We start from the raw sequence: 60,948 nt of genomic DNA on the forward strand, positions 1-60,948 counted from the left end.
AGTATGTTATGATTAACATGTGAGTAGTATAGTTTAAAATATATGAGCACTTTGGTACAAAAGTATAATAGTGCATATATAATTGATCAGTGTATAATTTACATATAAATTATATGTATATATTTTTTGCCGTGATGTATTTGCATCGTTTATAAGCATATTTATGTATCTGCTTCAAACTGGCTACTGCAAACGAAGTTCTTTCGGAAAAACAAAGTGGTTGTACTCTATTCTTTTTATCATATGATATTACGTTATGTCATACTGTTTTATTATCATTTTATTTTGCTATTCATTTTCATTGTATTAAGTGTTGCTCCCCTCTATTCTTATCATGATTTTTATTTTATTATTTTCTTTTACTACAGTCTGTGAAGCGGTTAGAGATCTGTCTCTGCAGATGAGACGCGCTACACAAACTTTATTATTATTATTATCATGATTATTATCACGTATTGAATTGTATGTATCGAATGAATGAATGAATTCTGTTTCATTGTATCCAGGCAGAGGGAGTCTCCCCGTCCAGTGCCTGAGGATTAACGGCGTCTCTCGACCCTTGGCTGTAGTATGGTAAAGGCATTACGTCACCGCACAGGAGGCGCTGGCGTTACGTCATTGGCGAAGGCGGGGCTATGTAAATCAGGGAGAGAAGGCAAAGGGGTGGATGCCGGTCTCACTTTGCACTACTGGAAGGTGTGTCAGTCTGTGACAAAGACCGTCAATGAACTGAAAGGAGGACGACACACACACACACACACACTCTCTCTCTCTCTCTCCCCCTCTCTCTCTCCCCCCCCCCCTCTCTCTCTCTCTGTCAGTGAGGTGAATACATGGAAGATGGCATCGAAGTGTCCTAGATGCGACAAGACGGTCTACTTCGGTAAGCGCACCTTGCTTCTCGTCATCACCGCCGTAATGGTGGACTGCATGTGGTCATTCGATCCAAACCTCTTTCTCCGGTTCTGTCTGGTTCCGAGGCTCGAGACTACTCTCCGCAATTTCATTGGTAACGGCGTTCATTCCTGACAGGTTTGTTTTTCATGCAGTCTGGACCAAACGAGGCCCAGTTAAGCCCACTTTACTCAGTCCAGTGTCAGCGTCGTAGTCCGGCTGCACATTCGTCATTTTTATCCTTGCATTTAAAGGACGCACCTTTTTTGGTGAAATGATGACGTAACTGGTGGACCACCTGCAGTCGCAGCAGAGCAGGTGCAGCCTGGGGGGTCGCAGGCAGGCAGGCAGGCAGGCAGGGTGGGGACGGGACGGGACTCTGCTATGTTTCCTATCTTTCAGCGCTCTTAAGCTTTTGACCGGCCAGGGGATCAGGTGCACGTGCACGCCGATGCTGACGGGAGTTTACTTTGCTTGCTCACATCCGAACCCCCCCCCCGCCCCGCCTCCCCATCATTACGGGGATACGATATCCTGTGTGGTCTTATTAGAGGGCGGCTTCCCCTCCATCTTACAGCCCCGCCCACCACGTGGAGGGGTGAACAACTCATCGATCACACGTGTCCGATAACGCGGATCGATGTGGTCCCTAACGCAGACGCGAGCAGAGTTTCAGCACCAATTAGCACGGACAGCTCCCAGGCAGGAGGCAACCCGCTGGAGCCATCCCTCCATCGCCTCCACCCGTCCGTTAAAACGTCTCCTCCTCCTTTATCAGACCTGCCAATCACCAGGTGTTCGTTTTGCAGCTGTGCTCTTACTGCGGAAGTGTCGCCTCGCCCTCGTTCAAGTCGAGGGTCTGTCAGCGTGCTGGGGGTCGTACGTTATTATCAGCGCCTCCCCTGTTTCCGTGTGTTGGATGACGTAGTTATGACGGTAAGTCCTCTGGGACTGAACGGCGATATCGCTCTCCCGAGCCGTCCCGGTCGCCGCTCCACCCCCTCCGCCAATCCGGGGAGGGGAGAGGCTGCAGACTACCACATGCCTCCTCCCATGCACGTCGAGTCGCCAGCTGCTTCTTTTCACCCAGGGGCGTAGTGTAGTGGGGGGGGGCTACCAGGGCCCGGGGGGGGGCTCGAGAAGCCTGGAATTAAAAGTTTGTTTTTTTTATTTCTATCTGATTAGTGTCATAACTTCAGTTAAAGTTGGCTCAATACGTCGGTTGATGGACTTCAAGAAAATAGTGGAGGCTCTCTGAGGCCCCCCTCACCCCTCTCTGAGGCCCCCCTCTCACCCCTTACAAAGGTGCAAAATGGTTTAGCCCGCCACTCACGAGCGTCTCTCAATGCAGCTCATCTAGTCCTGTCGCGAGAGACTGCGGATCCAGGCACGAGCACAGATCAGATCAGCGATGTTTCTCCAATCACTGCAAGATATCTAAGTTAGGTTAAGTTATTGTAAAGATATTTAAGTTAGGTTAAGGTTAGGTTAAGTTATTGTAAAGATATTTAAGTTAGGTTAAGTTATTGTAAAGATATTTAGGTTAAGTTAAGTTATTGTAAAGATATTTAGGGTAGGTTAAGTTATTGTAAAGATATTTAAGTAAAGTTAAGGTTAGGTTAGGTTAAGTTAAGTTATTGTAAAGATATTTAAGTTGGATTAAGTTTAGGTTAAGTTATTGTAAAGATATTTAAGTTAGGTTAAGGTTAGGTTAAGTTATTGTAAAGATATTTAAGTTAGGTTAAGGTTAGGTTAAGTTATTGTAAAGATATTTAAGTTAGGTTAAGTTATTGAAAAGATATTTAAGTTAGGTTAAGTTATTGTAAAGATATTTAAGTTAGGTTAAGTTATTGTAAAGATATTTAAATTAGGTTAAGTTATTGTAAAGATATTCAAGTTAGGTTAAGGTTAGGTTAAGTTATTGAAAAGATATTTAAGTTAGGTTAAGTTTAGGTTAAGTTGTTGTAAAGATATTTAAGTTAGGTTAAGGTTAGGTTAAGTTATTGAAAAGATATTTAAGTTAGGTTAAATTATTGTAAAGATATTTAGGTTAGGTTACGTTATTGTAAAGATATTTAAATTAGGTTAAGTTATTGTAAAGATATTTAAATTAGTTTAAATTATTGTAAAGATACTTAAGTTAGGTTAAGTTATTGAAAAGATATTTAGGTTAGGTTAAGTTATTGAAAAGATATTTAAGTTAGGTTAAGTTATTGAAAAGATATTTAAGTTAGGTTAAGTTATTGAAAATATATTTAAGTTAGGTTAAGTTATTGTAAAGATATTTAAATTAGGTTAAGTTATTGTAAAGATATTTAAGTTAGGTTAAGTTATTGAAAAGATATTTAAGTTAGGTTAAGTTATTGTAAATAATATACAGTATGCTAGAACTTTAAAAAAAGTAACACGTGAAACAAGAGCAAAGGGGCCCACAGGCGCTGCTAATGTACGGGGCCCAGAATTTTGTGCTACACCCCTGTTTGCACCTGACAGCGAGGAGTTTCGCCAGGGTGACGTAGCGCGTGGGAGGATCACGCTATTCCCCCCCAGTTCCCCCTCCCCCCTGAACAGGCGCCCCGACCGACCAGAGGAGGCGCTGGTGCAGCGACCAGGACACGCTCCCACATCCGGCTTCCCACCCGCAGACACGGCCAGCTGTGTCTGTAGAAACGCCCGGAAGTGTTTTCTGGGATGCGCCAGGGAATAGTCCCAGAGCTGCGCAGGGTTGTGCAGTGAAAAGTGTAAATATTCTGTAAGCAAATATCCAACGAGGATTCACCGCCTTAATGACTGACGTCGTTTTGTCGGTGTGGGCCGTCTGGGCTCAGGTTATTTGCAGGAGGGTTCTGTGGTTTACATTTACACTTCTCCTGGATCGCCACCTTGTCGTGGTGGAGAGGCTCGAGCTATGCCGTCCAGAGCTTGGCTCCTGGTAGGGTCCCCCAAGGGTGACGGGTCAGGGGGGAGGATCCAGATGGAGCGCGCAGGCGTCCTCCCATTATGCGGCTCCAGGATTGACCTCTACATCCACCTGAGGACCCAGAGGGAGGACGGTCATACTAGACCCATCTGACCCACCTGACATACTCTGACCCATCGTACATTAACTGATATAATCTGACCCATCATATATTAACTCGTATAATCTGACCCATCATATATTAACTCATATAATGTGACCCATCATATATTAACTCATATAATCTGATCAATTGTACATTAACTCATATAATCTGACCCATCATATATTAGCTGATATAATCTGACCCATCATATATTAATTGATATAATCTGACCCATCACATATTAATTGATATAATCTGACCCATCATATATTAATTGATATAATCTGACCCATCATACATTAACACATATAATCTGATCCATCATATATCAACTGATATAATGTGACCCATCATACATTAACTGATATAATCTGACCCATCATATATTAATTGATATAATGTGACCCATCATATATTAATTGATATAATCTGACCCATCATACATTAACTCATATAATCTGATCCATCATATATTAACTGATATAATCTGACCCATCGTACATTAACTGATATAATCTGATCCATCATATATTAACTGATATAATCTGACCCATCATACATTAACTCATATAATCTGATCCATCATACATTAACTGATATAATCTGACCCATCATATATTAATTGATATAATCTGATCCATCATATATTAATTGATATAATCTGATCCATCATACATTAACTCATATAATCTGATCCATTATACATTAACTCATATAATCTGACCCATCATATATTAACTGATATAATCTGACCCATCATACATTAACTCATATAATCTGATCCATCATACATTAACTGATATAATCTGACCCATCATATATTAACTCGTATAATCTGACCCATCGTACGTTAACTGATATAATCTGACCCATCATATATTAACTTGTATAATCTGACCCATCATATATTAACTCATATAATCGGACCCATCATATATTAACTCATATAATCTGACCCATCGTACATTAACTGATATAATCTGACCCATCATACATTAACTGATATAATCTGACCCATCATACATTAACACATATAATCTGATCCATCATACATTAACTGATATAATCTGACCCATCATATATTAACTCGTATAATCTGACCCATTGTACATTAACTCATATAATCTGATCCATCATATATTAACTCATATAATCTGATCCATCATTGATATAATCTGACCCATCGTACATTAACTCATATAATCTGATCCATCGTACATGAATTTATATAATCTGACCCATCATATATTAATTGATATAATCTGACCCATCATACATTAACTCATATAATCTGACCCATCATATATTAATTGATATAATCTGACCCATCGTTCATTAACTCGCTCTTCTGTCAACAAACACCGACAGGGCACACCGTGGAAGACCTCCCTCATCGTGTTCTGTTGCTCATATGGCAAAATATTTATAAAGCTGTTATTCAGACTTATTATGTATTGTCATGGACTGGCTGGTAGGCAACAGTGTAACTGTCTAATGACCCTTGATACGCATTACATCCCAGTTTTATACCTTCAGCACTGGAAACCTATAAAGAGCAGACATCATAAATCTGTCTCACTGAGTCTTAATTTTTTTATGTTTCCCGCTTTTTCTCCCCAATTGTACCTGGCCAGTCAACTCGCTCTCTGATCCGTCCTGGTCGCTGCTCCACCCCCTCTGCTGATCCGGGGAGGGCTGCAGACTACCATATGCCTCCTCCCATACATGTGGAGTCACCAGCCGCTTCTTTTCACCTGACAGTGAGGAGTTTCCCCAGGAGGGTGTAGCGCGTGGGGGGATCACGCTATCCCCCCCCCCGAAAAGGCACCCCTACCGACCAGAGGAGGCGCTAGTGCAACGACCAGGATACCCACATCTGGCTTCCCACCCGCAGACACGGCAAATTGTGTCTGTAGGGACACCCGACCAAGCCGGAGGCAACATGGGGATTCGAACCGGTGATCCCCGTGTTGTTGTGCAATGGAATAGACCGCTACGCTACCCGGACGCCCAACAGACTGTTTAATACTAAACTTCATGTCAATAGTTTATCAGGCGTCTTGACTTTTTATACTAGTTGACTGGTTAACATAGTCGCACATGGTGCGGGAGACCCGGGTTCGCGTCCCGGCTGCGGCAGTTCCCGGCTGCCCCCTGAATTTAGTTGACTGGTTAACATAGTCGCACATGGTGCGAGAGACCCGGGTTCGCGTCCCGGCTGCGGCAGTTCCCGGCTGCCCCCTGAGTTCGCTACACTGGGGCCTCCTGATGGAATGTGATTGGTCATTAGCTGCCATGGCTGCCGGTGGAGAACAAGCTGAGCGGTTGCAGTAAATGTTTAGCAGCGTAGTCCCGGCTGCTGGTCACTGTGCAGCCCGGCCCCCGTCCGTCTGCAGACGGGGCATCTGTAGACGTCACTGGGCTATCACAGAGTTGTGAGGCTGCATCAGGCGTCCCACTGCTGCCCTTCCTGTGTTTATCTCTAAAACGCTGTACAAGTCGCTGTTCTGCTGTCAGTCAGACGGGACGGTTTGGTCTGTTTTGGGGAACGTTTTCCTGATCCGTCTTCAACGAGAAACACCTGATGCTCTAAAATCTCCACTGAACCAAGTGGCTGTCTGGTTATTAGTTACAATGCAAACAGTTCCCCCCCCCTTTACGATTTATGCTGCCTTGTTGAAAAATACTAGCACAAATCGATAGCAGTCTAACCTTAGCCCTAGCCCTAACCTTGCTTAACCTTGTACAGTCGCTAAGTAGCATGTCTTGCTAGGTGGCACTCGAGCGTACGAGTCCCTATGGAGCGCACTGAGCAAAAGACTCTGAATAAACGGTGTTTCGCCTAAACTGTGTCCGCGTCTCCGTCCACACCCACGAGACTCTTGTCACAATGGTGGCCCATACGGGGACAGATGGGGCAACAGGAATCCTCGTCGGAGTGAGCCCTCCAACGAATCACTGACATCCAGGAGAGTCAGGCTCTTGTGAAGACGCAAGCCCTGCAGGAGCTGGCTGTTCAGCAGGCAGACGACCGGGCTGTCCTCAGCAGAGAACTGCTGACATCTGCCAGTGACCCTGAGGCTTTTCTGGACATCTTGGGAGAGCGCGGCATCGGCGTGTGGGTGGCTGGAGGAGGAAAGGGCTGAGCTTGCGCTGCCCTTGCTCACCGGGGAGGCACAAGTTGCTGCGCACAGCTTACCGGCATCCTCCCAGGAGGACTTCTTCGTGATAAGGTGAGCCATCCTGGACTAGGTGGGGCTCACACCAGAAGGATGTCGGCGCTGGTTCAGGATGATCGCCCTGGAGAATGCTGGCCGTCCCTTCATTCTCGCACAGCAGCTCCTAGACGCAGGGAGATGGTGGCTGCGACCAGGCCTGGAGGACATCAAGGACATCATCCAGCAAGGGGCACCGGGGCAGTTCATTGCATGTCTGCCCCCTGCGACCGTCGACTGGGTCCAGTGCCACCATCCTAAGGGCCTGGTCTGTCCTTCCAGACCCACAGGGGGCGCGTCGAAGGTCAGGCCAGGAGTGCTGGTGGCCGTGCGGGAAGCCAGGCCACTGGCAGAGGGACCGTCCGTTAATTGAGGTGGGCCAGGTGGTCCGGGTTCTTGGTTCATCAGCCCCCTGGCCTGGTCCCGAAGGGTGATACAGTGTGCCAGTATGTACGCAAGGGGGTATAACTCAGGCCACGCTGATCTCTCAAAGCTTGGTTCAGCCGAAAGTATTGGTAGAGGCATCATGGATGGAAATTCGGTGTGTGCATGGGGCTATTAACAAGTATCAAAACAAGGTATCGGGGGGGGGGGACATACAGTCCAGGCCACTGATAGTTCCTGCCTTTCACGGTCCCTTTTATTAGGCTCGGATTGGCCGAGGTTTGATCAGATGGTTAGGGAGACAGCGGGGCCGCGAGAGTGACAGCCAGAGCGGTGTGAGTGGTGCGTGGTACTAAATGGTGACGTGAGCTCATCCAGGTCTGAGGAGGGGAACTTGACAGAGGCTCCGGCGGTCCACCTAACGGAGGACGTCCCCATAGAGCAGACTCGGGATGACACACTGCACTTTGCCTTTGATCGTGTAATGACCATCGATGGTCAACAGGTGCACCCGCACGCCGCTCTCACTCCTCCATATTTTGCACTTATTAGAGACCACCGGTTATATCGAGTGAATCGTCAGTGGGGGTTGTGGTGTAGCCTCGAGAGGTTGTGTGGCTTGCGGGAGAGCTGGCGCCACAGGGAAGCTGATTAGGGATCAGCCTCAGGTCCCAAATAGCAAAAATTGCTGTGGCCCGGACCCGTCCCACACCCGACACTTTCATCCGGCCCACATACCGCGTGGAATGATGGCACTTGGGCGGTCCGCTCCTGTTTGCCAGATCTGGGCCAGAACCGAGCCATGGCGATACTGCATGTGCCACATACTTGCCAAAAGGTGGCCATATTTGTTTTGTGATATTTGGGCCATTTTCACCATTTACCACACGGGCTGCTTCAGGGTCACATCCAGATCACATGTTGCTGAGAGCACCGCATCTTTGCCAAAAAAGGCCCAATTTGATTTGGCACATTTGGGCCATATTTGCTGTTATACATGTGGGCCACTTCAGGCTCACATCCATTTTGTCAGGGCCAGAAGAAGACCATTAGTGGCCCACATCCGGATGCTGTCTGGGGTGTGTCAAACTCCTCTATATACCGCAGTGAAGCTGGACCCTGGACTGACTGACACGAGCAGTAGCAGAACACAGAGAGGAACCTTTCCATGCTCTGGACTCTGGAGGAAGAGAGCGCCACACCGACTCCAGCACCTGAGCGTACCGGCCCGTACGGAGCGTGCTGAGCAACCCACTCTGATTCAACTGTGTTCGCATCTCCATTGATCGACACCCGCCCACTGACAACACTCTTGTCTCTCACACACACCCTCAAGGCAGAGTGCCCACCATCTGCTGAGGTGACATGGACTCACAGTGACAGGGTCCATCTAAATAAATAGAACAGGGTATCTGGGTGTAGCAGGGCTGTGTGTGTGTGTGTGTGTGTTGTGATATTCTGAGAAAGGTCCAACAGAGGTCTCTGATAAACAGGTAATAGAGAGAGAGAGAGAGAGACTCTCTCTCACTCTGTCCATCGTGTCTGGAGGTGGACAATATTCTTTCCATTTGCCTCCAGTGGCTCAAGTGTTGACTATCTTCAGGGAGGGTCCTTCCATGTTCTACCATATTCGTCCTGCTGTAAATCTCTGTAGACGATTCTCTGGTTACCGCCGCCAGATGGCAGCCTGAAGGGGATATTGTATTTGGTGTTGATATCGTATTTGTGTGTCTGTGTGTCCGCGGCTAACCTCACATCCTACTGGGCCTATCGGTCCAATATGTTTCCTGCACAGTTATGATCAAGAACCTCTCATGGCTGCAGTGATTGAAAACCTTTGAAGGACGTTTGCTCCTGTTACCGCCGCTCCCTCTCTTCGTTCTCCCTCGATCGACCAGACCTGCGCTCTGTCACTGCCCGATCTGAGTCAGCTGTACGGGGTTGACTCAGATCGGGCAGCGGCCGTGTCAAAACATTATGAATTCGGGGTATGAGTCTTGAAAGTAAACGAGAAGTCGGTCATATTTCGCAAGGCAGCAAATCATTCACTGCTGATCTCAGCACAGGACAACGGGAGGGACACTGGATGAACCAGAAATAATAACCCCTCTCTCTTTATTTACATAATATTGTAGCGAATTCGGGGGGGGGGGGGGCAACGCAACCACAGGAACTGCCGCGGCCGGGACGCGAACCCGTATCGCAGGAGGCATCGCTAACCGCTAGACTAGAGGGTCAGGCCCGCGAGCCAGCGTGTCTTCTTATCTACGCACGTTACAAATGCAGCAAATTCGGGGGGCAGTCCGAGAGACCGTCGCCACAACCGGGACGCGAACCCGTATCTCCTGCACCGCAAGCGACAACGTTAACCAGCCGACTAAAGGGTCCAACCCGTTGGTCAAGGACCAACGTGCCTACTTATCCATGCACGTTACACAATATCAAAAAGGTGCTCGCGCGCGCATCTACGGTTAACTCAGCAACACGATCAAAAGTTATTAAAAGAATTTTGATCAGCCAAAAAAATGCAAAAGTTCTAGAGGACCAACTTCCTCTCGGTCGCAATCAAAACAGGAAGTGGGTTTGCCACCAAGTCCGAGCACCACAGTAGAGGAGGGTACACCTGGTGGGGATCTGCACGCTGCTGAGTGACCTCTTCTAGTTTTGACTGAATCCACCCCAGAGACGTGATTTATGAAGAGACCGGTCATAACGTTAAAACTATCCTACTGTGGTGGACACGTATTGGGGACAGAATTCAACCCAGGAACTAAGGGTTAAGTCATGGTTGCCCTGGCAGGTTAACGCAGGGTTACGTTATGGTTGTCCAGCCAGTTTTCTGGTTATTCTTGCCACCTCCGCTCAGTCGAGCTGTGGTTTGGTTGCTCTCTGATTTACCGTGGATTAAAGAAAGTTGCCTACACGGCTAAAGTGTGAACCTACGGTCTTCTCCGTTACTTCGGCTCTACACTGGTGACCCCGACGTCGGTTTTCGGATAAGTTTTCTGAAACCACACACATTATGGCTACGAACGCCGTTGCAATGAAACTGCCGGAGTTTTGGGAGTCTTCCGCGGCTACATGGTTCGCGCAGGCTGAGGCACAGTTCGCGCTCAGAGACATAACAGCAGACGAGACCAGGTACTACTACGTAGTGGCAGCGCTGGGGGGCGCTACGGCTTCCAGGATAAGCGGTTTCATAACCAACCCACCGGCCGATGGTAAATACGCCGCACTTAAACATCTCCTCCTTGAAACTTTTGAACTGTCAACAACGGAGAGAGCATGTCGCCTCTTCGCAATTCAGGGCTTGGGAGATGGCAAACCATCGGAGCTAATGAGCAGGATGTTAAACCTACTGGGTCAAGAAAAGCCATGTTTCCTGTTTAGGGAGCTGTTTCTGCGCAACATGCCGCCCCACGTCCAGACTGCGCTCGCTAACTCCACCATCACTGATCCCCGTGAGCTGGCAAAGGAGGCTGACCGATTCTTCGTCGCTACACAACGTTCCTCCCATGCCGGGGTGCTGGCTCCTACCTTCACTGGCCCCCCGCCGACATCGCGGGCGTGGCCCGACGGTGGCGCCACAGCGTCAGACCGCTACAAGCCCTCTGGACTCTGTATGTACCACGCTCGATTTGGTGCGAAAGCTAAACGGTGCCGTTCCCCCTGCAACTACAGGCCGACGGGAAACGAGAGGGCCAACACTCAGTAGTGGCCATGAGTGTTGGCGATACGAGCAGGCTACTCTTCATCCTCGACACCATCTCCGGTCGGCGATTTCTTTGTGACACGGGCGCACAGAGAAGCGTGCTCCCTGCTACTGACGTCGACATCATGGGCGGGGAGCGGGGCCCCCAGTTGGCGACGGCTGACGGCAGCCCTATCCACACCTACGGCGTGCGGTCTGTAGAACTGTGTTTTGGTGGACAACGTTTCACGTGGGAGTTCGTCATGGCCAATGTAACGCTTCCCCTCCTCGGAGCTGATTTTTTGTGCGCTTACGGTTTGCTAGTGGACATTCAGAACAGCCGTCTGGTCGATGCCTTAACCTTCTCCTCCTTCGCATGTACGCGGAGGGAAGCGGCCTATGCAGGTCTAGCCAACTCTGTCTCAGAGGCAGACAAGTTCACCCGCCTCCTCGCTGAGTTCCCTGACCTCACCCAGCCTACCTTCTCTGCACCCACCGCTAAGCATGGGGTGGAGCATCACATTGCTACAAAGGGGCCCCCGGTCTACGCCAGAGCCAGGCGTCTCGACCCCGCCAAACTCGCCATTGCCAAGTCTGAGTTCGAGCACCTGGAACGCATGGGGATCATCCGCCGCTCTGACAGCCCGTGGGCGTCCCCACTCCACATCGTCGCTAAGCCTGATGGAGGTTGGCGCCCATGCGGGGACTACCGCCGACTAAATGACGCCACCACGCCTGACCGCTATCCTGTCCCGCATATCCAGGACTTTTCTGCAAACCTGTCTGGCAAATGCGTCTTCTCAAAAGTCGACCTGGTCCGTGGTTATCATCAAGTTCCCGTGCACCCCTCAGACATCCCCAAGACAGCGGTGACAACCCCATTCGGCCTATTTGAATTCCTACGAATGCCATTTGGACTCAAAAACGCGGCCCAGTCCTTTCAGCGGCTGATGGATTCAGTGCTCCGTGGCCTTCCTTTCATCTTCGTCTATTTGGACGACATACTCATCGCCAGCGCCTCTGAGGAAGAACACCTGTCCCATCTTCATGCCCTCTTCACACGCCTCAGCCAGCATGGGCTGATCGTCAACCCGGCGAAGTGCCGGTTCGGGCTGACAGCCATTGATTTCCTCGGGCACCGCATCACTGGGGACGGGGCAGTCCCCCTGCCCTCAAAGGTGGAAGCGGTGGTGGCCTTTCCGCGCCCCCAAACAGCTCGTGCGCTCAGGGAGTTCATCGGGATGGTGACATTCTACCACCGCTTCATTCCTCGAGCCGCCTTTATCATCCGGCCACTGTACGAGGCGCTGAAAGGCATGTCCCCCAACCAGGCGGTCGACTGGACAGCAGAGCGGGACCGTGCGTTCACCGAGACTAAAGCTGCGCTCTCCCAGGCTACCCTGCTAGCGCATCCTTCACCTACAGCGCCTATTTCCATAACCACGGATGCATCGGACTATGCTGTTGGTGCGGTTCACGAACAGTGGGTGGGGGGGGCTTGGCAGCCTTTGGCCTTTTTCAGTCGCCAGCTTACACCCCGAGAGCGCAAGTATAGTACTTTTGACAGGGAACTCCTCGGTCTCTGGCTCGCCGTCCGGCATTTCCGTTTCCTGCTAGAGGGCCGCGAGTTTACTGCGTACGTGGACCACAAGCCCCTCACGTTTGCCATGTCCAAGACGGCCGAGCCATGGTCCGCTCGCCAGCAGCGACAACTCTCCTACATTTCGGAATTCACTACCGACATCCAGCACGTCGCTGGTAAGTCTAACCAGGTAGCTGACTGCCTGTCTAGGGCAGTGATTGGAGCGGTCCACCTAGGCCTTGACTATGCACAGATGGCTGCTGACCAGGCCACGGACCCGAGCATCCTCCGTCTCCGGGCCTCCGACACGGGGCTCCGCCTGCAGGACGTTCCTTTCAGCGACACAGGTGTCACCCTCCTGTGTGACGTCTCCACAGGACAGCCCAGGCCCATCGTCCCGCACAGCTGGAGACGCCCCGTATTTGAAGCTGTGCACGGCCTCTCTCATCCAGGCGGTAAGCCATCCGTGCGCCTGACCTCTGCTAAGTTTGTGTGGGAGGGACTTAAGAGAGACGTGAAAGCGTGGGCCGACTCGTGTGTTGCCTGTCAGCGGGCTAAGATACACCGCCACATTAAGGCGCCCCTGGAATGCTTCGCAGTGCCGGAGAGACGATTTGACCATGTCCACGTCGACCTGGTTGGTCCCCTACCCCCCTCCCATGGGTTCACCTACCTCTTCACTGTGGTGGACAGGACTACGCGCTGGCCTGAAGCTGTTCCCCTGGCATCCACGACGTCTGCTGATGTGGCCCGGGCTTTTATTGGGTCGTGGGTCTCACGTTTCGGTACGCCTTCCGACCTTTCATCTGACCGTGGGCCACAGTTTACCTCAGAGCTATGGAATGCTGTGGGTGAGGCTCTGGGCGTCAAGCTTCATCGCACTACCGCCTACCACCCTCAGGCGAACGGCCTATGTGAGCGCTTCCACCGGTCCATGAAGGCTGCGCTTCGGGCTACTCTCAAGGACTGCAACTGGGTTGACAAGCTCCCATGGGTCATGCTGGGCCTGCGGACCGCCCCGAAGGAAGACCTACAAGCCTCCTCTGCGGAGCTGGTGTACGGCACGCCGCTGCGAGTCCCAGGCGATTTCATGCCCAATGCAACGCGTCCCTGGTCAGCTGTGGACCAACGAGCCTCCTTGCTGGACGGGGTCAGAGCTTTCACACCCGTCCCTACCGCCCAACACGGCGCTCCGGTGTCCCAGGTGCCCCCAGGTCTGCAGTCAGTGGACTACGTGTTCATCCATCACGACGCACACCGCCCCCCTCTGCAACCCCCTTATGACGGCCCCTTCCGCGTCCTGGAACGGGGAACTAAGCACCTGGTGGTGGATTTTGGGGGCACGGCCGAGCATGTTTCAGTGGACCGAGTTAAACCCGCACACCTGGACTTGACGCAGCCGTTGGAGTTAGCCCAACCTCCTCGTCGCGGTCGTCCCCCGGCTCCGCCTCCTCCCCCCGTGGAGGCCCGAGCTGCCTCTTCTGCTCCTCAGGCCGACCTCCACAGGCCCGCGTCAATGCCTCCCACAGACACTCCGGCCCCTGTTATCCGGAGCCGCCGTGGACGGCCTGTCGTCCACCCGCGCCTGCCTGACTTCGATTACTAGGGCGAATTCTGGGGGGGCTCATGTGGTGGACACGTATTGGGGACAGAATTCAACCCAGGAACTAAGGGTTAAGTCATGGTTGCCCTGGCAGGTTAACGCAGGGTTAAGTTATGGTTGTCCAGCCAGTTTTCTGGTTATTCTTGCCACCTCCGCTCAGTCGAGCTGTGGGTTTTGTTTGTCTCGCTGATTTACCGTGGATTAAAGAAAGTTGCCTACACGGCTAAAGTGTGAACCTACGGTCTTCTCCGTTACTTCGGCTCTACACTACTACATTAAGGCTTTTTTAATGGATTTTTTTTCTATTAAGGGCTGCAGGTTGCTGAAATAATCATTAACATATCATCAAATATGCATTTCAGTCAGTGCTGGATGATATGGAAAACATCATTATCACAACAATCGCCGGTGTATATCACAATATGTCTGCTTGCATATGCATAATATCACGTTTAAGAATCCGGCTGAGGGTCATCACACTGACCTGTTTGTTCACGTGAAGAATAATATCAAACCAAAACTAGTTTTCAAACAATACTCCTGAAAATATGTCAGCACTCATTTTGTGTGAAATTTTAAGTGATAGATAATTGTGTATTTGTGCATCATGTATTTGTATGTTGTGTATTTGTGTGTCATGTGTTTGTGCATTGTGTATTTCTGTGTCATGTATTTGTGCATTGTGTATTTGTGTGTCATGTATTTGTGCATTGTGTATTTGTGCGTCATGCATTTGTGCATTGTGTATTTGTGTGTAATGTATTTGTGCATTGTGTATTTGTGTGTCATGTATTTGTGCATTGTGTATTTGTGTGTCATGTATTTGTGCATTGTGTATTTGTGCGTCATGCATTTGTGCATTGTGTATTTGTGTGTCTTGTATTTGTGCATTGTGTATTTGTGTGTCATGTATTTGTGCATTGTGTATTTGTGTGTCATGTGTTTGTGCATTGTGTATGTGTGTGTCATGTATTTGTGCATTGTGTATTTGTGTGTCATGTATTTGTGCATTGTGTATTTGTGTGTCATGCATTTGTGCATTGTGTATTTGTGCGTCATGCATTTGTGCATTGTGTATTTGTGTGTCATGCATTTGTGCATTGTGTATTTGTGTGTCATGTATTTGTGCATTGTGTATTTGTGTGTCTTGTATTTGTGCATTGTGTATTTGTGTGTCATGTATTTGTGCATTGTGTATTTGTGTGTCTTGTATTTGTGCATTGTGTATTTGTGTGTCTTGTATTTGTGCATTGTGTATTTGTGTGTCATGTATTTGTGCATTGTGTATTTGTGTGTCATGTATTTGTGCATTGTGTATTTGTGTGTCATGCATTTGTGCATTGTGTATTTGTGCGTCATATATGTGTATGTTGTGTATTTGTGTGTCATGTATTTGTGTGTCTTGTATTTGTGCATTGTGTATTTGTGTGTCATGTATTTGCGTGTTGTGTATTTGTGTGTCATGTATTTGTGCATTGTGTATTTGTGTGTCATGTATTTGTGCATTGTGTATTTGTGCGTCATATATGTGTATGTTGTGTATTTGTGTGTCATGTATTTGTGCATTGTGTATTTGTGTGTCATGTACTTGTGCATTGTGTATTTGTGTGTCATGTGTTTGTGCATTGTGTATTTGTGTGTCATGTATTTGCGCGTTGTGTTTTTGTTCGTTGGCCCAAAGGGCAGGCGGAACAGACAGAAGTGGGTCAGCGGCTTGGGGAGTTGACGCTCTCCAACAACAAGGATTTCACAGATCTCGTCCATCCATCTCACAAATTCACGGCAATAAAGACGCAGACTGTCATAACCCAGTCACTGGTCTACACAGGAGAAAGAGCGCGAAAGGGCCGAGCGGGTCTCCCACGTGAAAGATGGCGCTCTGAAGTACGTCCGATAACTCCGCTGCCTTTTAGGGAGCCACGGAAAGAATGCTCTCCGGCTGATATGAGATCACAAGTGGCTCTTCTTCGTGAGTGGATTCCATCACTGAGACTAAAACAGTCTTCCCAGTGGAACCAGTATGCCATGCTGACTGGTGCTGCACAGTGGCCCAGTGCTTAGCACTGTTACCTCACAGCCAGAAGGTCCTGGATTTGAACCGAAGGTCATCTCAGGTCGTCCTTTGTGTGGAATTTGCATGTTCTCCCCGTGTCTGCGTGGGTTTCCTCCCGCAGTCCAAAGACATGCATGTTAGGGTCTGTGCCCCTGAGCAAGGCAATGGAAAGAAGAACTGGAGTCGGTCCCCGGATGCTGCAGCTGCTCCTGTACAATGTGATGGGTTAAATACAGAGAACAGATTCATTGTCACTGTACTGTGACAAAATGAAGTGGCTTTCTTTCTGTGAGCCACCACTGGCACTTCTACACGCTTGGTTTTAACATACATCTCATATGCAGATGAGGTCGATAATGGGAATGATTTGACTGTATTACTGCATTACATTTACACACCAACGTTTAAAACCCCTCTTCGCATCACATCACGTCACGTCACATCACGTCACGTCACGTCACACAAACCAAGCCAAACCAGATCATCATGCGTACCCCTTCCTCTTCTCATAGGAGCGTTTCAGCTTCCTGACACCGGCGACGTTTTTAACCTAAAACGGTCAAGTCTTGTTGCGTTTTGGCCCTTCGTCCATATGACGACGGCGTTTTGGGGGCCTGAAAACGTAAACTTTGCAAACCGGGTTCCAGAGTGAAGTCTTTTGAAAACGCAACTCCAGCGTCGCCGTGTAAGCCAGCAAAACCGGTTCCTGCGAAAACGGTGACGTCACTGCTCCACTTCGCACATGCGTATTACGTTTTCAGTCGAATGGCCATGCGCGAGTAAGAAGACAACCTTAACAATGGCGGATTACCGAGCTGTGTTTGTGCTGTTACCCCAGCTAGGTTTCTCAGTTTGTGCTGTTACCTCTGCTAAGTTTATCAGTTTGTGCTGTTACCTCAGCTAAGTTTATCAGTTTGTGCTGTTACCTCTGCTAAGTTTATCAGTTTGTGCTGTTACCTCTGCTATGTTTATCAGTTTGTGCTGTTACCCCAGCTAGGTTTATCAGTTTGTGCTGTTACCCCAGCTAGGTTTATCAGTTTGTGCTGTTACCTCAGCTAAGTTTATCAGTTTGTGCTGTTACCTCAGCTAAGTTTATCAGTTTGTGCTGTTACCTCAGCTAAGTTTATCAGTTTGTGCTGTTACCCCAGCTAAGTTTATCAGTTTGTGCCGTTACCTCAGCTAAGTTTATCAGTTTGTGCTGTTACCCCAGCTAGGTTTCTCAGTTTGTGCTGTTACCTCTACTAAGTTTATCAGTTTGTGCCGTTACCTCAGCTAAGTTTATCAGTTTGTGTCGTTACCTCAGCTAAGTTTATCAGTTTGTGCTGTTACCTCTACTAAGTTTATCAGTTTGTGCTGTTACCTCAGCTAAGTTTATCAGTTTGTGTCGTTACCTCTGCTAAGTCTATCAGTTTGTGTCGTTACCTCTGCTAAGTCTATCAGTTTGTGTCGTTACCTCTGCTAAGTCTATCAGTTTGTGTCGTTACCTCTGCTGAGTTTATCAGTTTGTGCTGTTACCTCGGCTAAGTTTATCAGTTTGTGCTGTTACCTCAGCTAAGTTTATCAGTTTGTGCTGTTACCTCAGCTAAGTTTATCAGTTTGTGCTGTTACCTCAGCTAAGTTTATCAGTTTGTGCTGTTACCCCAGCTAGGTTTATCAGTTTGTGCTGTTACCCCAGCTAGGTTTATCAGTTTGTGCTGTTACCTCAGCTAAGTTTATCAGTTTGTGCTGTTACCTCAGCTAAGTTTATCAGTTTGTGCTGTTACCTCAGCTAAGTTTATCAGTTTGTGCTGTTACCCCAGCTAGGTTTATCAGTTTGTGCTGTTACCTCAGCTAAGTTTATCAGTTTGTGCTGTTACTTCAGCTAAGTTTATCAGTTTGTGCTGTTACCTCAGCTAAGTTTATCAGTTTGTGCTGTTACCTCTGCTAAGTTTATCAGTTTGTGCTGTTATCTCTACTAAGTTTATCAGTTTGTGCCGTTACCTCAGCTAAGTTTATCAGTTTGTGCTGTTACCCCAGCTAGGTTTCTCAGTTTGTGCTGTTACCTCAGCTAAGTTTATCAGTTTGTGCTGTTACCTCTGCTACGTTTATCAGTTTGTGTCGTTACCTCAGCTAAGTTTATCAGTTTGTGCTGTTACCTCTACTAAGTTTATCAGTTTGTGCTGTTACCTCAGCTAAGTTTATCAGTTTGTGTCGTTACCTCTGCTAAGTCTATCAGTTTGTGTCGTTACCTCTGCTGAGTTTATCAGTTTGTGCTGTTACCTCGGCTAAGTTTATCAGTTTGTGCTGTTACCTCAGCTAAGTTTATCAGTTTGTGCTGTTACCTCAGCTAAGTTTATCAGTTTGTGCTGTTACCTCAGCTAAGTTTATCAGTTTGTGCTGTTACCCCAGCTAGGTTTATCAGTTTGTGCTGTTACCCCAGCTAAGTTTATCAGTTTGTGCTGTTACCTCAGCTAAGTTTATCAGTTTGTGCTGTTACCTCAGCTAAGTTTATCAGTTTGTGCTGTTACCTCAGCTAAGTTTATCAGTTTGTGCTGTTACCCCAGCTAGGTTTATCAGTTTGTGCTGTTACCTCAGCTAAGTTTATCAGTTTGTGCTGTTACCTCAGCTAAGTTTATCAGTTTGTGCTGTTACCTCAGCTAAGTTTATCAGTTTGTGCTGTTACCCCAGCTAAGTTTATCAGTTTGTGCTGTTACCTCTGCCAAGTTTATCAGTTTGTGCTGTTACCTCAGCTAAGTTTATCAGTTTGTGTCGTTACCCCAGCTAAGTTTATCAGTTTGTGCTGTTACCCCAGCTAAGTTTATCAGTTTGTGCGGTTACCTCAGCTAAGTTTATCAGTTTGTGCTGTTACCTCTGCCAAGTTTATCAGTTTGTGCTGTTACCTCTGCCAAGTTTATCAGTTTGTGCTGTTACCTCAGCTAAGTTTATCAACGCTCCTCCAGCAAAGTGTAGAGACGCCACTTCATCGTCCGTCCAGACTAAATCGTCAGTTTTCGAGCGTACAGTCGCCATCGTCTTGTTTGTTTACTCGCCGCTCTGAGAAGACAGCGTTTGTGCCTAGGCGCGTGGTGTTGTTGGGATCCACCGGAAGGGCTCTCTACTACAACGTTTCACCGCCACCTACTGGCGTGGCATGCATTCTACAGCGTTTTCAGTCGTTTTTGCGGATCCGTGCGCATATGCGGATCGTATTCAAAACGATGTCGTCTGAACGCGGAACTTTTTTAAAACGCAAAGGTAAACCTTTTTTCCGTTTCTAGCAAGACCGCACATCACTTCCTGGTTGGACCTGCGTGCAGAAGTTTATTTCCGTTCATGTTTCTATCACCCCTGGCCCTGGTAAATGGATGTTTGTTGTTGATGTGACCAAATGTGTCTGTGACCACCTCCGGAGGCTGTCTGCCCGCCGAACAAATCCACATCGCATTTCAGGTCCGTTTAAACCTGGACTTTCTGTGAAAGCTGATTCTCCTCTGTGTTACCGTGCTGTAAATGCGGGACAGTCACCGCCGTGACTTTGACACACAGATAATGTGAATTTGTGGTGACCCACATCTATATAACTAGAGACATTCACCTAAGAGGACAGTGTACCTTTAAGGGAAGAGGCGAGGGGTCAGATAATGACTTCCGCTTCCGGTTGACAGTTCAGTGTCGTTGTCGAATGTATGACATGCAAAGTTGGAGCTAGTAAACTACCTCCACTACGTCTACTCTCACGTCTCCTGTCTCGTTGTTTTCTAACTCCACAAATTCCTGGTTGTTTGTGTCTCCATCTTCTGCAGCCGAGAAGGTCTCCTCTCTTGGGAAAGACTGGCACAAGTTTTGTCTGAAGTGCGAGCGCTGTAACAAGACCCTGAACCCAGGGGGCCATGCTGAGGTGGGTGCATTGTGGTTTAGGTATTTGGGGCCGGGTTTCTTTTGGCGCCCTTTTCATGTTTTTTTTCCCCCGTGGGAGGTGAAGACGAACAGGAAACAAAGGGTGGAAAAAGTAAGAGGGAGACATGGCAGCAAAGGTCCTAAGCTGGATTCGAACCCAGAAACCTGCTATCAGGCCTGAGCCCACGTGGTCGGGCTGAACCTGTTGAGCATGTTGTCAACGCTCATATCCATGTTATCATATTAAGCTTAAGGAGCTTGTCCTACTAAACCCTATTTCACTTGTGTGAGTTTGTCTGCATCTAAAGGTGCAAACCATCTACAAGAGCCGGGCCAATTTTGGTTTAATTTGATTAAAGTATAGCAGGATAAACACGGCAGCGGATAATACCATTGCTGATGGATCTGTCTAATTCAGGTGTGGTGATGAGCCACTACTGACAACAGTTAGCAGTTATGTCAGTGCTTCAATTATTGCATGGATTTAAAGAAGCTATTTCTCCAGTACGCTCTTTCTGCAAAACAGAAATCGAATCTATTTCCCATTTCTTCTATGAATGTAGTCACTCTCGAGAGTTCTGGGTCGAAGTCGCTGTGTTGATTTTTCTAAACTTCCACAGCTTGACACCAACATTAGAAGGCATGGTCTTGTTTCTGCACTGTAATACAGACTCACGATCCACTAACGGAGCTCTCAAGTTTATCTGTCTTGGCAAATATGGCATACACGAGGCCAAAGTCAAGCCAAGTCAATTTTATTTGTATAGCCCAATGTCACAAATGACAAATCTGCTTCAGACCACACCTGATATCCGGCTGTTTTGACTCTGTTTCTAAGATAACAATGGGGAAAATAGAAAGAAAAGAAAGCTATTAAGACCTCTCAAATAACAGGAAAAATACTTGGTAGTAAATATATATATATATATTGCGCCAAGCTTGCATCTCCCTCGTACATTCGGATGTTTTCTTTTAATGTATTTGATGTCTCATGTATAAACACCAGACGTTAACGTTGACCAGTTGTCTACGTGTTGGCTGATGTGTTTTCTGTATTTTGTGTTGAAATGTGCATTTCTCTGGATAATGTGTTGGAAACGTGTTCAATAGATAACAAAATTAAAAAAAAGACTGGATGGAAACCACCTTCCTCACTGTCTTTTCTGCTTCATTTGCAGCACGCCGGGAAGCCCTACTGCCACAAGCCCTGCTATGCCGCCCTCTATGGGCCAAAAGGTGAAAGTTCACACCGTTTCCTCTTCGCCCGCTTGTTTCTTTAAAGAGGGCGATTATTTCGCTGTAGCACAGCCGCTGGATTATAAGGAGACCATTTAAAACGCAATTTCCAAAATCGACGCAAGCAGAGGCAGCGATGCCTCTGCTAAAGAGGCCTCGAGATTTACAAACCCTGAATGCTACGCTACCCAGCATGCAATGCGGGTTTTCTTTTGGGTTTTCCGAGTGAAGCGCTGACGTGTTTATCAGCAAGGTACAACTCAAATAGATGTTAAAAAACTGTAATGGGGGGCGTCCGGGTAGTGTAGCGCAGTGGTTCTCAACCGGGGGTCCGCGGACCCCTAGTGGTCCGTGGTGTAATTGCAAGGGGTCCGTGAAAATAAAATATATTTTAAAAAAAAGATCCTATGACATTTATAGAAATAGGATTATTTTACTCAAATGTGACTGAGACCTTTATCTACCTAAACTATAAAGGGTAACAGGACTTTTTTCTCTAATTACATCTGTTTCACAAGTGTAATTTATTGTATTTTAATAAGAGATCTCGCTCCCGTTTGCATTGTTAAAAGTTACCGCATAAAAATTCTGTTGTTACATATATCTGAAAGTTACTGAATACATATTCTGTTTTGTTACATATATCTGAAAGTTACTGAATACATATTCTGTGTTGTTACATATATCTGAAAGTTACTGAATACATATTCTGTTTTGTTACATATATCTGAATGTTACTGAATACATATTCTGTTTTGTTACATATATCTGAAAGTTACTGAATACATATTCTGTCTTGTTACATATATCTGAAAGTTACTGCATAAGAATTCTGTTTTGTTAACTATATCTAAGTTACAACTGAAAGCTCTTATTTTTGCCCCAAAGAGTGAATAAATGCTATAATGCAATTTAAAATGCAACTTCTACTGTTTCTATCAAATTGCAACCCCCCTCCCCCAAGATCAGGTGGAGGGGTCCTCAGGGTAGATCAGAAATACGCAGGGGGTCCAGGACCCCAAAAAGGTTGAGAACCACTGGTGTAGCGGACCGTTGTCTACCAACACGGGGATCGCTGGTTCGAATCCGGATGTTACCTACAGACCCAATTGGCCGTGTCTGCAGGTGGGAAGCCGGATGTGGGTATGTGTCCTGGTCGCTGCACTAGCGCCTCCTCTGGTCAGTTGGGGAGCCTGTTCGGGACTGGGGGCGGGGGGGGGGGTATAGCATGATCCTCCCACGTGCTACGTCCCCTTGGCGAAACTCCTCACTGTCAGGTGAAAAGAAGCGGCAGCGACCGGAGGAGCGGGTTAATTGGCCGGGGGAAAGGGGGAGAAAATGTTCTCAAAACGAAAGAGCCTCTGTGATTGGCTGATTGTTCCCCTGCCATCGGTGTCTCTCGTTCACTCTCTGGCTTGTGCTGAACGGGACCGTGGGCCGTCTGTGCGTTTCAGGTGTGAACATCGGGGGGGCGGGCTCCTACGTCTACGACACGCCCGTCAACGAGGCCCCTGCCGGCGTTACCACGGAAACGGAGGCCAAGCCGGAGGAGGAGAAAAGAGCCGCTCGGGGCCCGGTGAAGGGTAAGACACACCAGGAGGTCACAGACACGGAAACCGTCAGTCGCAGGGGAGACTCAGACGCTGGTCTGCTCTGCAGTGGCGCCCCCAAGGGGGGGCCAGGGGGGCCACGGCCCCCCCTGATACTAACCCTGCCCCCCCCCTCTCTGCCCCCCCAGCCACGAGTCGCATATGCAGAATATGCTTCTGATTATGCAGAATATGCCTCTGATTATGCAGAATATGCTTCTGATTATGCAGAATATGCCTCTGATTATGCAGAATATGCCTCTGATTATGCAGAATATGCTTCTGATTATGCAGAATATGCTTCTGATTATGCAGAATATGCCTCTGATTATGCAGAATATGCCTCTGATTATGCAGAATATGCTTCTGATTATGCAGAATATGCTTCTGATTATGCTGAATATGCCTCTGATTATGCTGAATATGCCTCTGATTATGCAGAATATGCCTCTGATTATGCAGAATATGCTTCTGATTATGCAGAATATGCCTCTGATTATGCAGAATATGCCTCTGATTATGCAGAATATGCTTCTGATTATGCAGAATATGCCTCTGATTATGCAGAATATGCCTCTGATTATGCAGAATATGCCTCTGATTATGCAGAATATGCTTCTGATTATGCAGAATATGCCTCTGATTATGCAGAATATGCTTCTATCTGATATTTTACATTAGCTGCTGTTCATTTAAATCAATAATGTATATGTTTCTTAACTCTCATATTGACAGTTTTCCACTAGCCTATACAGTTTACTACAACAGCAGCATCATAGAATTCCCCAAATTCAGTCATGGCTTTTGGTTTTGGTGTGCCACCCCAAGATGTTCAGTGGCCCCATTTGCCCCCCCCCATGAAACATTTCTGGGGGCGCCACTGCTGCTCTGAGGCAGACGTGGGTCTCGGTTCTCTGCCTCTTTTTGATTTTAGTTCATTTCCATAAATTGTGAAATCAAAAGAAGGAAAAATGCGCCTCACCGAAGCGAGGAGGAAACCCCCCCAAGGTACTTCACGAAACGACAAACTCTGAAAGTGTGTGTGTGTGTAACCTCAGAGAGAATAGCGTGAGGACAGAGAACGTCCGAGATTTCCTAAAATCTATATTTATTTTATTATTATCCAATAAATATTAATATAATATATCATATATTTAACTTAATGTATTATTTGATTTTATCCAATAATTCATATATTTAAGATAGTAATCTGATAATAATACTACCTTAAATGTATTAATCTACATTTTTTACGTGTTAAATAGATAAAATTGTTATTATTATGTGTGTTTTGGTATTGGTTGACCCAACGGGTTGGAGGCCTGCATGTGAAGTTTCTACCGTGGAACCATCAGCGATATGAACTTAACCACACTCTCCTCCCTCCCTCAGCCGCAAGCTTCACCTCTTTCACGGGAGGGCCCAACGTCTGTCCCAGGTGCGACAAGACGGTGTATTTTGGTGAGGACAACACTGTGTGCTCTGTCTGTGGGCGCCTGTGCAAGTGTGTACTTGTGGGGGTTTATACCAGGGGATACGGTACCTGGTTACTACGGCTACTACTACCACTACTCCGACCACATGCTTCTCGATGATTTCAGGCACACTTGGACTAGACGTACTCCGCCCTACATTTGTGGGCCTCAGATCATCGAGTAGCGGTGAACAGGAGACTCGGAGTGCGTAGCAGATTTAAGTCGACACATCAGTATAACAGACATGTTACCATCATGAGAGCCAAAAAACACCCTCAGGTGCAGGTACGAGGGTACAGTACCAGACACCGATAACAACGGTGTTGACGTAAGCATAGCAGAAGCCAAAACTAGTACAAGACGTAGTAGTAGCCATAATTACTGTATAGCAAATGTGCTATTTCATATACTACTATGATCTGCAGATGTACTACTACTTAATATAGCAGTACTATATGTTTATGGTGTACTAAATACCACTACCTGATACAGTGTTGCTGAATGTGCTGTGACTGCTACTTCATGCAGTACTGCCATCATGCGGTTACTATGTAGCTAGCGAGTGTGCTTTTACTACTACCTCGTTTACTACGACCAGGATTTGATGACCTTGTAGCAAACGGGATGCTGCCTCTACTTCATGTAGTGCGTAGTGTTATGATATGACTCCTATGGTGCCGGACTTGAGCTTCTGACCTTCTGGTACGGCGCTCTGGATAGAAGCGTCTGCTTTAATGAGTGACTGTAAAAGTAATTTAGATGGTGACTTTGATGAGGGACTGCTGTTTCTATGGCGATGCCTCCATCTTGTGTGTGTGTGTGTGTGTGCGTAGCTGAAAAGGTGACATCCCTCGGGAAGAACTGGCACCGTCCATGCCTGCGGTGTGAGCGCTGCAGTAAGACCCTGGCCCCGGGCAGCCACGCAGAGGTGAGAGACAGCGGGCGCGGCAGCAGGAAGTACAGCGCATACGTCACAGGATCATTAAATAGATAATAATAATAACCATTACATGAATAGAGCGCCTCCTGAGACCACGGATGACTAGGCTAGCTAGCCCTTAGCTAACGGGTCAGACCCTTTTAGACGACTGGTTAACGTAGTCGCCCATGGAGCGAGAGATCCGGGTTCGTGTCCCGGATGCGGCACTTCCAGGCTGCCCCCCCCCCCCGAATTCGCCGCGATATGTTCTGTCACCGAAAACAACTTCGGTCGACACTGAATCGCTTATCACTTTCATCCCCGCGCGTTTTGAACTGCCACTTTCTGCCGGGTGGTTTTTTAAAAACTTGTACGAGACAGTTTCCCCACTTTTCGCTTGCCGAACGGGCTCCTGTAGTTCGGCTTCTCGGATGGTTTTCTGTTTTTTTTGCTGCCCGTGACGTCACCAGACTTACATGCAGCCAATCAGATCGAATCCTAACATTATGAAACCCCGCCCACTCTTATTGCCGCCCCTTGCTTGTGCGTGTCACTCAAACATCAGCTCGTGCATATTAATGAGGACGAGGCCACGCTCTCGCCGTTCTTGAGACGTTTAAGAAGTGTTATGGATAAAGGAAGGAAAGAGCGCGATATTCGGCATTTTCAAATGTACAAACGTTGCCGAGGGTTCGATCATGCAGCCTTCAAGGTTTGAAGACCCGAAACGTTCAGTTTGATAACCGATTCTGATCTCATTTTGCGAACTGAATTCGGGCAACATGAATTGTCTCGACTGGTGACTGGTTGTTCATGTGAAACTAAATGTGGACCTGTTTCTTCCCATCCCGCTGCAGCATGACGGACAGCCGTACTGCCACAAGCCCTGCTACGCCGTCCTGTTTGGACCCAAAGGTACCGAGTCATCAAGTCTTTCCCCTTCAGGTTTTACGCCACTCCTTGCTTGTCTCTCGCTATCGTGACTGGGCCGCCGGATGGTTGAGTCGTTAAAGAGACTGTTCTCAATCCGGAGGAGCAGGACCTAATCCCCCCGAGTCAGTAGGTGGAGAGGGACGTGCCAAAAAGTTTATTACAAGGGTCAGCAGACGACCTCTAGAGCAGTGTTCCTCAACCGGGGGTCCGCGGACCCCTAGTGGTCCGTGGTGTAATTGCGAGGGGTCCGTGAAAATAAAATATCTTTCAAAAAAAGATCCTACGACGTTTATAGAAATAGGATTATTTTACTCAAATGTGACTGAGACCTTTACCTACCTAAACTATAAAGGGTAACAGGACTTTTTTCTCTAATTACATCTGTTTCACAAGTGTAATTTATTGTATTTTAATAAGAGATCTCGCTCCCGTTTGCATTGTTAAAAGTTACTGAATACATATTCTGTTTTGTTACATATATCTGAAAGTTACTGAATACATATTCTGTTTCGTTACATATATCTGAAAGTTACTGAATACATATTCTGTTTTGTTACATATATCTGAAAGTTACTGAATACATATTCTGTGTTGTTACATATATCTGAAAGTTACTGAATACATATTCTGTTTTGTTACATATATCTGAAAGTTACTGAATACATATTCTGTTTTGTTACATATATCTGAAAGTTACTGAATACATATTCTGTTTTGTTACATATATCTGAAAGTTACTGCATAAGAATTCTGTTTTGTTAACTATATCTAAGTTACAACTGAAAGCTCTTATTTTTGCCCCAAAGAGTGAATAAATGCTATAATGCAATTTAAAATGCAGCTTCTACTGTTTCTACCAAATCGCAACCCCCCTCCCCCAAGATCAGGTGGAGGGGTCCTCAGGGTAGATCAAAAATACGCAGGGGGTCCAGGACCCCAAAAAGGTTGAGAACCACTGCTCTTTAGCCTGACCTAAATGTCATGTACAAATTGTTGTCCAACTATGTCTCGGTCCGATGCGTTTCACTGTGTCCACTACTGACATTGACTATGGCGGATTGCTCTCTCGTGCACTCATCAATGAGTGGCGATGGATTTTGATCCGTTTTTAAAGTTGCAGTAAGAATTCGCTAACAATTCTTAGCTTACTTAGCCTGAACTGTACTTTCCCCTGACGTCTACCCTACTAGTGATCGCTCTCATGGCCCGGCGACACACCATGATTCTTAGCAAAACAGTTGACCGAAAAAGAAATATTCAGTGTCGCCACAGGTGACAAGTAAATGTGTGTACTTTGATAGGCCCGAAATAACAACAACACTTGAGGGGTCATAGAAAAACCTGGTTCATGGTCACGGGTGCCTGGAGCCTATGTATCCCAGCAAGCATTGCTTCACACTGTTGTGAAGGAGAAGTTGTCACGTGTCAGGGCAGCCAACAAAACATTGTGATGTCAAAAACGGGTAGCGTGGCGGTCTATTCCGTTGCCTAGCAACACGGGGATCGCTGGTTCGAATCCCCGTGTTGCCTCCGGCTTGGTCGGGCGTCCCTACAGACACAATTGGCCGTGTCTGCGGGTGGGAAGCCGGATGCGGGTGTGTGTCCTGGTCGCTGCACTAGCGCCTCCTCTGGTCGGTCGGGGGAGGAGACTGGGGGGGGAATAGCGTGATCCTCCCACGCGCTACGTCCCCCTGGGGAAACTCCTCACTGTCAGGTGAAAAGAAGCAGCTGGTGACTCCACATGTACCGGAGGAGGCCACGTGGTAGTCTGCAGAGGGGGGTGGAGCAGCGACCGGGACGGCTCGGAAGAGTGGGGTAATTGGTCGGGTACAATTGGGGGGGGCAATGGGGTTAAAAAAAAACATGGTCGACAGGCTTTTTAAACATGAATATTTGGAGGGTAATCTCTGTGCTCTGTCTTCTCTGGCCAATCAGGCGTTAACACCGGAGGCGTTGGCAGCTACATCTATGACGAACCCGGAGCCGAGGCGCAGCCATGACCAGGCTAACACCACCTGTCAAGGAGAACCCCTCCAGAAACCCACAACGGCTCCGCGGCGGGCCCCCGTCACCTCTCTGGTCCCCCTTCTCAACCCCCGCCCCCCACCCTCACTCCTCCACCCACCCACTACTTCCTACTACACTATGTCTGTTTCTGGGACCACACCCGCTTCCGGCTGATCTTCTCTTTTACTTTCCTTCTACGAGTTGGCAAACGACGCGTGTTACCACTGCCAGGGACGCACGCGTCGACGTGTGATGTTGTATTTGTATATCGTTTATATTTCTATTTTTTGTACCGAAGCAACTCTTTTATAGGTCCTCCCGTATAAACGTTGGTCTGCCTTCATGTTTCTGCATAATTGAGTTGCTTTGTAAGCGGCGAACAGAGGTTTAGTGGCGTTGTTGTTTTGTTCCACTGTTGGGTGGAAAATTGTTTCACAAACTTTTGTGCACTTAATAGATGTAGACACACACACAAAAAATCAGCTGTCTTTCACGTTATTGTCAGTATTACCTACACAATGTCACCCTCGGTCCAAAGATAAAGATGGTGTTGTAGATGTGGACGATAAATGCTTGGAGAGGCACAACTGCTGTGGTTTTAGTGAATGTTTTGTGGGCTACTGTAGGTTTACTGGACCGAGGTGTGTCCTTAGGACGCTGTGGTCAGCTGCTCATCAGATTTTCTACAATAAAATTGTATGAAAAAAAAATACAGAATTGTCGAATAGTGGGTTGAATTTACTTAAATTTCACAATTTCTACATAAAGTGGTACAACTGTGGCGCACGGGGCAAATGATAGTAAACATCCCAACTGTATCAGGTCTACTAGAAGAAACCCGCTACAGTGTAGCGGTACCCCACTTCAAGCGGGGGGGGGGAGGGGCTAAATGGCAAGTAGTAGACGATGGTCACCAAGCATATTTCACACATGACATTGCGTACACAGTAACATTAAAGGAGGTGAGGGTCACATTTTCCGGGTTGGGGGGGGGGGTCCCAGAAAAAAATTTTAGGTGAAAAAATCAAGAATGCTCAGAATCCTCTGAAATGCCGAGAAAAGTGGTTTTTAGCCATTTTTAGAAAAATGCATATTTTGCATATTTATGCATAATTATGCATAATTATATTTTAATTTTCTATTTTTCTGGTCCTCTCTGGAACAATACCTACCACCTCCAAAAAAATGAGGATCATAAGTGCATTTTTGCAAAAATGCATATTTTGCATAATGCCAAAATTTCTAAGTCCCAGAATTTTTTTTTATATAGGTGAAAAAAATCAAAGATGCTCAGAATCACCTGAAATGCCGAGAAAAGTGGTTTTTAGCCATTTTTATGCATAATTACGCATAATTTAAATTTTCTGGGATTTTCCCCTTACTCTCTGAGACAATACCTACCACCTCCAGAAAGAATTGGGATCATAAGTGCTTTAGTTTTCGGTCCCGCTATCTACACTAACACCAAAAAGTGGTTTTTAGCCATTTTTTAGAAAAATGCATATTTTGCATAATTATGCATAATTATGCATAATTTTAATTCATGTTCTGCTGGTTTTTATAGGTGCCCCTGATCATCCCCAATAACCTCCACAAAGAATCAAGGCCCCCAAGTGCTTTAGTTTGGCCGTTTATAGACTCCCACACAGACACACACACCACACACCACACACACACTGACAATACAGGAGTAGACGCAACCAAGCGGTGAAAGGCAGCTATCACTAAAGTCCACTAGATGGTGCTGTTGATCCCCTAGCTAGGAATCGCAAGGTCCGTTGGGTAATCGCGTGACGTAACAAGGAACTGTTCGGAGCCATCTGCCTGAGGAGGAGGGGCGTGCCGTCCCATCGGTTGCGCTATGACGTTATAAAGGGTAACTATGTTGTTAATCTTTACTTCCACACACAAATATTCTGCCATATGTGTTCGCAATAACCTCGGGGTTGATATGTTGCAATCAGAAACATGCGATGACAGACTTTTATGTGGATGTTCGCAGATGATGCCGGTGGTGTCCCGGAGTAGGCTAACGCCAAGGGTTGGCTCGTTGAAAGCCAAATGGGAGTTGACTTTACGGAAGTCGTCTTTCACATTTAAAGATGACATAAACTGAACCTCAACCTCAACATAGCCCGCACCTTAACCTGACGCTTATCTTGCGCATTGTAACAGAATCCGGTAAATATAAATGAAATACCAAGTGGCGCCACTGGGTGGCTTCTCCTCGTTTTGCTGTGACGAACTAGAGTGGAGCCGTGCTCAGCGCTGCTTCGACCGACGTCCACAAGGACGAAAGAGCTCTTCACCGTCACAAGTTGGCGCAGGTTATGATTTTTATGTTTTACGGTGTGTAAATAAACCCCCATCTCGTTGTCTGTCGACTCTGAGCTAATCAGCCATCCCGGGGCTCCTGTTGGCTAGCCGCACGCTGCTAGCTCTCTCCACCTACACCAGCCCAGTGTTACGGCGTGTGAAAGACTGCGAGAGTTCGCAAATCCGGAGTTGCCGTTCTAGACGCAAACTATCGTTGGTGGGAATGGGGGTGGAAAGATGGTAGATGCTGCAGACAACGGAAATGGAGTAGAGAACGGTCAACTGAGCATGCGCGAAATGCCCCTACCACGCCGCCACACGCCCCGCGTAGCATCCAGGCGCTAGGATTCTAGGAAGCCCCGCCCCTACTCTGCGTCTGATTGGCTAACTTTAACCCTAACCCCGCCCTAACCCCTAACCTTAACCTACCCAAACAACGGAGGCGTCGAGTACTTGCGCATGCTCAGTTGACCGTTCTCTGCATCGATGGGAACTAGCCTCTACCGTGGAAAGATGGCAGCAAAAAATGCGGGAAATTCAAATAGAGTTGAAGATACTTCCTTGGAGGCGGTTGAGCGCCACTGCTCCGTGAATGGATCAGAGTCAGGCAGTTGGCAGAAATGGGTTATTATGAAGAGAATGAGGGGGGGGATGAGATGGATGAATGAAAATTGAGGCAAACAAGTAAACGGGAATGAAAAAATAATACATCTTCTGAAGGTGGGGAAGAAGGGTATGATTACGTTAGAGGGAAAGGCCTGAGAAATGTTTAATGAAAAGAGTCGAGAAACATGAAGAAAGTCAAGCCGTTTATGCCAACAAAATACTCCAGTAAGTAACATAGGGGAGATACTATGTGCAAAGTTCCTTATTGATGGCAACCTCTTGGTGAGATGTGTGAATGAGGAACAACTTGAGAAAGTGCTCAAACTAAAAGAGATAGGAGACCCTGAGGTGGCGAGCACAGAGAGGGTGGGAGCACAAAATGGTGGTGGATGTAAAGGAGAGATCATGGGGTGCCAATCACCCGCTATGATTAAGACTTCATTCACAGCTTTCATTTCATTAAGTCTAGCTGATATCACTTCTGCCCCTCCAAGACTTACCATTATTCCTTCCTTCCTGACTTGGTTGATAAAAATTCAATTTAAGACAATGTTGTTTTTTTTGGGGGGGGGGGGGGGGGGTCAGTGTAGTTTGAACCACAGTTTTGGGGTTGTGTGTGACTTTGGCATGGTTTTGGCTGCCATCTATAACAACATGGAAACTCAAATGGAAGCACACCAGACCAAACCCATAAACTCTGAATTACCAGTCCACTCAACGACTCCTGTCTCAGACTAATAGTAACCAATAATAATATAGAGCTGCGTTCCCACTCTTGACGAGGAATAACAAGTACACATACAGGCTGAGGATGTGCAAGAAAACTAGCTGGGTTTTCCAAATAACCAGTGCTTTAACTAGTGTTTAGTACGGTCAGCCCTGTGACCACCCACACCCCATGTCTGAAGAAAGGTGAGTGGTGGATGAACTAGATGGATGGATGGATGGATGGATGGATGGATGGATGGATGGATGGATGGGTAGGTAGGTAGGGTAGGAAATGGCAAGACTGTTTAGGAGATAGGTTGGAGTTTTGATCTGCTTCATAAAAATCAAATCTGATATTCAGACAACAACACACAAGATCTTTTTCCCACTGGGTTTTTAATAATAAAACCAGAGTGGCCTCCACAATGTAGACGTCAAGCTGTGCAGTCTGGCGCCCTCTTGAGGTCCTTTATTCTCACCACGAAACAGAGCTGATGCGTTGGTATGCATTTTCCTTGGTCTCTCCCTTTTTCCCCATGAACTTTACCAGATCAGAGAGATGATCAGGTTTGTGCTTACTGTGTTTTCTCTCTCAGATCAAATGTAGAAAAAGAGGTTCTGGTGGAAGGTTAACGGGTCAGCGAGGCGTCGGCATCTACTTGATCTTGATGCCAATGACCTTGGCACCTCCGGTGACCTCAAAGTGCCTGTACTTGACATCTCCCAGGCGGTTGGGGAAGTTCATCATGGTGCCGTCAGGAAGTTTGATGTAAAACTGCTCGTTGTTGAAGTTGATGTAGAACTGCAGAACGGGACAAAGGCAAGAAAAGACACGTAAAGGGAGGGGGAGGAAGAGAGGTGGTGAAGAAGAAGACATGGCATAGCAGAAGGCATGTGAAATGTAATTGTTGTGCAGTTGCTACCCTAATTATTGAATGGTTGAGCAAAGCTTTAAAACATGGGTGGTTCTTGAAAAGATCTGCAGAAAGGGAATGACTGGGGCTACACGTGTTGACGTATCGCTCAGCTGCTTCATTTTATGAGCCCATAAAACCCATCATCTTCTCGATGTAGTTGAGATAGAGGGACTCATAAAGACAGGCGTGCCATTTGGTCTGTTGACCCAATAGTATCGCACCGCAGATGGGGGAGCCCGCCAATTTCCACTCACTGCCGCAAAGATTATGAGGCTGCAGTCCACAGCCGACTCCCTCGGCTGTCGGAGAACCACTGGAGGGCATGACTACAACACAGCTGCTCAAATGCTGTAGCTGTACATGGCAGCTGCTAGCTGTGGACATGTGTGTCTGTTTAATCACTGGGAAAAAATGCATGCATACTCAGCAATCTCACCAGTGAATCAACTGGAAGTGACTGTGTGAGCTATGATCCCCCACCCAAAAAACCATAAAAAATCAAAGAAATAAGAGTGGGGGTGCAGCTTCTGTTGTTTTACCAGAAATGACTTTTTGGAAACTGGATGGTTAAAGGGCCAGTCGAATAAAAATCGCTTTTCGTTTTCCAGTCTCAAGGCATTTTTAACAAAAGGTTTGTTCATGTACAATAAGCTACAATTTTTAGAATTGCTGGCGTTGCGAGACTGAAACCCCTTGAGTTTCAACATAATTGCACCGCTTCAGAAAACCAAACCGGAGGCGAGTTATATCGTTTAATACCCTGATCTGATTGGACGGTCAATCAGTCTCCATCGCCAGTCGGTGTCACGTGGTCTGATTTGAAATAACTGCTGAGCAACATCGCGCAAGTTAGCTAGCTAGCTAGCTAGCTAGCTATCAATTAGCCTTGTGAACTTAAGGCCACGCCCCTCAACCTAATAATGGTCGTGTTCATAAAGGTTGTGCCAAAGCAGTTTTAACAAATCGAATGATGCTTCTCAAACTAAAAAAAATAAAATAAGGTAACACTTTAGTATGGGGAACATAAAAAAACTTAATTACTAGTGAATTAGTAATGATCAAGATGTCACTTTAGTATGGGGAACATATTCTAAGTAACAAAAACTTAATTTACAGTAATTTAACACTATGAACACTTGTAGTTTTGTGTGTTGTTATGTAAGAACAGAGCATATTCATTAAGTGTTAGTAAGGGAGAATAACTCTTCTTGTGGTACTACCACCTTATAAAGTCCACACTAAGCAAAGCATATTGAGATGGTACTACTAATAAGCAATACTTCTGAGGTTATAGAGGGAAAACTCATAGTTAATGGCTTACTGGTTGTATAATAAGGCCATGCAGAATAAGGCATTAATGAGTACGTAATAATGACCAATTAAGAGCCAATATGTTGCTAATTTGCATGCTAATAAGCACCTAATTAATGGTGACTACGTTCCCCATACTAAAGTGTTACCAAAAATAAAATTTAAAAAAAAGACTCTGCTAACCTTGGATTCTTCCCCACAAGCGAAGGGGAAGTGCTCGTCACGGTGCTCCTCCCCCCAGCAGCCGCCAGACATGGAATTGCAAACGATGGTGTTGGTGACGCCGCCGCTGTCGAAGCGCGGGTTGAAGTGCAGGGCGATGTTGTCAGAGTCGTGACCGATGTTGACGGCAAACCTGCAGTAGAGCCAGGAAGAAGTGGAGCAGAGGGGAGAAATGAAAGCGAGGCGTTTGTCTGAGAGGCGTGTTGCTGGTGTAAACTACTAATAAGACACGTTGGCCCCCTAGCTAGCGGGTCTGACCCTTTAGCCGAGCGGTTAGTGATGTCGCCTTGTGGTGCAGTACATCCCGTATCGAATCCCGCACCGGGCAAGAAAATAACCGGTTACATTGGTGGCAGTGGCGGGATCCGGAAGTGACGTCGCCTTGTGGTGCAGTACACCCCGTGTCGAATCCCGCACCGGGCAAATAAATAACCGGTTACATTGGTGGCAGCGGCGGGATCCGGAAGTGTGCAGATCCTCAGAAGTCTCTTCGGAGCGCGGGAAGAACAAAGCGCGAGGGCGCGCTTCCGGGGAGGGTGACGACTGTAAACTAATAATAAGATAGGTTAGCCCCTAGCTAACGGGTCTGACCCTTTAGCCGAGCGGTTAGTGATGTCGCCTTGTGGTGCAGTACACTCCGTATCGAATCCCGCACCGGGCAAGAAAGTAACCGGTTACATTGTACTTTCCTCTCGCTAAAATCCTCAATCGAAGCCATGAAATTCTAACGGGGAGAGCGAAGGATCAAGCTCAAAACGCCTATAGCTGCTTGACAACTTGACCTGTATTTTCTCCAGAAATGACAAATTCAGAGGGTTTCAAGCGCAAGTATCTGGACCTTCTATTAGCCCTTTACTGTTACCATTGCATGGCCCCCTTAGCCAGTTAGCTAGTAACTCTTCAACACTCACTGTTGGATTTTTTTTTCTTGACTAGAATTTAGTTCCTTTCCTAACACTAGACTGTTTTCAATTACGGTGACGCCTCTGAGTTAATATTATATAATAATTCCTCATTTAACCAAAATTCAAAAGCAGCATAAACACGTTGAAGTGTGTCAACTCTCAACCTGGTAGCCAAAATTAAAAAGTACCACAGCACAATAAGGCATACTGTATAAAGGGAAAGTGGTACTCAGTTAATTTATTAATGCCCCCCCCTTTTTTTTCTCCCCAGTTGTACTTGGCCAATTACCCCCACTCTTCCGAGCCGTCCTGGTTGCTGCTCCACCCCCTCTGCTGATCCGGGGGGCTGCAGACTACCACATGCCTCCTCTGATACATGTGGATTCGCCAGCCGATTCTTTTCACCTGACAGTGAGGTGTTTCACCAGGGGGGGTGTAGCGCGTGGGAGGATTACGCTATCCCCCCCCCCCCATTTCCCCCTCTCCCCCTGATCAGGTGCTCCGACCAGAGGGGGCGCTAGTGCAGCGACCAGGACACATACCCACATCCGGCTTCTCACCCGCAGACACGGCCAATTGTGTCTGTAGGGACGTCCGACCAAGCCGGAGGTAACACGGGGATTCGAACCGGCGATCCCTGTGATGGTAGGCAACGGAATAGACCGCTACGCTACCCGGGCGCCTTATTAATGGTTAACAACTCATTTAGTGATGTGTTATTAGTCAGTAAGAGGTAATAGTGCATTAATAACAACACTTTTAGGGCTGCCAGGTTGGGGTTGCCCATAGACCTTGGACCTTGCGCATGCGTTGCAAGGCGTTTTCAAATTCTGTTCTTTGTACAGCGCGTTAACATTAGGTATCCAGAAGACTTACGAGGCGCAGTCATCCTTGGGCTTGACGCGGATCTTGAACTCCTGCCCCTCCTTGAACGTCATGTTTTGTACTTTCTGAGACAGGAAAGAAGATCACAGAAAGGGAGATGAGGAGAGAGAGAGAGAAAGAACATTCTGTGTATTTTTACAAAAGGATGGGTGGATAGTTTGATGGCTGGTTAGATAGAGGACAGGTGGATAGACTGGTGGACTGCTGGATGGAGAGATGACCAGCAGAATTAATGGATAGAAGACTGAATGAATTGAGACCGATACTGGACACTTCTACCTACGACCTCTCATGGATGGAGTGGCACTCAACGGGACGCCAATAACAGTCCTCAAGAGGACAGGAGAAAAGGGACAACGCTGCTTTATAGAGCTGTTTCTTCTAAATGTCACATTTTGTGAAACTGATGGACTTTGAGTCCATGTAAAATCCAGGAACAAAGCGGTGTTTCAGTGGCATTCCTTGAGATAAGCGTGACCTCCAGGATGGTTCCCAGTGGAGCTGAAAGACAATGCCTGGGAGTGTTTCTGTGTTTGCAGAAGGTGTGCTAACGGGTGGTCGACAACCAGAACACACATTACCATGATGGTCACGACTCGCCCTTTTTATGCCAGGTGGACAGCAGTGGCGCCCCCAAGGGGGGGGGCCAGGGGGGACCACGGCCACCCTGATACTATCCCTGGCCCCCCCGCTGGCCCCCCCAGCCACGAGTCGCATATGCAGAATATGCTTCTGATTATGCATAATATGCTTCTATCTGATATCTTACATTAGGTGCTGTTCATTTAAATCAATAATGTATATTTTTCTTAACTCTCATATTGACAGTTTTCAACTAGCCTATACAGTACACTACAACAGCATCATAGAATTCCCGAAATTCAGTCATGGCTTTTGGTTTTGGTGGGCCACCCCAAGATTTTCAGTGGCCCCATTTGGCCCCCCCTATGACAAATTTCTGGGGGCGCCACTGGTGGACAGTAAATTACAACTATCAACTTTTGTGTAGTTTCGTATTTTCAGCATACTTTCAGTCGTCAGCCGGAAGGATTTGTGGCATAAAGATAATTCACAAGACATTCAGCATTTTTGTAGAGATCAAATTCAAATTTGGTTGAAGAACTTTGTGTGAGCGGGTATTTCCCCTCTACTCTGTTCATTACGGTAAAATGGGGTCCGCTTTGACCCCGGGCGGGGAGACCGGCGGGAAGTTTGGTGGATAAAACGGCGGTCACGGGGTTTTGTTCGGGGGAACTAAATAAAAGCCTGTGAACTAGACCAGTGGTTCTCAACCTTTTTGGGGTCCTGGACCCCCTGCGTATTTTTGATCTACCCTGAGGACCCCTCCACCTGATCTTGGTGGAGGGGGGGTTGCAATTTGATAGAAACAGTAGAAACTGCATTTTAAATTGCATTGTAGCATTTATTCACTCTTTGGGGCAAAAATAAGAGCTTTCAGTTGTAACTTAGATATAGTTAACAAAACAGAATTCTTATGCAGTAACTTTCAGATATATGTAACAAAACAGGATATGTATTCAGTAACTTTCAGATATATGTAACAGAACAGAATATGTATTCAGTAACTTTCAGATATATGTAACAAAACAGAATATGTTTTCAGTAACTTTCAGATATGTGTAACAAAACAGAATATGTATTCAGTATCTTTCAGATATATGTAACAAAACAGAATATGTATTCAGTAACTTTCAGATATATGTAACAAAACAGAATATGTATTCAGTAACTTTCAGATATATGTAACAACACAGAATTTGTATTCAGTAACTTTCAGATATATGTAACAAAACAGAATATGTATTCAGTATCTTTCAGATATATGTAACAACACAGAATATGTATGCAGTAACTTTCAGATATATGTAACAAAACAGAATATGTATTCAGTAACTTTCAGATATATGTAACAAAACAGAATTTTTATGCAGTAACTTTTAACAATGCAAACGGGAGCGAGATCTCTTATTAAAATACAATAGATTACACTTGTGACACAGATGTAATTAGAGAAAAAAGTCCTGTTACCCTTTATAGTTTAGGTAGATAAAGGTCTCAGTCACATTTGAGTAAAATAATCCTATTTCTATAAATGTCATAGGATCTTTTTTTTAAAAGATATTTTATTTTCACGGACCCCTTGCAATTACACCACGGACCACTAGGGGTCCGCGGACCCCCGGTTGAGAAATACTGCCCTAGATGAACGTCGTGTTTATTAGTAATGACACCACGTTCGTTTGGATGAAGTTACCCAAACCTACAAGGAGAAGTGGGAGAGAGAGCTGGCTATACAAATACATTTTAAAAAAATGGTTTTTAGTTTTAAGTTTCGCATCACAATTTCAACTTGTGTGCATTTGATTTTCGGATAAAACTTCTTGATTTGCATGTTGCAAAGAAGGTTTGGCAAGTCACTTTGAGAGAAACCTGGGAATAATCATTTGCATGGCGAGATCACGGCGACTGTAAAATGATGCCCCGGAAGGGTTATCTTAACTTTGTTGATGATCAACCAGCGAGTCAGCCAAGAGCTGTAAAAGCGCCGAGAGGAGGGAGTTCGTCTGTTGAAACATGTCGTCACAACGAGACCATAAAACCATAAAGAGACGCTGGTTCAGGAACCCTCTAGCTAGCATGAGAGCTCCTATAGGTAACCCCCCTCCCTCTCCCTCTCTCCCCCCCCCTGCCTCTGTATGTGTGTACTTCCAGGTGGTGTGTTCTTCCCCCCTATATACTAGATGCACCTGTCAGCCAAATGAGGATGATGAGAAAATAAAATCGATAAGGACATTAACATAACGCTGCAAGCAGGGATGCAGGTACATTTGTGTCTTCGCAACCACACGCAGTTGCATGCAATTGGGTGATAAAATCAGGGGTAGAAAGCTATCTGAATGAAGCTAATAGTGTCTTAATTTGGATATAGCATCAGTGCTACATCGCCAACTGACTAATAAACCTATAGATATCTCTAGTGCCACCTGATAGCAGGGGCAACGCTCACACAGAGGACTTTTAACAGTTTGAACCCTTATGTACTTGGGCCACACCCGTAGTTACCCTTATCTCACCTAATGCAGATCAATGCTGGTTGATCATTGACCCCCCACGGTGCCTCCTATTAAAGGATAAACTTATAGATAATAATGTAACGCTCCATTCATCTGGAGTTGGAAAGCTTATGTGGATATTGGTGCTCTCAGGGACCGCTGGGCTCAGATTCATGGATTTCTCATATGTATTGCTGAGCTTTGAGGATAGCAGATGTGGCTTTTTTTATGTGCAAATACCCATAAATAAGTATAAATGCACTGCTGAGCGAACATGACGTGATAATGTGGATCAATGTTGCCAACATTGGTGGTCATACGTACCCACCAGCCACGGCAACCACACCACAGCTGTAATGTGGGACCTTTTGGTCTCTTGCATATTTATGTGTAGGACACCGATAGGTTAGGTTAGAAAAGTGGCTGACAACGAGCTTAACGGTTTTAGTTTTGTTTAATCCAAAATCTCTGAAATTAATATTTAAAAAAAGAAGAATGAATCTGGTTCTGCAGAATATTTTACTCCTATATAGACTTGATTTTGGCCAAGGATAACCAGATGGTCATTCTACAGATACCTGATAGAGCTGAAAAACAAAAAAAACATGCTGCTCTTGTGCAATTTTGCCGTATCTGTGGATATAAAATCAATTTAAAATTGGATAGCTGACAAAAGCAATTGGGACTTTGATGCAACTGAAAGTAACAGACATCAAACTTGACCATTCTGAAAGCTGTTTGGGTTGGAGAACATCAAATATCAGATTAAGACTACCTACACCAGGTATCCATGAGTCATAACTTCACAAAAAAACTGCTGAGGGTATTCAATAAACGACGGTGAGAGAGAATCTCCCTATAATGTCCTTGAGTAATACCCACCCAAAGTCATTTCCTGAACACACCTACAGCAAAATGTGGAGGAGTCACAGAATATGAGTAATTCTACATATATGTAGCGTGACTCTGTCTTTCCCCTGGTTTTCTACTTACCATCTTGGCTGTGTTCAGTGGTAGAGCCCTCGGTGAAAAAAGCACTGCCTGCATGTGAGGGGTTTATATAGTGCTGGCCGACGCTGTTAGCAGGAAGTAGGCAATATTGTAAAGGTTGTTAAAACGTCAGCCAACCAGGAACAAGAAAAATGCAGTAGTTCCCTATCATTATGACCATTTACAACAGATATCCCAAACGACGGGTACTACTAAAGCCCACTGAGGCAAATTTGTTATTTGTGATAATAGGCTATACAGCTAAATAAATAAATTGATTTCACTTCACTTTTTTCTGTTTGAGACCTTTACGCATCTATCCAATGAGGGTTTGCCTGGCGTGATCACACTTTATCAGCGATGATTCATAGTGCTGTCATAGTAAGACTGTACTGACGGCCTGTTGAAATTATTCAAACTTTCACTTCAGCCACTCAGATTTTATGAGCTGGTCCAGGGTTTCAAACCAGAGACTCCCCATCGATAAATCTGTTTCTTTGCTCTCATATTTGCTGCCGCTTTCTTGTCACAGACCCTGAAAAGTATATTAGGATATAGTCACAGACAACCATTTGATATGCAGGGCTGGATAAACCAACTCTGGGGCAAGCATATTCAGTGGGCTCCACCTTTACCTCCCACCTGCTACCACCACCCAACACGTTCTTCATGCTGCCATTCTTAGCTAGATAGACTGCAGTCTTGAACATGGTTACTTTATGTGATTTTTCACACTACAGCTTTAACGTTTTGGCAAAACAAAAACAAAAAATTAAAGCTGGTTAAAGAGTACCTTTCATTTTCTATCCTTTTAACAATAAAGCAAAGGGCAACTGTGGCAGGGTGTGGTTTAGGCATTGATTTAGGGGCAAGTAGGGTTGGCTCAGTTGGCCAAGGAAGAACAACTGTGCATAATTAACCTTTGTCTATGTGTGTTTTTCAGCAGGCAGAGAGGACAGATCCTAGAGATTTGCTGACACTCAGAAATGTGCATATGAAAGACTGTGGACTGCCCCTGACAAGGGGAATTTTATTATTTAATGGCTCTAAGAACTTCACTTTACAATAAATATTGTAGTTTGGAGTGCTATCTCCAGTGTGTCCCACGCCATTGGAGACATCTAGTCGCGTGTTTTCCTGTTACGACTGACATGATGCGGCCTTTCACGGTCCAAAACTTATACCACTGTTGAACTTGCTATTTTTGGGTCATTTAGCTGCCATTCCAAAACTCACCAGCCAATGGAGACGTCCCCCTGTTAAGCCAAACCCGGGGTGGGGTGAGAAGTTTGTCAAAATCCTAAGAGAAAACTCAAAAAAAAAAGAGAGAGAACGATCTCTGATGTTAAATATGGTGTACCTCATGGCTCAGTTCTTGGTCCTCTATTTTTTTCTCCTTATATTTCACCTCTTGGCCAAATTATATGCAGTCATGGAATAAATCTCCATTGCTATACTGATGATACTCAGTTGTGTGTGCCTATAAGGGCTGATGATCTTACTCAAATGACTAATTTAGAGGCCTGCTTGGCTGCTGTGAAAAATTGGATGTCACTAAATTTTCTGCTTTTAAATTCAGATAAAACTGAGATGCTAGTCATTGACCCTGCTAGACACAGACACCAATTTGATCAAGTAACAATAACAGTCAACAACTCTGTGATTTCACAAAGTGTGTCAGCCAAAAATCGTGGTGTTATGTTTGAGCCCAGCCTTTCCTTTAATAAGCACATTAAAGAAATCACAAAGACTGCCTTTTTTCACTTACGTAACATAGCTAAAATGCAGTCTTTCCTCTCCATGGCTGATGCAGGGACTCTAATACATGCAGTTGTTTCATCCAGATTTGATTATTGTAATGTTCTGTTTTCAGTCTGCCACAGGCTAGAACTAAAAGTCTTCAGATGGTTCACAATGCTGCAGCTAGAATCCTAACTAAATCTAGAAAAGTTGACCATATTACACCAATTCGTGCCTCCCTTCATTGGCTTCCTATCCATGTTTGATCAGACTTCAGGGTGCTTCTGCTGACTTATAAAATCCTAAATGGGCTTGCCCCCATCTTACCTGTCTGATCTCCTTAAACCTTACATGCCACCTCGAGCTCTTCGCGCTCAAAATATGGGGCTCCTGTGTGGACCCAAAGTTAAGAAGAAGCCAGCTGGTGGCAGGGCCACCAGTTGTGGAATAACCTGCCTTCTGCTGTCAGACAACCAGAGTCTGTTGAGTCCTGTAAATCCAAATTTAAAACTGATCTCTTTGCATTAGCCTACAATTAGTCGCTTTTAAATTGAGTACTCCACGGCCTGTACTGCATGGCGGATCGGTTTCTGTCTCAATGACTTTACCAAGCACTGGTCTGCCGACGAGATTGTAGCGTATATATTATTGACTATTGCAAACTGTTCTCTTCTGTCACATGTCTTTTCTCTCTCTCTGAACGATGTCTTCTCCTTTCTCTTCTTGTGTGTGTGAACAGTGTGATGTGAGTCTCCCTTGTGTGCACGTGCAGTCTGTCCTCCTCCCAGGTCTCCATGGTGATGGTGGTCGCTCCCTGCACACTGCTTGATATCCCCCCTCATCACATTTTCTTTTTACATGCTATATAAAGCCTTATAATTTTGTTATCCTGTTTTAATGTTATATCCTTCTCTCACTCAGATGTATGACTAATGTTTTTGTTGTTGTTGTTGTCTACATGGTGATGGGGGTCGCGTGGCTGGGGCCCTGGCCTGATCCAGTAGCGTCTGGACACTGCTTGGCGTCCTCCACATCATATTCTTCATATATTTTATAATTCCATTATAATTTTGTTATCCTCTCTCAATGTTGTATTCTGCAAATTGTGTAAACACAACATCATTGCACGTTGTCCATCTCGGGAGAGAGACCCTCCTCTGTTGCTCTCCCTGAGGATTCCTCCTATCTTTCCTCCCTGTTAAAGGGTTTGGTTTTGTTTTTTAGGGAGTTATTCCTTGACTTTGTGCCGAGAATGTGGACATTCTCACTTTGGTTATACAAAGACCAGGTGGCTTGTAGCAACTGCCCCGGTACCCCATACACCCGCAGTACCCCCCCCCCCCACAGAGTGCCCTGGGGTACACGGTCGTAAGCCTCCTCCAAGTCCACAAATCACATGTTGTAAAGCCCCCCCCCCCAAATTTGTCATTTGTGATATTGGGCCATACGAATAAAATTGACTTGACATGACGTGACATAGGTGGCATCTGTCATCCGTCATAGTACGTCTGTCGCCATCTTACGACGCTGTGGCTGCAAACATTCCCAAATCTTCTGTGGATGGTACACGTGGCCACTGTAACGCTACTCGCGGCAGTGCGCATATGAAACCGACCACTGTTTTCGGCCATTATGCAGCTGTGTTGTTCATAAGGGTGGGGACACCGTCCGTCGGTGTGGACTGAAGATGAGTGACGACACGTTTCTCTTAATAAACGTTGCGTCCGGATGAACCGATTCAGCCTTCTTTGATTTGCTTACCTGGAGTAGTGAGCGTGCATAGAGACGTCATGCATTGTAGTGTAAACTACTAATAAGCCCGTTAGCCCCTAGCTGACGGGTCTGACCCTTTAGCCGAGCGGTTAGTGGTGTCACCTTGTGGTGCAGTACACCCGGTATCGAATCCCGCACCGGGCAAGAAAATAACCGGTTACATTGGTGGCAGCGGCGGGATCCGGAAGTGTGCAGATCCTCAGAAGTCTCTTCGGAGCGCGGGAAGAACAAAGCGCGAGGGCGCGCTTCCGGGAGAGGGTGACGACTGTAAACTACTAATAAGACACGTTAGTCCCTAGCTAACGGGTCTAACCTTTTTGCCGAGCGGTTAGTGATGTCGCCTTGTGGTGCAGTACACCCCGTATCGAATCCCGCACCGGGCAAGAAAATAAGCGGTTACAGTAGTGAATATAATTCACGGAGGGAGACGTTAGGAAATATAGTACACGAGACAGGGCAGGAATGGAGTTTAAAATCACTACTGAGCACGGGACTGGACTTTAGCGAAAGCAGAAGGGTTTTGTTCGGTTATATAATACAGGCAGAATCAGGATATAGGGTGTGATTTTTTTTCATTTTTTATAGACAATCGGCAAGCCGATGACCCAATGCCATGAATCTTCACACTCCTATAGGGTAGGTGGCGGTACGCACCTTTAAAGTTGGTTTGCGATCCGCCAATAAACAAAGACGAAGAAGCAGAAGAAGAAGAGGAGGAAGCCCAAGCCAAGCCATAAATTACTTGTGAGGGGGGGGGGAACGTGGAGGCAGATCCGCCATATAATACAGGCAGGATTAGGATATAGGGCGTGATTTATTTAATTTTTTAAATTTTTATAGACAATCGGCAAGCCGATGACCCAATGCCATGAATCTTCACACTCCTATACGGTAGGTGGCGGTACGCGCCTTTAAACTTGGTTTGCGATCCGCCAATAAAGAAAGAAGAAGAGGCGGAGGAGGAAGCCCAAGCCAATCCATAATGTGCTTGTGAGGGGGGGGCAACGTGGAGGCAAGTCCGCCATATAATACAGGCAGGATCAGGATATAGGGTGTGATTTTTTTCTTTTTTTTTATAGACAATCGGCAAGCCGATGACCCAATGCCATGAATCTTCACACTCCTATACGGTAGGTGGCGGTACACGCCTTCAATGTTGGTCTGCGATCCGCCAATAAACAGCCGAAGAAGAAGAAGAAGAAGAAGAAGAAGAAGAAGACGAGGCGGAAGCCCAAGCCAAGCCAAGCCATAAATTGCTCGTGGGGGCGGGCCAACGTGGAGGCAGGTCCGCCGTCGGGGAGGCGCACCTTTAAGTCTTCCTCTATGTCTCTTCTAGTCCGAAGTGGCGTCGGGCGGATCGATGGCGCATAGCGAGGAGAGCAGCGCGGACAAGGACGCGGCGAGTCGAAGCAAAGCGAGGAAAATGCTGCCGAAGAAAGGGGGCAGGAAGCTCGGCTGGGCCGCGCCGTGTCCTTCGCGTCCGCCCCATCGCGGCGCCCCGCAGTACCGCAGGGTTCCGGGAAGTCACCCGGCGCTCCTGTCCGTCCACCACCACAACAACAACAACAACAGCGGCGGCGGCGGCAGCTCCGTCCCCGCCTTGCCCAGTGCCAAAGCCCGCGTCGAGCCGCCACCCGGCACCGGGCTCACTCTCCACCCGCTCAAACCGGGAGCCAAGAAGGAGGTAATGAACCCTTCCTCTACTGCTTTATAACAAGGCGGTGCTTCGTTCATTACTTTGTTGTTGTTGTTGTTGTTGTTACCTGTTTTTATTGAAGGTTACCCGTTATTCTCTGTAACCGCGTATAGCAAACGCGCAGTACCGCGCTTGATTGTGATGGTACCGAAGCGCCACACGGGTCCAAACAACAGCCGAACGTCGGTAGCGGACGTTTAAGTCGTGCGTGCGGTGCGCGCGCCGGGTCAGCCGCTGCGCCCCGGGCGGGGGCCGGAAGTGGCGCGCGTCGCGTTGACGGCGACGGTTTCCGGGGAAGATGGCGCAGTGGAGCGGTCCAACTTGTTGCGAGCTGCTACACCTGAAAGACGTCGGTCTGCGTCACGTCACTGAAACAGACGAGGGTTGTAGCCACTGGGGTTGTTTTCCCCATTTCCCCCCCGGTTGTACTTGGCTAGTCACCCCACTCTTCCGAGGCGTCCCGGGCGCTGCCCCGCCCCCTCTGCCGATCCGGGGGTGAGGGCTGCAGACTACCACGTGCCTCCTCCCATACGTGTGGAGTCGCCAGCCGCTTCTTTTCACCTGACAGTGAGGCGTTTCACCAGGGGGGACGTAGCGCGTGGGAGGATCTCGCTGCTACCCCCCCACCCCCTGACCAGAGGAGGCGCTAGTGCAGCGACCAGGACACATACCCACATCCGGCTTCCCACCCGCAGACACGGCCAATTGTGTCTGTAGGGACGCCCGACCAAGCCGGAGGTAAGCTAACTAACTGGCTAAGCTAGCTGGCACAAGCTAATCTCAAAACTTGATTGCAGACTCGGGGTCCATAACAGACAAAAGACATGGCAAAAAAACGTCTCGCATCTCATCTTCAGCCGCTTCTCCGGGGTCGGGTCAAGGTGGCAGCAAGCTAAGTAGGGCACTCCAGACGTCCCTCTCCCCAGCAACGCCCTCCCACTCCTCATGGGGGATCCCAAGGCGTTCCCAGGCCAGATTGGACATTTAGTCCCTCCAGCTAGTTTTGGGTCTACCCCAGGGTCTCCTCCCAGTTGGCCGTCCCTGGTAAACCTCCAAAGGAAGGCGCCCAGGAGGCATCCTAATCAGATGCCTGATCTTTTTTAAATGTTATTTTATTTTTTGTGTCGCACGATGCCAAAAAACGTCATGAAACAAAAAAATCTCCCAACTAAGGAAGTCGGTGATTTAAAAGGTTTGCTCGACTTTCTGACCGAGGAGGTTGCAATGGTCAAACTACAACTGAAAACGATTTTGGACCTGGTGGCGCAGTGGTTAGTGCAGTTGCCTCACAGCAAGAAGGTCCTGGGTTTGAGCCCCGGGGTAGTCCAGCCTTGGGGGTCGTCCTCTGTGTGGAGTTTGCATGTTCTACCCGTGTCCGCGTAGGTTTCATCCGGGTGCTCCGGTTTCCTCCCACAGTCCAAAGACATGTAGGTCAGGTTGGTATGAATGTGTGTGGGGGGCTGTGTGATGGCCTGGCGGCCTGTCCAGGGTGTCTCCCCACCTGCCGCCCAGTGACTGCTGGGATAGGCTCCAGCATCCCCACGACCCTAAGAGCAGGATAGGTGGAATAAGTCAAGGCCCTGAGGCTGCACAAACACAGAGAAGGATAAGAATATCATTGTCACCGGGCTAGAGACTAAACCCCGGTGAAAAATAAGAGCGATAAACTGGCCATAATAATAAGGTTTTTGAACAGAAAGCATAAAATTGCATTGTTAAGGCAAGGGAAAAAGCTGAAGGGACCAGATGTCTACTTGAACGGACATCTGACTAAAAAGAACGTAAACATTGCCAGAAAGGCGCACGCTCCCTGAGAAAGCAGAGGAAAATCCAATCTACATGGTCAACAAACTGTAAAATCTTAATAAAATTAAATGGAACACCAGAAGAGGTCAACGTGCTGGTCGTCAGAGACGTTGAGGAATTGGATAAATACCAGTGAGTCCAAAAGAACAACACATCAAAGTAATGAAAAATATTAGAGTGATCAATAAACACACTACATCCATCCAACCATGACGAGTTTTGAAAGAAGTCATTCATCTCCGTCTGGAGATGATGATAATCAGCAAACAACAGATTACAGAATATGATAAAGTGGGTTGGAAAACTTGAATATACTGAGCATAAATCGCAAGATATGGAAAATGATGTCGATCCGAAAAAATAATTTCTTCAATAATATCAGCAATTGCTGTTATTACACAGATGATCAGTTTGACACTAAGGTTAAGTCCGATCATAAAATATCAATTATCCACTTAAACAGCAGAAGCCTACATGCCAACTTCTAAAACATCAAAGAATATTTAAGTCAGTTCCCGAAATCGTTCAATATGATAGCCATATGAGAGACTGAGAAGGGTGTGAACTTTGAGTTGAATGGGTATGAATTGACACATATGAACTGGAAAAACAAGAATGGAGGGGACGTGGCTTTGTACGTGGGTAAAAGTTTCAATAATAAGAATGGTTGAAAGCATGACGACAGCGGTTGATGACGTGCCCCAACAGCGTTAAATATGTGAGTAAGAACAGAGGAATCCATGAATCCTTTTAAAGATGCATTACTGACCTATAACTGAAATATAGTATACAAAGAAAAAGAGACTGATAAAGCTTGCAATTCATTCCTAAACATATTTCAATCCTCATATGACAAAAATTGCCCAATAAAACAGTTCGACAGTAAACGGAAATGTAAAGCTGAGTCTGTGGATTGCAAAGGGACTACGAAGAATTCATGAAGCACAGAACCATTGCAGAAGAAATAAAAAAATTTTTTAAAAATGTAAAAACAAAGCTAACTAACATTATGAGGATATGTAAGAAGGAATAAAATAAAGAGTTGGAGACCAATTAAAAACAACACCAAAGGTATATGGGATGTGTTGAATAGTGTTATTAGAAACCGATCTAGAAGCCCCAAGCTGCCCTCAGTACTCTACAGACTATAAATAACGTGGGTGGTCAATGGCTTCAACAGATACTTTGTAAATGTGGGCCCAAACTGGCCGGAATAATCAGTGACACACAAACGATCACAGTGGGGAATGATAGTGATTATGATTATGGGGACAGAAATCCAAATTCCATTTTTCTTAGAGCAGTAGAAGAGAAGGAAATCGTGGACATTGTAAACAAATGCAAGAACCAAAAAAATCTACTGACTGGAATGATATTGATATGACAATAGTTAAGAAAGTAATCGAATGTATTGCTAAACCACTAACCCACATCTGTATCGTGTCCTTTCAATCTGGTAAAGTTCCAAGCAAAATGAAAACGGCTAAAGTTATACCCCTATATAAAACTGGAGATGGACACCAATTTGTAAACCACAGAGCAATTTCATTATTGCTACAATTCTCTAAAATACTAGAAAAACTAGTTGCTGCTAGACTAGACAAATTAATTGTGAAGCACAATCTGTTGACAGATAGCCAGTACGGGTTTCGACCAAACAGATGGACATCTCTGGCGCTCATTGAATCAATTGAAGAAATAACTAATTGCATAGACAAAAAAATAAAGTTTGCTGAGGGAATATTTATAGACCTAAAAAAAAGCCTTTTACACTATTGATCACAACAGATTAATAGATAAATTGGAAAGATGTGGTATCAGAGGGGTGGTACAGAATTGGCTAAGAAGATATTTAAGTAACAGGCAGCAGTTTGTAATGATAGGTGAACATAAATCGTCATGCATGGATATTACTTGTGGTGTACCCCAGGGGTGGGTTTTAGGTCCAAAACTGTTCATTCTGTACTTAAATGATGTATGCAAGATATCAAAAATATTGAAATTTGTTCTATTTGCTGATGACACGAATATATTTTGCTCTGGTGAGAATTTACAGCAGCTTTTGGAGGTGACCACAAAGGAAACGGAAAAATTTAAACGGTGGTTTGACAAAAACAAATTATCCTTAAATCTGGAAAAACAAAGTTTATGTTGTTTGGAAATCACTTAATGAATGCCAAAGTAAAAGTAGTGCTAGACAATGTCCAACTAGAATGAGTATATGAAAATAAATTTCTAGGTGTGATACTAGACCACAAAATCTGCTTGAAACCTCACGTACGTATATGTGTGAGGAAAATTGGCAAGGAACACTGCAGTCGTGAGAAAAGCAAGTCACGTTTTGGATCATAAATCACTGTACACTCCGTATTGTTCATTTATTTTACCATATCTGAACTACTGTGTGGAGGTATGGGGTAACGCCTACAAAACCAACCTACAACCATTGTGTATACTACAAAAAAGAGCCGTAAGGATAGTTAATGATATAGGCTATCGTGAACACACCAACAAGCATTTTTTAAAGTCAAGTGCCTTGAAGTTCATGGATTTAGTAGAATTTAATACACGACAAATAATGTTAAAAGCAAGAAGCAGTCTACTCCCGAGTAATATACGAAAAAATATTCTCGGATAGAGAAGGGGAATATAATTTGAGAGGGAAATTAACCTTCAAGGAATTGTGTTTGTTCCAACTTTGAAGTCAAAGAAGGTTGAATCAGTTTATCTGGATACAACGTTTATTGGCAGATTCGTTTCATCGCTGAACTAAGTGACATCTTCGGTCTAAACTGACTGCAGGTTTACCTCATAAGAGGTCACTTAGTTGAGTGATGAAACAGATCTGCCAGTAAACGTTGTATCCAGATGAACTGATTCAACCGTCTTTGATTTTCTTATCTGGGTTGTTGAGCGTGCATCAAGACACAACTTTGAAGAGCGTGGGCATTTCAAACTTTTGGGTAAAATTGTGGAATAGTTTGAGTATGGAACTCAAAGTACAAACATTCCTTAGTTCAAGAAGAAGTACAAAGGTTCGATTTTCAAGAGATGTAGGGATGATGACGAGTGAAGAGTTGTGTTAGCCGTTAGTTTTACTTACCTCCAAACATTCCTAATTACATTTTTTCATTTTCCTTTATACGACACCGAGTGGATATCTGGGTTGTTATACACACACACACACATTTTTCTTGTCATGTTTTTTGTTATTTCTTTTTCTATTCCTTTTTGTAATGTATACCTGAATTAACTGAAGAGTAGGAGAGAAGGGGTAGGAAAAAATAAGCATATACTTCCTCCTGCTCCTCTTCGAACATGTTACAAATCTGATGTATATGGAGATTTGTTCACTGAGTTTGTGTGGATTTGTTTATCGCGTCAGATTATTGGCAGTGGATTATCTGTATGTTATATCCTGCTTGTTTACATGTTCGAAAATAAATCATCATTCATTCATTCAAAGTTAACCCTACCAAACCAAACCAGACTTCCCTGTTTCTTCAAACGCGGCCTTGACGCAGATCGCAGATGGACGTAGGGTTGCCAACCCTCCCGTCTACTACTACTTTCGGCTGGTCCCGTTAGGGGGCGCCACAGTGGATCATGCATTTCCATCTCTTCCTGTCCTCTGCATCTTCCTCTATCACGCCAGCCACCTTGCATGTCCTCCCTCACCACATCAATAAACCCTTCCTCTTTTCCTCTTCCCTGGCAGCTCCGTATTCAGCATCCTTCTCCCAATATACCCAGAAGCTTTCCTCTGTGCATGTCCAAACCAGCTCAATCTCGCCTCTCTTACTTTTGTCTCCAAACTATCCAACATGAGCTGTGCCTCTAATATACTCATTCCTAATCCTGTCCTTCTTCATCACTCCCAGTGAAAATCTTAGCATCTTCAACCCTGCCACCTCCAGCTCCACCTCCTGTCTCTTCATCAGTGTCACCGTCTCCAAACCACACAACATAGCTGGTCTCGCTACCAGATTGTAAACCTTCCCTTTTAATTATCAAAGAAAGTTGAATCAGTTCATCTGAACACAACATTTATTGAAACGTTTCATCATCATCTAAGTGACCTCTTCAGTCTAAACTGACTGCAGCTATCCCCACCCTTATAAACAATACAGTGGCATAACGACAAATTGCCACGAGCATTAACTGGAGTTTCAATGGCCATATGTACTGTTCACAGAGGATTTGGGAGTAGTTGCAATCACAGCATTGTAAGATGGTGACAGATGTACTCTCAGCCCCCCCCCCCCCCCCCCGGTTCAGGGATGGTCGTTCCCTCTTCACATAGATGGCCTCTTTGACTCCCCGTTCAAACCAGCGTTCCTCCCTATCAAGGACGTGCACATCCTCATCCTTGAAAGAGAGGCCACTGGCCTGTAGATGGCGTAGACCAGGCCTAGTCAACTGGCGGCCTGCGGGCCAAATCCAGCCCGAGGATTATTTTTTCCGGCCCTTTGATTAATTTTTATTAGAAAATTAAAAATTATAATGCATTTTCCCGCGAAGAAAAATCTGTTTTGGGGCAAGAGTGCGCTCCCATTCATCCACTCATCATAGTGTGCCACACTAACCTGCTTGCTGCTGCTAACTAGCAAACAAAATAACCTCAAAATGTCGCTGTCCACATTGGAAAAATAGGAAAGTTGACAATGAAAATTTGCCAATTTAATAAGGAATGGACTGAGAAATGTATGTTTACTAACATCGGAACGAAGCCGATATGTTTTCTGGCTCACGAGTCAATCGCTGTCTCAGAGGAATATCATTTGAGAAGACACTTCAACGCTCAAGCTTCAACACACATTTTCCAGAAGGGTCGGATGCATTTCTTTTGAATTGAAATTACTTGTTATGAAATTTGAGTGATAAGTGTTGAGTAGTAGCACATTGGTGAGAAGGTGAGAGATGATCATAATATCTTAACAAGTAATTCAATGTTGTTGTTTTTTTCATCTGCCAATGTATTGTAAGTTGTTTTGAATGTCTCTTTAATTGGGACCTTTTGATCATCAGTATTGGTGATGGTGAGAAGTGATTCATTAGCTAAAATAAACGTAGCCTATATAAATGTATGAAGTGGCTGCCCTATTTTGTATGTTACATAAACACATTGTTAATAAACGCTTTTGATACACAGTATTAAGGGTGTTGTTTTTCATGTTCACATCTAAGTGCTAAGATCCGATAATTACTCTGAAAAAGGTTTGGCCCCCTTACCATTTACATTTGAATAAGTTGGCCCTCATAAGAAAGTAGTTGACTAGCCCTGGCGTAGGCTGTGGAGTCCTGGCCTGACATGTTAGCTCTCCTGTGTTGTGTCATCCTCTTGGCCGGCGTCTGTTTGGTTTCCCCGATGTACAAGTCACGGCAATCCTGGCACTTGCCAGCATACGCTGTATTGCTCTGTTTGTGCCGGGGGACCCGATCGTTGGGGTACAACAATTTCTGGCACAGTGTGTTTTGGGGTTTGAAAGCAACTGAGACACGGTGTTTGGAAAATATGCCCCTCAACTGTTCCGACACTCCCTCCACATACGCAATCACCGCTGGTTTACACTTGCACAGCTGTGGTCCTTCTCGCTTTGATTGGCTGGTGCTGTTTGGGCGTCTTCCTGGTTTTGACAAACGCCCAGTTAGGATAATAACCACACTTAACCAGGGCCTGTTTAATGTGGGGTTTCTCCCCTTCCCCGGCCGCTGTGTCAGGGGGACATTGTCAGCTCGGTGGTCCAGCGTCCTGATGACTCCTAGTTTGTGCTCCAGTGGATGATGAGAGTCGGACCTTAATCGGTATGTGTCGTTTTATGATAAACATCAACAATCAAATGTCCCCCGTCACCAACTGCAATTTGACAGTTTAAGAAGGACAACCTGTCATTTTTCACATCCTCCCTGGTGAACTTGATGTGGTTGTCCACAGAGTTAATGTGGTCGGTGAAATGTGGTACATCCTGAGGTTTTATGTGCATTTGGCAGCATGGTGGGCCAGTGATTAGCACTGTTGCCTGGCAGCAAGAAGGTGCCGGGTTTGAAGCCTAGGCTGTCCCAGGTCCTTTCTGTGTTCAGTTTGCATGTTCTCCCCGTGTCTGCGTGGGTTTCCCCCGGGTGCTCTGGTATCCTCCCACCAACAAAAGGACATGCATGTTGGGGTTAATACTCCTGTCTGTGCCCCTGAGCAAGGCAATGGAAAGAAGAACTGGAGTTGGTTCGCGGGCCCTGCGGCTGCCCGCTGGTACTATACAATAGGATGGGTTAGATGCACAGAACAAATTTCATTGACGCCTACAATTTGGTCAACTACCCCAGTCTTCCGAGCCGCCCCGGTCACTGCTTCCCCCCCTCTGCCGAGCCGGGGAGGGCTGCAGACTACCACGTGCCTCCTTTGATATGTGTGGAGTTTCCTCACCTGACCGTGAGGATCCATGATCCTCACGGTCAGGTGAAAAGGATCATGCTATCCCCCCAGTTCCCCCTCCTCCCTGAACAGGTGCCCCGACCAACCAAAGGAGGCACTAGTGCAGCGACCAGGACACATACCCACATCCGGCTTCCCACCCGCAGACATGGCCAGTTGTGTCTGCAGGGATGCCCGACCAAGCCGGAGGTAACACGGGGATTCGAACCGATGATCCCCGTGTTGGTAGGCAAAGGAATAGACCACCACGCCACCCGGACGCCCACCTGCAATTTCCGTGTAGCCTACAATAACAAAACAAAGTGCCTTTCTTCATTTCCACAGAGAACTACGATTTGCTAATACTTAAACCAACCTAGCCAGACGCTGGATGACTTTAAAAAAAAAAAAAATCATGTAAACCTCTTGAAAGATTGACGTCACTCACGTTATTACGCACAACTCAAAACCAGTCTCGCGGATCCCCAGCAGAGGGTATACTTGGACCATATCGTCAGAAACGAAGCCAGTTCTTTTCCAGACTTTCATCCCACAACTATAACCTGATATTCCATACAGTAATGTTGCAAGATGGTGGAATACAAAAGAAACATTTGGGTGAAGCACATATATATCCATTAACAACAACAACAATCGCAGCCAAAAAAGATAATAGAAAAATAACCGCTGATAGCTCCCGGGAGGGCCAAATTCCTGGATGGGCGGGCCCGGCTCCCCGGGGGGCCCGCATGTAATGCCGGGTGTGATCATGGAGGAGCCATTGCATCACTACTGTAGTCAGATATTTGTTGTTATAGGTCCAAAGTAGTCGGGATAGTGGGGGCCACCAAGTCTAAGGTCATATAGGGTCCTCCACCCGCAACCCTAGATGGACGTGGTTATACCATAGCCTCTTCAAATGGGCGAAACCGGGGAAATGACAAGCAACTGATAGGGATGGGCACCAGTGCTGAATTATTAAGGACCGTATTATTGATAAGCTCCGATATTAACGGTTCTGCTATTGGTATTGGAGAAATTAAGAAAATAGATTTTCCATTTATTTAGGCTACGTAGACATTCTGCTGCACCTTTTTGCTTCCCAAGTCCTTTTCTTATTTGCAATAAGATTAAGACATTGTCTATGATGCATCCTCATACACACACACACACAAGTTGTATTTGTTTTTGTTTACAACTTGTTGTAAAGGATTGATGAAGTTTGTCTCCCCCCCCCATTTCCGCAGTTGCTGAAATCTGGGAGACTGGAGCGAAGCACCATCACGCAGCAAGGGGACCCATCCGTTCGCACCTTGAGCCGACCCGACCAGAAGACGACCCAGAATGTGAATTCGAGTAGCCACAGGAACAAGCAGAAAAGCACACATCCCGGTGGTCCTCAGCCTGGGCGGAGGAAAGACGGCGGAGTCCCGCCGAGACGCGCCAGCCTGCACCAGCCTCCGCTCGGAGAGCTCAAGAAGGCCCTCTGCTCAGCCGACAACGTCAGGTTCTTTAAGGCACTGCCCGCTGTGCCCGAGGTGCTCAGAGATGGTGAGAAGGTCTACGCTGGAGCGAAATTCAATGAACCGCCCTCCCCAAGTGTCTTGCCCAAGCCGCCCAGTCACTGGGTCGCCACCAGTGGGGCCCCGACATGGACAACCGAGAGCAAATGACTGTTCACCTCAAGTCACGGCTAAAAGTTCAAGGTAGATCTTGACCGCAGTCTGCCGTTTCAGGAGGGAGCTTCACAAATCGATAGCGGATGAGTAGCAGAATGTTGTCAAGCGTTTGGAATTTAAGAAGAATTGAGCATTATCTATTTCTGCAATAGAATGTATGGATTATTTTTTTAAGATCTGTAGTACAGTTTCCCATAAAAATTTCCACTGAAAGTCAACAAATCACCCAGGTTTGTAAAATGCATTTGGGGAGCCACGTTCAGCGCTGGAGATTTAAGTTATACAATTATGCTCAAACGAATGTCCCACTGCTCTCAGGTTATAAAAGGTACCATTAACAGAGAAGAAAGCTAAATTCTTTGTTTTTTTTTTGGGGGGGGGGGGTTTCTTCGAGAGGGAGAGGGAACGGTCTGGTTTGGAGGTCTGGTATAGCTCCAACAGCGACAAGTTTCTCCCCGCTCACGGTTACTTCTCACAAAGTGACGGACGCACTTTTGTTGAACATTTTTGAGAAGGCGGTCTTGTGTTGATCTTCTTTTTTTTTTTGAGCTTGTGTAAATGTACGTAATATACTGTAGACACATGTGTATATTTTCCACGTTTTAACTCAGAATATAGTTTTGTTACTGAAGCTTCCAAATGTTCCCTACAAACTTAGGCACTTTCTCACAATTCCACCGGTGGGTCATGGCACCCATTTGGGGCACACAGGAAGTGAGAAACGTGTTTTCTTACAGATTTGCACTGAAAATAAGGGCAGGGCACGATATTCTTTTCTTCTTCTTCTTTTTTCTGGTGCAAAAATCCACAGTGGCTGGATTACTCGGAATATTGTCAACCATTTTCACCAGCCAGCTGGAATTTTATATTGAAAATTGACTTTTTAACTATGGTTGGTTAACCTGGCCTTAGGGTGCTGTGAGAGAACACAAGATGCCGTAACGCTGACAAACTTACCAGCGACCGCCAAAGTTTCCCAGCAGTTGTCTGGCGGCCGGTAGCGGTTTGTCTTCCCGAGCCCCCTGCTCGCGGCAAGCATCCTTCACATTTGAGTGTGCGCGGGTGCGTGTTGGGGGGTCTGTGAACCTCATGAGGCGTTAATGCGGCTGCAACACTGTTAATGCTGCACGGAAAAGAGCCAGAATCCTCCTGGAATGATTGTCTGGAAGGTCCAGGACACCAAAAGGTGGCGTGGGCGAAGACTCGAAACTTAAGGAGTCTCGACCGTCAGGGCAACCGCTGCAGAAGACCGACGTCCAGCGTTCAGCCGAGTGCGTTTTCTATTTAACTCGGTCGCACTGATGTGATGCGTCTCGTGTTTTGTTTTGTTTTCCTGTATACGTGTAAGATTGACATACCTCTTTGTCACTGTCTTGTCTAATCCACTGAAGTGACTTGCCGAGTTTATTTTTTCTGACGGTCCCTCACATATGCGTCTCTTGCCGTGGTTTATTACGGATGCGGGCAGCTAACCGCTGCTTGTCGTGCGCTACAGTGTCTGTGATGTCACAAAAATGGAGGGGATTGTAATAATGTAGCAGATAAAAATCCACCCGTTTTATTGCAGTGATCAAAAATGATGTAATTCCTGTTGTTAGTGTGGCACGCTAAACAACACACTCCCATACTGCAGTTTGGGGAGGGGGGGGTTTGTTTAATCGTGAGTTTCATATGTAAACTGAAAATTATATTAAAATATCGGATACCGCCTGTTACGTCGGCTCTGGCGTGAGTTGGGGGGGTGATAGACCTGCAACTTAGTCGGAACTGGATTGTGCTTATTTCTAATGTCGCGTCAGGCCTCATGCAGCAACTGTTTGTACGCAGAACTGCCGTTTCAAGGGTGTGTGCCAACTATTTACATGTCGTTCACCAGTTTACTTTTGGGGGGTTTTTTCAGGGGGGGGTAAATGGAGATAAAAAATCTCATCCCTATTGTATGTAAATACGCAGTCCTGTTGCACGACCACGTCTTGCAAAGAGCAAAAGCTCAGAAATACTTCATCTACTTGGTGGTGTCAGATTCATAGAAACACCACCCCCCCCCCCCCGGGAAAAAAAATATTCAGATTAATTTTTAGAATAACTCACAGGTGTGATATGTTAAAATTGTGTAAAACTTTTTTTCTATTAATTGTGTTCAAACAGAATGTTTTTCTTTACAAGGAAGAAAAAGAAACACAACTTAAGGCTTTGTATTTTCCTCCCTCAATGCTAAATAAATTCACAAGATTCGATACTCCCACCCCCACGTCTTCCGTTCCTTTAGCTTTTCTCTGTGTGTTTTGTACTTCTGGCATTGACAGATAACACGTTCAGCCATTTCTTCCTCCCAAGCCACAGTCACGTAGTCCTGATGGATGTTTTCCTGTCAAGTGCATGGTTTTATTTAACCCTGGGTGTCTTAACTTCAGTCTTCATGTATAGTAATTGCTTGCTCTCTGGATTTTTTTTTTCTCCCCTGTCTTAATTCCTCCCACTTCTCGCTTTATTTTGTGCAGATGACGTCCTTTGTTTCTTTCATCCCTGTGCTTTTGCCAGGCAGTGGTGATATTGCTCCGTATTACTGCTTCAGCTTTACTGAACGCTGCCTCCATAATGCTACCGTTTCAGACACTGTTTGGATAAACGAATGAATGATTTAATTCGAACGTGTAAATAAGCAGGATAAAACATACAGACAAGACGTTGCCAGTAATCCGAAGTGATCAACAAATCCACAGGAGTAGCAGGAAGTATGCACTTATTTTTTTTCCCTGCCCCTTCTCACCTACCCTGAAGTTAATTCTGCTGCTATACATTTCAAACTCAGTTCCCACTGTACTGTATAGTTCAAATTCAGCGCAAGTTGTGCTGCATTGTGCAGTCCTTTGAGAGACTGGTGTTGGCCCACCTGAAGGACATCACAGGCCCCTGCTGGACCCTCTGCAGTCTGCCTACAGGGCAAACAGGTGACTGGATGATGCAGTCATCATTGGGCCGCATTACATCTTCCAACACCTCTACTCCCCAGTGACATAGGCGAGGGTCCTTTTTGTGGACTTCAGCGTTCAACACCATCGTCCCAGATATCCTCCACTCCAAGTTCGCCAGGCTCACTGTACCAGCCCCCATCTGTTGGTGGCTCAAAAACGTCCTGACAGACGGGAGGCAGCTGGTGAGTCTGGGGAAAAATCACACCCAGCACCCGGACAATCAGCACTGGCACCCCCCAGGGATGTGTACTCTCCCCTCTACTCTTCTCCCTCTACACAAATGACTGCACCTCAGGTGACCCGTCTTAAACTCCTGAAGTTTGCAGACGACACAATGATCATCGGTCTTATCTGCGCCAGTGACGAGTCTGCATACAGACGGGAGGTTGAACAGCTGGCCCTATGGTGCAGTGGTGCAGTCATAGCAACCTGGAGCTGAACACACTCAAAACAGTGCAGAGGACGGTGGACTAATCATTAATCCCTCTTTCCATTCATTAATCCTCTTTTTAGGGAGAGGCATGGCTCAGGAGGTAGAGCGGGTCGTCTAGTAATCGGAAGGTCGCTGGTTCGATCCCCGGCTCCTCCAGAGATGGTGTCGAAGTGTCCTTGAGCAAGACACAGAACCCTTAACTGCTCCTGATGAGTGGGTTGGCACCTAGCCTCCGCCATCAGTGTGTGAATGGGGGAATGTGATGCGTACACTGTAAAGCGCTTTGAGTGGTCAGTAGACTAGAAAAGCGCTATGTGAATGCAGTCCAGTTACCATTTATTTACCATTTGCCATACCATATCGTACGCTTTCTCTACATCAAAGAACTCTGCCATTATGGATTCTTTATTCATTTGGGCTTTTTCATGTTCTGTCTTCAATAAAATGACCGGATCTATTGTTCCCCTTCCTTTCCTAAATCCACTCTGGTAGGGAGTAAACAATCCCCTGCTTTCTAAAACAGAATTTCATTCTGTCTGTGATCATCCTTTCCATTATTTTCCCCAACATGTGAAGTAAGTGCAATTGGCCTGTAGACTTGCCGGGTGCTTCGTTCCTAATCCTGTCCTTCTTCGTCGCTCCCGATGAAAATCTTAGCATCTTCAACTCTGCCACCTCCACCTCCACCTCCTGTCTTTTCATCAGTGCCACTGTCTCCATCCATATAACATAGCTGGTCTCACTACCATCTTGTAAACCTTCCCTTTAACTCTTGCTGGTACCCTTCTGTCACACATCACTCCTGGCACTCTTCTCCACCCACTCCACCCTGCCTGCTCTCTCTTCTTCACCCACTCCACCCTGCCTGCACTCTTCTTCACCTCTCTTCTGTACTCCCTGTTACATTGGACAGTTGACCCCAAGTATTTAAACTCAAATGCCTTCTTCACCTCTACTCCTTGCATCCTCACCATTCCACTGTCCTCCCTCTTATTCACGCATATGTAATCCATCTTGCTGCTACTGACTTTCATTCCTCTCCTCTCCAGTGTATACCTCCACCTCTCCAGGCTCTCCTCCACCTGCACCCTACTCTCGCTACAGATCACAATGTCATCCGCAAACATCATCGTCCACGGAGACTCCTGCCTGATCTCGCCCGTCAACCTGTCCATCACCACTGCAAACAAGAAAGGGCTCAGAGCCGATCCTTGATGTAATCCCACCTCCAACTTGAACCCATCTGTCATTCCAACCACACACCTCACCACTGTCACACTGCCCTCATACATATCCTGCACCACTCCTACATACTTAACTGCCACTCCCGTTTGTAATTGTATTGTATTACAATATGGTGATACAACACAATCACACATATACAAAACAATTATGGGTGATTCTTCAATTTGGGACACTTTCAGCTTTTGAAATTTTGAAAAAATTTTAAAAAATCTTTTTTGTTTTTTTCTTTTTCAAAAGCTCTATTAAGTGGTCTGGAACAAACATCTCATCATAGCTTTGATCGTCCTGCAAAATAAGTTTTAATATTACGATGCTTTTTTCAAAGCTGTAACAGCAAAATGTGATGGTCATGACACGTGATGGTCATGACAATTTTCACTTTTTGGAGAAAACGTTTCAGACTTGCTAAGCTAACTTGTTAGCTAGTGTAGAACCTGATAATGTAATAAATTCCCAATTATGTAATAACCCCGATAATGTAATAAAAATCTGCCCTTGAGTCCATTGAAAATGCAATAAAACCTGATAATGTAATAACTTCCTGGTAATGTAATAAAGTGCATTTCAGTGATACAGTGGTTGTGAAAAACGGATAAACAGGTCAAAAGTTAATAAACATTCATGCATGTCCAGCTTTGACCTGTTGGTGGCGCTAGAGCTCTGGAGCTAGAGTTGCCAACATAGTATCACCACTTGAACCCATTAATAGGTGGTCTGCCGTTAAATTATTACAATA

At 46.0% G+C, this 60,948-nt stretch overlaps 3 protein-coding genes across 3 annotated transcripts; 2 read left to right on the forward strand and 1 right to left on the reverse strand.

The window, feature by feature from the left end:
- Positions 1 to 675: 675 nt before the first annotated feature.
- Positions 676 to 29,167, forward strand: crip2l (cysteine-rich protein 2-like). Its single transcript, XM_056294633.1, has 9 exons — positions 676 to 696; positions 822 to 883; positions 20,270 to 20,364; positions 21,542 to 21,599; positions 23,054 to 23,182; positions 24,581 to 24,649; positions 25,497 to 25,591; positions 26,440 to 26,497; positions 28,451 to 29,167. Exons 2-9 carry the CDS (start codon positions 841 to 843, stop codon positions 28,513 to 28,515), a joined length of 612 nt encoding a protein of 203 aa, XP_056150608.1. The 5' UTR covers positions 676 to 696; positions 822 to 840; the 3' UTR covers positions 28,516 to 29,167.
- A 3,364-nt stretch (positions 29,168 to 32,531) lies between these two features.
- On the reverse strand, positions 32,532 to 40,531 carry LOC130125318 (galectin-2-like). Its single transcript, XM_056294868.1, has 4 exons — positions 40,460 to 40,531; positions 36,384 to 36,457; positions 34,564 to 34,735; positions 32,532 to 32,954 (listed from the first exon to the last, which is right to left on the reverse strand). Exons 1-4 carry the CDS (start codon positions 40,511 to 40,513, stop codon positions 32,808 to 32,810), a joined length of 447 nt encoding a protein of 148 aa, XP_056150843.1. The 5' UTR covers positions 40,514 to 40,531; the 3' UTR covers positions 32,532 to 32,807.
- A 4,714-nt stretch (positions 40,532 to 45,245) lies between these two features.
- pnrc1 (proline-rich nuclear receptor coactivator 1) lies at positions 45,246 to 57,442 on the forward strand. Its single transcript, XM_056294795.1, is given in 3 exon segments — positions 45,246 to 45,653; positions 55,128 to 55,530; positions 55,533 to 57,442. Coding segments are annotated over 3 exon segments (792 nt in total). The 5' UTR covers positions 45,246 to 45,329; the 3' UTR covers positions 55,598 to 57,442.
- Positions 57,443 to 60,948: the final 3,506 nt, after the last annotated feature.

The sequence above is a fragment of the Lampris incognitus genome, chromosome 15 (assembly GCF_029633865.1).
Source record: "Lampris incognitus isolate fLamInc1 chromosome 15, fLamInc1.hap2, whole genome shotgun sequence".
In the NCBI taxonomy this organism is placed as follows: Eukaryota; Metazoa; Chordata; class Actinopteri; order Lampriformes; family Lampridae; genus Lampris; species Lampris incognitus.

Bases quoted from the DNA above. Each gene is read 5' to 3' on its own strand.
- crip2l (XM_056294633.1), top strand. From the start codon at position 841: ATGGCATCGAAGTGTCCTAGATGCGACAAGACGGTCTACTTCG. The intron at 25,592-26,439 runs GTGAGAGACAGC...ATCCCGCTGCAG, and splicing joins CCCCGGGCAGCCACGCAGAG to CATGACGGACAGCCGTACTG. The intron at 26,498-28,450 runs GTACCGAGTCAT...CTGGCCAATCAG, and splicing joins CGTCCTGTTTGGACCCAAAG to GCGTTAACACCGGAGGCGTT.
- LOC130125318 (XM_056294868.1), bottom strand. From the start codon at position 40,513: ATGCAGGCAGTGCTTTTTTCACCGAGGGCTCTACCACTGAACACAGCC. The intron at 36,458-40,459 runs GTAAGTAGAAAA...TTCCTGTCTCAG, and splicing joins CACTGAACACAGCCAAGATG to AAAGTACAAAACATGACGTT. The intron at 32,955-34,563 runs GTTAGCAGAGTC...CCCGTTCTGCAG, and splicing joins CTTGTGGGGAAGAATCCAAG to TTCTACATCAACTTCAACAA.